We start from the raw sequence: 72,089 nt of genomic DNA, 5'->3' as shown, positions 1-72,089 counted from the left end.
TGCCACTGCGATTACTTTTGCATCTCAAAGAAATAATGTCAACTCTAAGAGTGAAGCAAAGCCCTGCCTGTGCTGTGCCGACCCCAGCTGAGTGTTGGGGTGATGGGATTGACTGCTGAGCCCCAGCACAGCCCCAGCACCTCCTGAGCATCCTCACTCGGCAGGGGCCAGCGACACACACGACTTGCCAGCCTGCAGGAACCATGAAAGAATCCTACTGAAAGCCAGAAACATCACTGTCAAGAGATTTATATTTTTTTAAAACCTGAAACAAGATTATATTCCATGTGGGAGCTGCAAAAAAAACCTGTGGAAGCAACCTAGCCTTAACTTTCAAAATCAAATGCTGCACTAAAAAGATCTTTTAAACCTTGCAGAATAAGATTTTTACAAGCTACTGCATTTTTTTCAACTTTTTTAGCACAGGGAAAGAGTCTCTTACATTTTTAATAGAAAAGGAAACCAAGAACATGTTGAAAGTATGTGCTGAGCTCTGGAAACAGCTGCAATTCAACCCTTCTTTTGGTATATGCTAGCTCAAAGAGGGCTCATAATTTTCAAAGTGTTTTCTCAAAGGAAACTGTTGCTGTTTGAGTCAAAAGACTGTTATTCAGACTTATGTGTTTGGGGATTTTTCCCTAGTTCTGAAATTCAGCTTAATTTTCTGTCACTAAAATGCTACATTTGGAAAAAGAAAAAGACATGCAGTTCAGCTGCTGAACACTTTCTACTGCTTTCATCTAGCACTGCCTCACCTTGAAAACTACTCTTATGTCATTATTTGCATTCAATTATTAGTTGGAGTGAGTCAAGCGAGCACACTGTGCAGTGTCTGCTGGATTAGCAACACTCATATTTAGATCTGGTGAAGAATAAAAGTTTAGAGACTCAGAATTTATTCAGATACCTCTCCCAGTTCACAGTACTGATTTTTTTATGTGAAAACCCTGTCACATTAGTGAATCTCCATTAAGAGTTTTCATGAATGTACACACAGAGAATCTGGCAGATCTTTCGGTCACAAGAAGTGGGATATAGATGTTTCCTACCCAACACCTAAAATTTAGGAAAAAAATTTGCATGCATCCACACCTCCATAGTACACTTCGGTCGTGAACCTACTTTAACTGGTGATTTTCCTGTATGGATTTGAGGAAATGGCACGAATTATTTCCAGTTGAGACTCAGGAAGCTGGGGGCACATGCACTGATAGACTATTTCCCTGTCTAATGAGTCCCGTGCCAAACCTTGCTTACAGTAAAACCTATGAGATGGCAGACACACACACACACACACAAAATGACAGCTGATGTTGTGTAGGATGCCTCAGTTGGAAACTGTGACAAAATTGCAGATTTAACAGGAAAAGGTGTAAAATCACAGGCCATGACTTTATGTCTCACTCTTCTCCCAGCTTTTTTTTGTTCTAATTTAATTTCTTCCACGGTTTGCACTAAAATATTGCAGTTTATTTCAGGTATGATCATTCCTAAGTTGGCAATCACAGCTGTGATCACGTAAGACAGCATAAATTCTTATAACAATAGCCATAATGATTTAGAATAAGGTAGAGGTTTTTCACATTTACATGATTGCCTAAATACCTTTATGATGCTGTATAGTAATTTCATTCCTTTTTATTTCCACTCTGTTTTGGCAAAATTAAAGTATATGCATTTTTGAAGTGCTATTAAAACACGAAGGAATAGGAGATTCATTTGGAGTTTAATATCCTATCAGTAGCCATATTCAGATTTAGCAAGATTTCTGACTTACACTTCACGCTTGTTCACTGCCTATATTTTAACAGCTCCTTTGGGGTCCTGCTAGAGAAAGAGAGAAACCAATGTGTGTTCCATATTGTAGATCTTTAATAGAGTATAAATTGTTCATAGAGTTATATAACGTTGCAAAAACTCATAACGATTTTCTTCGAAAAATGTATTTCACACTAAAACACTGCTTTAAATTTTACAGATCTCAACTATACATTTGTTCCTATTATCATAGCAATTATTATTTAATTGTAGAGTTTTTCAAAGGTGTGTTGCAGTTTTATGTGCTAAACCAAAGAAAACTAGTGGAGAGGATGCCTTTTTATGATAAACACTGACTATTCAGTATTGAGGGCACAAGAATCTTCTTTCCAAGAGAGTTAAGCTGCTCGAGGACAGCTTTCCTTTTGAGACTTTGGACACATAAATACATGGTCTTGGACTCATGAAGGACCTTAGAGCAGCGAAAACTAAAATATTGACTTTCAAATTTATCACTCACCGTCTTGCTCTGGAGTAATATAATTTCTTCAGGCACAAGAGGCTCCCAAAGGTGCATCTAACCCAGTTGGCTGCAAAGTCATTGTCTCTCTCAGGCCCTGTGAGCAAACAATTACTTTGGTATAAAGAGTGGAATAGTTTTGGAAGTGAATAAGGAGTAGCTCATTGAAAATACCTCCTACCTTGATGTGCTGGCACACCCTGTCAGGCCCATTTTCCTGAATTTTCTAGTAGAAGATACAAAGTTAAGTGAATTTCCTGACCTAAAATAAAAGCATTACTGTGATTCCTGACTGGATAAATGCATCATCCTCCAGTCCAAATTACAGGTCCATATAACATATTTCTTCTCAACTACTTTGGCTTTACTTCCTGCTTGCTCTCAGTGCTGGAATTTCCAAGGTTAAGTTATGCAAAGATGAGCTTACATCTTGGCATTGTCTTCTGTCTCTTCACGTCCCCATTTTCAAAATGAGAAGACTATTTCTTCTTTTTATAGGGCACGTTGAATACAAAATAAACATGGAGCTGGGAGGACATGCTCAGATGTAGTCTCAGGGGACTCAGAATATCCAGCCTCCTCCTCACAAAGCAATGTGCCATCAAAGCTCTGGCAAACCTGGTTCTGAGTCTTCCACATCTCAACTCACTATTCCTGATTCATGGTAATGTCCTCTGACCCCCTCGAAGCTCTGGAAAACTGGTTCCTACATCATATTGATTCATTTCCATTTTGGAAAGATCTGATCAAATTCTGTACCATTTCTCAAAACTTATTAATATTAAACTATCGGTTTTTTTTTTTAAAAAAATATTTGCTTCCTTGGGAAATTTAAAAAACTCCTACTTTCATCTCCTTACCAAAATAAAAACTTGCTTAAAATATCCCTAATTCCCATGAAACTAAATTGAATTTCAGCCAGTTTTGATCTAAACAGTAAAGCCTTTTCCAGCATCAGAGTTTTTTAAGGAGCTATTAAAATACTGAAGCCTTGTTGTGATAAATATCAGCCTGTAGAGGGAATTTTAGTGGTAAAATTTTAATCTATCTTATGGAAATGCTGACAGGGTCATAATAATTCTACTATAAATAGAAACATGAACAGCCTACCTCAGTTTTTATTTAACCTCAAGGTCCTTAACGGTTCTTGTGCCAAACAGCTTGATAGCAAATAACACTTGATTTTGTGAAATTGCTTTAAATTCGACAGAATGAAGTAACCTCAAACAGACAGGAACTGATTGAAAGTCCAGTATATCTCCATATTCTGCAATTATTGTCTTCCTAATTACAGGGCCTCAATTAATTTTTAATGAAAAAGAACACAAGGTGAATTAATAAAAAATTATATTTCTGTTTACAGCCTTGATCATTGATGTTGACATGGCCATTCAAAATAAATTCTTTTTCCTACCTGCTTAGTCATTTGATCCCATTAAAGTTACTCTGATTATCTATTAATATAGGATAAAATATAGATTTGATCTATGCAGGGAGGAGGAGTAAAATGAGTTTAAAAGATCCTATTGTAAACACTCTATTCCTCTCTCCCAACACTGAGAATGAAGTAAAAAATCAAAACCAAATTGTATCAGGCTGATGTGATGACTGAAAGTGCTTGGGAAGTATCTCAGCCAAGGGAAGTCCAACACCTTCCTTTTGATATGTGTAAAGTGCTCTTTGCAAGAATATCACTTTCGCACCATTTCCTTCGTGCAGGATATCAGGGGGATTGTTCTATGGGATGGAATGGGAGAATCATGTGAAAAGAGACACAGATGAGCAACTGCAACCCAATAGGGAAATGTCACAAATACTTTTTTAATACAGTGTACATGGGGAGAGGGTTCCATTTATTTGATTTTTGTGAAGAACGACTTTATATTTTTAACTTTAAAAAGTACAGAAGTGGGCATAGACCCTGTGTGGGGCAGGTATCGTAGAATAGTTTGGGTTGGTAGGGACCTTTAGAGGTTCTCTAGTCCAACCCCCCTGCAATGAGGCAATGGGGGATATCTTCAGCCAGATCAGGTTGCTCAGAGCCCCATCCAATGTGACCTTGAATGTTTTCAGGGATGGGGCATCCACCATGTCACTGGACAATTTATTCCCATGTTTTGCCACCTTCACAGTAAAGAATTTCTTCCTCATATCTAATCTAATCTAATCTATGATCTTTCAGTTTAAAATTATTACCCCTTGTCCTATCACTTCATGCCCCCATAAAATGTCCCTCTCCAGCTCTCTTGTAGCCCCTGTAGGAAAGGAAAGGCTGCTCTAAGGTTTTCCCAAAGCCTTCTTGTCTCCAGGATGAACAACCCCAACTCTCTCAGCCTCTTCACAGGAGAGGTGCTCCAGCCTGCTGATCATCTCCATGGCTCTCCTTTGGACTTGCTCCACAGCCTTCCCATGTCGGGGGGCCCCAAGTTGGATGCAGCACTGCAGGTGGGGTCTCAGCAGAGGGGAGTAGAGGGGGAGAATCACCTCCCCCAGCCTGCTGCCTGCACTGCTTGTGCTGCTGATGCAGCAAAGGATGTGGTTGCTTTCTGGGCTGCAAGAACACATGGCCAACTCATGGTCAGCCTTTTTTTTATCACATGGTAAGAATCGTGATATTGGGAGCTATAAACTTCTAAGGCTCTGGATGAACTAGAAGGTAGGTGCTTTGTCAAAGCCTCATGTGTAACAAATGGTTTGGGTGTGCATGTTGGCAGTATAAGCACAGCACTGAACTGATGTCTTTGGGATGATCTGTATTCACAAGGACATATTACAAAGAACCCCAGCAAAATATTCTTCCTTTCTCACTTGGAGAACGGAGGGACTTTGAAACTTAAAAGATAATTGCCTAGATTTTTCTGGTGGTTCTAAGCTATTGTTAATTTTTTAAATAATGTGTTGAAGAATGAGCAGAAAAGGATTTTTGTTGCATGTGCAAAACTGTTTATTTGTTTACACACTTTTTCTAGTAGAAGGATATATTGCAGACTTCATGCAGTCTTTCATATTCAGTATGTCATAATTGCCCTGTTTAGACTTCTGTGCCAGTTGTCATTGTTCCCTGGTGGCATAAATGCATATATTCCAGTATATTTAACTTCTGATATTTATTCCATTAATTTCTTAATTTTTATTTATTTACATTGGATCTGAGTGTGTGTATAAATAATTATCCTTTTAATCATGGCAGCTTTGTAAGGCACCACGTATTAAACAGTTGTTCACTCAAAAGGCAAGGGAGAGAGTCTGGGTTTGCATTGTATGTGGAGCCTTCTGGCCCCAAGTATTAAATTCCAGGATAATGAGGACCTTGTGCTGGTTGTATACTAGACAGAGATTTAGCTTATACTGCCAAAGATCTGGCAGCAATGTAAGACTGAACAGCAGCTGCCAAAAATTACTTGATATTGTGTAAGCCCTTGTGCTGTAGAGTTTGATAGTTGAAAGGGTTCGTGTGCAAGAGCAGAATCTGCAAATGAAATGTATACAGTAAAGCAACATTTGTAATAACCATCTGCTATGTATCCCCTCCTCTCCCTTTGTCCATGTACGCATATTCCCACAAATTGCACCATCTAAAGCACAGTGAGCCCCTATTAGCACTTGGGAATTAATGACGTGGTAAAAACCATTTTGTATTCACTATATGATATTTTTGTCTATGGAGAGGAAGAGATGTTATTTGAGCCCCAAGGAAGCAGAAGCTGAGATTAGGCCCTGCAAAGGTTGGCAATTTTCACTGGATTTCCTTCTTTTATTTTTTTTTTCAAAGCTGCAAAATGGATCTAAAAGTGTTGAGAGTGAAAGTATGTTTGGGGAAGCTTGGTGGAAGGAGTGGTTTAGAATAGATTTCACTTAAATTCCTCAATAACGGCAATGAAAGAACTTCTCAAAATTACACCAAAGATAATCCAAATATTCTTTAACCGAAGAAAAGGTTCCATTTATTTTAAGCCTTTTCCTATGTAATTCCTTTTATCTTTGAATAGAAGTGGTTCTAATTAGCTGCTCTTAGAGAAGTACTTGACAAAATGATTGCTTATGTACCCTGTTCACTTATCCAACCTTTCTCCAGAAACCAAGGCATAGGTCATTTTAACACAGCTTTGTAATATTATGTATATTTAATCTCTTTGCAGTGTACGCTATGATTTCAGGAATTTTGTGAACATGAAAGCACAAGCTTGATTAATTCTGTATTTACTCTTCAAGATGGTTAGCCTGATTACAAGACAGTCTAAGAAACCAAGATGGCATTTTAAAATGCAATTTAAATAATTTTTGTGCCCTGACAATTCTTTTCCCCTTGAAGCATCTCAAGAGGATAATATGGAGGGTGACAGTAGTGAGGGAAATTAAACAGATGAAGACTATTTGTAGAGAAATTGCAGACATACTAATCTTGTTAATTTACAGTAAAACCTAGCACTTATCCAGACCTCTGTCATGACAAAAAGCAACAAAAGAGAGGCATTTCTAATTTCTCAAGTGCACTTCAGATTAAATTATGTTCTGCTACATTCACTGAGGAATCCTATTAATGTTTATTTGCAATTACAATCCTTGGGTCAAATTTGGCTCTGTTTTTTTCTGGTGAGATTAGATCATTGTGTTAGTTTATTTGCTTGTGCTTCTCCCCATCCTCTGTCAATTGCCCTCTTTCTCCCAAATGTTGCCAGTACCATAATCATCATCATTATACAAATTATGCAGAAGGACCCTGTGCTTGCATATTCTTACTGTTTTCTGCTGCATTTCAATGAAACAATGTCAAAGCAACTTTCACTCGTTGGTTTCTGATAAGTACACACCATTTAACTAGTCCTTATAAGCCATGCTGTTAAGAGGAATGTGCCTGTAATTTGCATAGAATATACATCATCTAATTTAGCCATCTAGAATTAAATATCTTGCTGCAGCCTATCATCTGGATTCACTTTAAAGTCGACAGACAGTCTAGCACCTCCAGAGTGTGATTCTTCTCAGTGATTTTAGACATCTGTCTTAGGCTGAGAGGTATCGTGGTATCAATGCTATCATCCACACCATTTCAAGGGCATCTGGTCAAAGATGAAACCACCCTCTTAGGATTACAGGTTGGTGGGAGCTGTGCAAAGTGTCCGTGTCTGATTCCCTTCCCACCTGGAGTCCCAGTGGGGCAGAGTTTTGTGCCATTTTAAAGGTTCAGTGCAAGCTCTTGTTGTCACATACATATGAATAAGCATTTCTCAAAGGCCACAGAGAACTATTTGGGACCTGACAGGCTACTCATACCAACAGGGATTCATTCTGTTAGGATCCAAACACAGGGCCCCCCCAGGGAACATTCACCAGGACTGTGTCACATTTTAAAAGTTATCAGTATGCAAACTGTGCAGCACAGGTTGGTACAAAGAAAAGTTACACGTCCTGATTGAGTGACTACATGTGTTTCATGGGATTCTGTTTCCTAAAGACAGCAGATGGTCATTTTAAGCCTGTAGTAAAAGTAGAAAAATTATACACTGTCTGACTGAGTTTCTCCAATACAAAGCAAAAGTCAAACCAAGACAAATATTTCCCAGTTTCTTAGGTAGGTAGCACACAGCTGCACTGGGGTCTTTGGCATTTGTAATTCCCAGGCGCCTACCATCATATACTGTCCAAGGAAAAAATATTTGTCTTTTTCTTTTAATAAGCACTCAGAATTTTTGCTAGCTGCCAACAGAATTATTTTATCAGGCTGTTGGAACAGAGGGGGAAAATGGACTTCACTGGTGTAGGAAGTCACTAATTGTTCAGACCATATCTTGTTGTGGATTTCCATATGTAACATGAAAATAATTTTGAGCAATGACTTTGAATAATTAACACTGTGAAGAACTATTTTGCACAATTTACTACTTCATCTGTAGCACAGACTTAGTATTGTAGAAGAATGACAAATGAATAAATATATATTTGAAGCACTATGAATTGGTGAAGTGGATCAGCGTTAAATAAATTTGAAATCAAGACTAGCAAATATAAACCTCCTTAGAGCCAGGAAAGAAATGCAATGTAGACATTCTCAAGTAAGGCTGAGGATTAAATGATGAAATATTTGACAGGAGCTAATGAGCCATCATCATAAGCAATAGGGTGTTAAAATGGAAAAAGGGAATTGCTATGAAACATTTTTTCTGATTAATTTTTAGATTTTTCTGAGTACATTTTTTTCCCACATGCATATGAATCCTGAACTGCTACTTTCTTGCCAATTTGGAGCTGAAACTAATGGCTTGTGACCACATAATGAGTTGTAATATTTAACTTGGATTCTGTGATCCCAAATGTACTTAAAAGTTTTGATATTTTTGTTCTGCGGGTGGCAGTGCAAGGAAAATGTCCTCCTAGCCACCTGGAGTTCCACAAATATTCATTATTTTGAGATACAAAATTTTATCCCTTCACCCTTTCTCCTATCCTTCTCTACAGGAAGGCAAACAGAGGTTGCATTCCCAGACTCCTCACGAGCACTGCACACTCCGTTCTCAGCAGGTGAATGAGCATCTTAAAACTCTCCTACAAAGGCAGGGTGGGGGCTGCAAGAGGTGACCCAAGTGACCTGCCTGTTTCTGTTAATGCCTTTCCACGCCAAGTTGGCTGAAGTCACTCAGGAAAAGCTGTTTCCAAGGCCATCATCACTGATTTTTCTCTCTCCCGCTGCTGAGGTCAATGAGTGAGCGTTATCATGATTCCTACCCGTAAATATCGATGTGAAAACTCTCATTGAATTCAGCAGAAGTGAGGACAGGGCAATACAAGACACTCTTGGGAATCTCATCTGCTGCTCTGCAGTTTACTGCTCCATAAAAACAGGCAATGGCTAATACTGCATGATGTGTTATGAAGGTTGAAATACTGGTACTTGAAAGAGTGCTTAATTAGTTCAGATAGGACATAGGTCCTAAGAAAGTATCAATTGTTACTAAGATTTTATTCTCTAGAAATACTGATGCCAGTTTTTCCCCAACTGACAGCTGGAAAGTGCTGGCAGTGACCTTGTCTGGATATTTCTTTTTTTATCATTTGCAGAGAAGCCAGAAATACGAGTAACACATTCCTTTAATAATTTGAACCACATACATCCTTCTATCTAAGCAATCTATGTCATCACCTGATTTTGAAATAAGTTCCTATTAATAAGCTACACCCTCTAAAAATAATTATCATCAGGAAATCAGTTTTCAGATTGCTACAGTGCAAAAGATTAAGCATCCTACCACATGGGTTTTTTTCCTATGGTTGAAAACTTTTTTCAGAAGTGTCCTTAATTCAGGACACAACTAGAAAGAATCATTATTGTCATTTCTGTGTGAAAGGGAAGACTATTCATTTTTCTGATTTGTTCTCAGTTCAAGACAGTTTTTCTTTACTTTGTTAGTTCTTAACTACCACTGTTTATGTTGTACATGTGGTTGAACAGAACACATCTACCTATAGCTGTCAATCCAGCAAAACTGAGAACTCCATTCTTTTTTAAAAGATGGCAACAATCAATGTGAAATTAAAGAACACAGCTATAAATTATTCATGACAGTAAATCCCAATAAGTGAAGTATGCCACATGATGCAGAACATTAAAAATTTGCATTGCTTGCCATATACAGATCAATATTAAAGAGATTGTTAAATTGAGATCAGGGAAAACAGCAAACAATGAAAAAAATCAAGTGAACCACAACCTAAAATCCATAAATCAGTCAGTCATAAATAATTAAGGTGAACAACCTTTCCTTTTGTGGAATATACAATACAATTAGAGATCAACACTTGTTTTGATAAAATTTCAAAACTTACACTATGCAACTCTCCTGTTTGAAGTTTTATTTATTAACAGCATTAGTTGCTCAGTACTTTGCAATCTGATGAAAGCTCAGAACCACACTTTTAGCTGATGCAAACCTATTTACTCCACTAAAGCTGTTGGTGATGTAGCATCTTAATCACCCAACAATGTGCGAGAAATGAAACAGTAAGCAAACACTTGAACGACACTCTGGCCTCCCCCACAGTCTGCTAAAGCTGATAAAGGTTCTCTCACCTACTGTTGTGATTTCGTTCTCAGATCTAGAAATAGAGATCATAGCTCTAAAACTAAAGACAGAGGACAATTTGTCATCAGCTTTCCTCTACCTACCCTGTAAACATTTAATGCAATAGGTCAAGTGAATCATCATCAGACCCTTTTCACTGGTGGGGAGTTTATGAGGTTCTATATCCCAGAAGAATGCCCCCCAATTGCTCCTAAATGTTGACTTCACATCTCCAAGCATGGATATTCTGGATATATATGGTGGCAGTAACAGGTTTAGATTCTTCCAGAAGGGTATGAAAAATGTCACCACAGTGGTAGCACATGCAGACCTCTCATGTCACAGCCTCTCAGGTGGCATCCTGGTGATGTGTTGAGTCACATAATTTGCAGCCAAAACACTGCAAATTATCTCCCTGGGAAAAAAAATCTGCTGTCGTGCCGGCACAATAAATGTTTTAAGCATCATTAGCAAGATTCCTAATTATGTATTTTGAATTAAGTTTTGTCACATGCAAATTATTGCTGCAGAATCAAAAAGTGGTAGACTGCCATGCAAAGAATTATGCCTAAAAAATTACTCCAGCACTGGAGCCAAATGAAAAATATATTTGTAAATATATTATGCATTGAATTCAAATTATGCAATTGATAACATTTTCTAACATGGTAAGTAATGAGAATTCACAGTGAATTTTCTGCAACAACCGTTTGAACTGAAGGAAAGAGACAATTCATTCTGAAATGAATGGGAATGCTGTCTACAGTGGCCAGAGGCAGCTTCTGAGAATCTTATTCTTGATCTTTTTGGATTCAGTGGGTTCTGTTCTAGTTCAAGGCACGAAAAACTGAATGAAAAGCTGTGTTTCCTTTGCTTTCTGACAACCATGTTTAAACTGCTTCTGTCAATGTAGTGACCAAATACAAATGTTTTTTGCAGTGCATACAGTTTCCTTCTCCTCTTAACACTTTTGTCCAACCTAATCTATTTTCCACTTAAATACACAACTTAATAACGGACTGCACAAGCCAATCATGCATGTCCCATACCAGTACTGTTTCCTAGTATGGTGCAAACCTCAGATGTAGCATAACAATCATCTCCATCCTCCTGAATATACAAAATTATTTCTTCATTTCAGCTTCAGGAGAGAAAAGGTAAATTTTTCAGCAGTGTTTTGTAAAGATACATTAGTTTCAAAGGAAAACTTCTCTTCATATTAAAAGGTCACACTTAAAATATATCATTCAAGAACATTTATAAATGTTTCTGCTACCTCTGAATAATATGCAATTCCCCAACAATAAAAATGCAATGGAACTATGAATTACAATTAATTGTGCTTAGACTGCTCTTTTATTTATCCAAAATAACTTTTGAAAACACTTCTGCAATAGCCTCCATGTTTTATTCAGAGTTGTGAATTCTGTTTTGCTCATGCATTTCCATATTTTGCTTTATGTTCAAAGATTTACTATTGTATTTTTCCACTTTAAGTGTATAACTGAAGTCTGTTCAATGTTTACATTTCGCTGCTGTAGATCTCTAATTTTACTGGCATTCAATTTAAAGCTGTAATTTTATGATTCCTCACTTTCATGACTATTAATAGAAATGGAAATGCATTTTATGGAGGCACTTAACTAATCATTACCAAAAAAAAAAAAATCAAAACCCCACAAAAACAAACAGACCACATTGTGCAGTTGTGTTCATAGTTTTCACAGTATTGAGAAGAGCACTGAAAGGTCAGAGGATGGACAGGCCTTTCCAAAACCAATCTTTCTACAAACTGAGGGTATAGCAAAGCTCTCTAGACACATGGTAAAAAAAGAACCAGGCCCATTGATTTCTGTGGATTTAGCCTCATGTAAGGCAGGCAGATACTCCAGGTGTTGCCATAGTAGGGACCCAGCAAGGACAGAGTGGTCCTGACACAGCAATACCAACCCTGCTGCTGATGTAGCACTTTTTCAATTCATAAATTGAAGATTCTCCTCTTAGGGAGGATTAATCCAGCACCTTACACGAGCATGGTACTCATTAATGTGTATCTTGCATTTCTAAAACCTTGTCTCCAGCTAAAAAAAACCCCTCTTACACATGGTGATTATAGTTGTAGTTACTCATATTGCCTTCTCATCTTCCCCACTTCCTGGGGTCTTAACCATGAAGAAAACTACTGCATTGCATTTGTACACCCATAAATGGCAATAAGCCTTTTTAAATGTAAACACTACTGTGGGTTTGCATGTCTTTTGAGAGAAAATATGATGGGAGAACTGTGGAACCCAGCATATTTTTCATTAGTTTATATAAAAATATAATTTAGTTTTGTTACTGTTACAACTTGCACACCAGTCCAAAAGGTGTTGAAGCTCAGGCCAAACTTCACTGAGAGGAAGCAAGAACCCAGGCAGTGCCCAGAATGGGACTGTGTGGGATGTGGGAGGTTTAGGAAGTGCAGAGAAAGCACTTTTGTTGGCACCTGTCTTAAGCATCCCAGCTGAAGGTCAGCATAAATCAACTTACTACAGAAACTGATTTTAGACAGACAATAAATGAAATTGCCCTGAGTACAGTGAGTATTTTAAAGTAATCATTTAGGATGGAAGTTTGCCTGTTGCAATGCTGTTACTGTGGATACTATAGATGAAACTTTCTGAGTGTGAAGGTTCTGGCACTAGTATGACTATTCTTGATCCCAGGTAGAGGAGCAAGAAAGGAAGGGAAGTATCCCACTCTCTTGTTGTTAACATTCCTGACAAGTGAGCTAAGGATGCTGGTAAAGCACCATACTGCTAATGCTGCCATCTGAGCAATAAGACATGCCAAATTTTAAAATACACCTCCCTCAGGGGAGCAACTGAAAGCTGTTTACAATAGATCAGAAACTCCTGTCTGAGATTTATCAGCGGCTGTCACAGGTGAGAAGTGTTTACTAACAAAGCCAGAACAAGTGACAGAGAAGGTGATGACTCCTTCAGGATGCTCAGCCTTTGGAATAATTCATCTTTTAGCAAGCAGACGAGGCAAGTCCCACACTGGAGCTTTCAGCAGGCCAGCTTGGGCACAGCAAAAGCATTCCCTTCGCTGGGTAGATCTAATCTAGCCCAGCTGTATCTCCAGCTACCCTGAGGCAGGAAGGGAAATGGGAAATTATCAAAGTGGATCTGATTCTGACTTCCATGGGAGCACTGCAGAGATTCATTTCCCTGTATTTGATTTGATTAGATTAGATTAGACATCAGGAAGCAGTTCTGTACTGTGAGGGTGGTGAGATACTGGAACAGGTTGCCCAGAGAAGCTGTGGATACCCTTGGAAGTGTTCAAAACCAGGCTGGATGGGGCTCTGAGCAACCTGGTCTAGTGAAAGTTGTCCCTGCCCGTGACAGGGGGGGTGGGTAGAACAAGGTGATCTTTAAGGTCTCTTCCAAGTCAACCCATTCTGAGATTTTATGTGAGTATGAGATTTGTTTGAAATCTTGGCTGATGGTCAGGCCTTCAGATGTACAGTCATCTGCTGCTCAGGCTTCCTAGGGAAGTGATGGAATCACTATCCCTGGAAGTGTTCAAAAAACATGTAGATGTGGGGCTCGGGGACATGGTTTAGTAGCAGACCTGGCCATGTTGGCTTAATGGTGGTATCAATGAGTTCAGAGGTATTTTTCAATCTCAATAATTCTATGGTTCTGTCTTAGCAAGTGAGTACTGTACACACATCCTTTTTTCTCCTCCATAGCCTTACAATTTCTTTAGCAATATGAATTACATGCATGTGGAGAGAAAGAAGCTGGGCTTGGTAATTTCAAAAGCAGGGGTTACTGACCTAAGCTATTGCTCTAACACGCACAGGCCCCTCAGGGCCACCTAAATTCCTGGACAACACAGTAAGGACTCACTCACAAGGTGGGTACACTTCATCAGCATGGTGATCAGCCAGCAAAAAGTGCCCCTGACAGAGTAAGGTTAGGTAGGGACAGGGAAAAGAGAAAAAAGCCAGCATGTAGAAATTTACCCCATTTATGTCCAGTAGTTTTTAGGATATCAGACATGAGGAAACTCTTGGAACCCACTTTCTTTAATTGTGTTAGGAAACCAGAAACTTTGCCTACTTGAGGTTCTGTATCATACAAACAACAGCACATCATTGTCCTATTCTGCTCTCACAGTCAATAAATTGAACTCCAAGAATTAAGTGGAAGCTGAAGTTGGTTGTTAAAGAACAGCAAGAATTCCCTGAATGAAGATGGGAATATTTTTATAGATATTTCATTATGTTATATTTTGACTCCTCACCCAGCTGTTCTTTTTTTTTTTTTTTACATAAATCCTTCATTCCAGGTTGGCTGCTGTACATCACAATATTTTTGAGATTCCAGAGAGTGTTTCTTTCTACTCTTGAAAGCACCTTTCAGGACCTGACAAGCATCTTCCATGAAAACTGACTCCAAGTGCACTTGTCTGTGGCAATGAACTTGCCACCCCCGATATCCCCCAATTCGCCGTACTTGTCTTTTTAAATTAAATACCCACTGTCATTTACAAGCAGATTTCTTAAAAGACAACCAAAAGCCACGCAGACCTCAGCCCCTCCTTTTTTAGGACTCTAGCAGCCAGTAAAATGCCCCATTCTTATAGGCCCTATCACATATTGCATCAGTCTCAATACAAAACAATCTTATTTATTCAACACAGCAATATCCACTGCTCATTACAACTATTAACAGGTCCATGAACAGGAGGGGAGATCATTATCAGGTTTGATGGATGGGGAGCCTTTCTATTCTGCATCTTCCCTGTCAGCTGATACCCTGTGTCAGGAACTACATCATTAAGATCTTGGCACCTCTTCTTTTCTGTGGCCACATATAAAGCATTCCTACTTCAAGTCTGTTATAACATAAATATTCATAACACAAATATAACATAAATAACATAAATATTCATCAAATGCAGGCTAAAGGAAGACAGTATAAGGAAGATAGTGTGTGACTACACCAAAAGGTATTTTCAAAAAAAATGTGTTTTCCTATTTCTTTGTCAATTCTTGAGAGCAATATTGAACTTCTGCTTCTAGTAGGGCTTTTCCTGTGACCTGGATCACAGGGCCTCAGCAAATGCACATAATAACCCTCCCTTTCTCAAATACTGACTCCCCTGTTCTGACTGCAAGCTCTTTGGGAAATAGATGACCTTTACTCCATAGCTTTAGAAAGAACCAAAAATTGTTCTCTAATCTCAGTTGCTGTTTATGTGTTCCAGCTTAAGTAGTGCTAGATAAAAAAAAAAACCTACCTGTGTTTTTACATCTATACCTTTATGATGGAGTCATTAAAAGTTTCTTAGCAACACCTACATTTAAAGGCTTAAAACAAAATCCCATTGAAGCTCCTCTAGGTACCTTGAGGTTACAATAACCAGAAGTTTGCAAATGGTAGCCTGCAGCCATAACAAAAGCTTGCTTGATTTCTCTATTCAAGAGGTGTAAGAGTAAAGCAATAAATATGCAATGTGCTTTCCTCTGTGGGGGAAACAAAAAGCAGCAAAACCACAACAAACAGGAACAGGTAACAACATTTGGAGATAACACTACTAAAATAGAGACAAGTTGCAGCCTGAGGGCACCAGCCTGCCTTCCCTTAAACTTCTACTGGGTAGAATCCTCTCCTACAGGACCCTTGTTTTGCTGAACTATTTAGCATCCAACGATCATTAGATGGACCACATCAAACCAAATGATGACCAGACGAACTTTTATCCTTTCTTCTCTTTCCCTGCACCATAAATGAAACAAACTTCGATCATCCATCCTTTATAAACTTATCACTTTTCCCTCCATGCTGTTTATCTATTGCTTCTAAGACTTTCTTTTTTTTTTTTTTTTTTTTTTTTTTTTTTTTTTTTTTTTTTTTTTTTTTTTTTTTTTTTTTTTTAGGTTTTGAAGAGCTTAATGAAAGGAAGAGGCAAAGACAGGCATCTGAAAGAGCAAAACTGGGTGGCAGATGGAAAAAATATAATCACATGAATTAGGCAAGATTCATAGCTACTGAAAGAGAACGTGCTTCCACTGACACTAAAAATGTAAGAAATGTGTGCAGATATCCATGTTTTTCATATATTGCCATTCACAGTACCAGCACTGCTACAGGAATCCTGACTTTCCACTAACACAGTGCAATCCTGTTTCTCCCACACTACCAAATACATTTATATCTAAATCACAGAATTTATTGCTTTATATTTCACTTTCTGACACACAGTCATGGCTGAATCCCCGAGTTACTTCTTCTCTCAGCAAAAACCATATTAATACCCCTGCAAGGGAATATCTAGCGAATTTATTATAAGAGGAAATGGTTAGACATATACAAACCTCTGAGCAATTTAATCTATGCATCAAAATACTCATTGTTCTAAATAAATTGAAAATGGAAAGTGTAACACAGATCTGAATTTAGAGTACAAGCAAATAAAGTCACTCAAGTAGTTTTGCTATCCCAAATTGAAGTACTTAACATTTCTTAATTCAAAGCTATAAAAAAATTCCTTCCTGTGAGCACACTGTAGAGAAGTGATTTTTTTTTTTTTTAATTGCAATGAACAGCCTGGACTTCTATCAAATCTGATTTGGTTTTGGTCTTTTTGTCTCTAGGGATTTTTTCCCAATCAAATAAGAAATGCAACGCACTGGAGGGAAGGCAGTATGTTGAAGCTTCAGTAAGGCAGCAGATAGACACAAAAATCTTATTTTAGAAGTAGGAAGGACTACTGATATCAGCAATCCTGAAGCAATATATAATTTACTCCTTTTAGAAATGCTTATGATTCCCAGTTTATCACAGAATCCAAAGTCTAATCTGCTAGGCCTGAGTTTAACACATAATTGATGAAAAATACCTTACAAGGTTTCCAACCTTAAACTTTTATGGTTGAGACAGTGTTACCTTTATCAAAAAGCCCCGAGCACAATGCAGCTGAATGACTGCACATTGCGACTTTCTGAGAGACTTTCTCTGCTCCAGCAAGAGCAGCTTAAATGTGCTTTTTATTTTTTTTTCTTTCAATGAGTCAGAAATTGTCCTTTCTACAGCCTGAGGCAGCCTTTACTGCTCTTCTAGCTGGTAGAGCATTATCATCAGTCTGGATATTGCAGTGCCCAAATGCCATGTCATCTAGTAGGGGAGCTGTCGGGGCTGTGAAGATTTGGTTTGTTTTTAATGTAACAGATTAGTGTGTTTCACATATAAGCAAATCCCAAAGCAGGAGGGTCTTACAGCACTCAGGTAATTCAGCCTCCCAGGAATCCCAGGTCAGCACAGAGCCCTGGTATCAGCAGAGCCAGTGCTGCCTCACGCCTGTGCTTTCATCACTGGCTGAGGGAGAAGGAGATTCCTCCTGCTGTTTGCACAGCTTGGGCCCCACTGCTGCATCTCAGAACCTAAACTATTAAAACACTCAATTGCAGAGGTGGCCACAGCTCCCAGTACAGACCTCCTGCAGCAGTGGGTGACATTACAGGGGCACTGCACACCTACAAGGGCTTCCTATGCAGAGCCGCTCGTTTAAGAGAAAACTGATATCCACGTGTCTTCTGATTGCTATAAAACAGTAGATTAATATTAACTATAATAATTAGCCCTATTTGTAAAGGTGTGCTGCCACTATCTTCTAAGATAGGTGCTTGATATTTGCAAGTCCTTAAAGCTCTTTGAGGATTTGAGTCTTGGTGCAGATCCACAGAGCCCTTTGAAAAGTGGACAAACTGATGGCGAGCTCTCTGGGTACCCAGTTCTTTAAAAAATTTGATCCCAGATGAAAAACCACTTTTGCCTGTTAGAAAGCTCTATTGGCAAACAAGTACAAAGTACATGCATAGTACAAGCATATCCTCTTGACCTCTTCCAAGTTTCTTTAAGAAAGCCTAAGCAATTTGGGACAACATGATTTCTCTGTGCTCTGAGGTAACACAGCCTCATCTTAATGCATGAATGTGAATACAACAGTGTAAATAATGGGTGTGCATCCAGATATACATTCTGGACCTATATCAGTTTAATTCTTTGTGGGTTTTTTAGCCAGTAAAGAAACTATTCAACCATAAACTCAAAGCAGCAGTTAATTTTGTGTTTTCTGGTAATTTTTTTTCAGAAAGCAACATATTTGTATAGCATCTTGAATTCTTCGGGGGGTTGGTGTAAAATCTGTCCCCTTCAACTAAAACACCTTATTGTTTGATTTTGGTTGTTTCTTTTTTTTTTTTTTTTTTTTGTGTGTCATAAGCATTAAAATTCTTGTTGGCTACAATCTGTATTCCCTTACCCTTACACCTGTTCTTTAGCTTTTACATTCTTATATAGCTGTTACACTATACAGGTAAAAACATGTTCGCTGATGATAACAGTAAACCATGTTTGAGTTATACTGAAGCATTTTTCTAATGAAGAGTTTCCCATTCAAGTAACACCCCAGATTTCATAGCACTGCTGAACCTGTGTAAAGCTGGCAGACTCCAGCTGTGACACTGCCTCTGCTGGGGTGAGCTGGGAAGGGCTATGGGTGTAGCAGTTTACGCTAAAGGCTAAATACTGGATAATTTACGCAACTAATTAAATGCAAGATGCTAGTGAGCTCTCATTCCCATGAAATTGTACCATAGCCTTAGCATTTGAACTAGTCTCAGGCACAGCTTCCAACCTCCAGCTGTTTAATTCTCTAGTACTTTTAATATTTCCACATCTGCATATGATTATATGTCAAGCAAATACATTATTCCTACTAAAAAGGTGCTATATAAACCAGTTCCACTATTGCTGCTGTTAAAAAGTTTGACTTGTGTTTTGTCCCCTGAGGAGAATTTAATGCACAAGAAAAATACCACTTCCCTGAATGTGGCTGGAAAATTTATAAGGACTGGCAAGCTTTTGTCCGTGTATCCTCACATTTACAACAGTGGGATCTGTTGCTCAGTACGATTAGCACGTACCAGATCTACAGCCCTGACAGGGCTCCTTTGTTCCTTTCTTAGAGAACATAAACCATCACTAACATATGACTTATCATTCTTTATCTTAGTCCGTTTCTGTGAAGTCAAACCTAATAGTCACAATGTGTAAAATGCACCTGGTTACGTAGTCCCCCTATGCTGCTGCATTGGAAGTCTATAGAATGAGGAAAAATAAAAAAAAATAGTGATCTATTTCTGTTCTTACATTTATACAACTCGAGATCTGTGTGTGTGTGTTGTATTTCTTAATATATATGGCTATTTAAACCATAATAATCCCTGTATGCAGAGTAGTTAGAATTCAAATGAGAAAGCAACATCCACTCCCATTTCACTTATTACTTGATGAAATTGTATTGAATTATATCCATTACTCTTCTCCCTCTTTATTTCAAATAACACTTTCTGCTTTAAAAGGTTAATAATGGTCAAATAGCCACAACTGGCAAATGGAAAGCAACAAAGTGAGTGAGTTTGAGAGCCTGGTTAACTCTCTGGAGTAGAAGTCTCAGTATTTGTCCTTCTTAACCATCATGTAAAAAGATGTTGACAATACTTGTACTAGAAGATGGCTCTTTTTTTGTGCGAGCATAAAACAAAGAAATATAAATGTGGAAATAGGAAAATGCAGATTTACCAGTCATACATGGGAAAAGCAGAAGGGTTTTTTTTGCACACTCAAGAAATGTGCATTCCTAGCAATTGTCTTATAAAGAATGGTCCTACTTGTCTATTTTAAGGACAGAAACAATGCCATCTGATTACAAAGCACAGAGGATTAACACTTATTGGCAATCAGCTGGAAGGATATAATTCTTTCTCACACTTTCTCAGTTCACACCCTAAGAAATACACCTGCAGAAAATCAAAGAGGTGTATGATGACATTCAGAAAAAGGAGGTAATTTTATTAGAGCAAATTGTTGTAAGTAGCCATGTTGTTTTCAGCAACCTACAAAAGAAGCATTACATTTTTTAAACCTATTCATCTTATCTCCTAACTCCTTCACCAAAAATCTCACATCAATCCGCAAGAATCTTTTATTCACTGGCTGCACTTTTAAATGACCAACAATTAGAACAGTTGAACTGCATTACAAATCTAGCCTTCTGGTTATGGATTTTTAATTACTCTCAATTACTCTTTCTCTTTTTTTGATCCCTTATTTCTTGTTTTTGCCAAACAGGATCCCAATCCAACAGCCATTCAACTCAGCAGGAGTCATTCCATTAATGAAGTTTTGATCTGTAACAGCTTCTTTCATTTGCACTGCAGACTATCAGGATCAAATCACAGCTGAATGATGTGGTAAAGCAAATTGACTCATGAATAGCAGAAATTAAAAAGTCTGGCTTCCAGATAATTCCTGGCTTATTACCACCCCCAGCCCATCTCCCCCGATAACTCCTGCTTCCCCACAGCTCTATCCTGCAGTTCTGCCCTGCACATTCCAAGTCCTCCTGGTATTGTTTTCCTCTCCCACCGCAGCTTCCTCTGGTCTCCAGGCCTTTCCCCTGTTATACTCTACATCAAACCAGCCATCCTGCCATGCTGATGGCTCTGCCTTGTGCTGTGCAAGCGAGGAGTTGTCCGAAAGGTTGTTGGTTTTATGGCTGTTATAAACTCAACTGAGAGCAATGCAGTACTCCCCGTTTCTCTCTCACTAAAGACTCTTTCCCATGTATCCAGCTGCCAGTTTTAACACAGTATGTAGGAACTTGACATCTTCCAGATCTCTCTGTGCTATCAAATTAGTGGATATTTGCAAATTTGTTTGGAGTTCGCTAAAAAAATATCAAAAGCTGCTAGGAAGTGACTTACAGGGAGATGGACAATGTCATCATGAGTTGTGTTTCCTTAAAAAGCTAGATAGACTAAATGTTCCCAAGAAGAAGGTTACAGTCTTATAAAATCATGGACCAGGTATGAAAGTGCACTGGCAGCCAAATAATTCATTTTCAAGAATGGGGTCATAAAAGAAGAGTTCATTTGCTCAAGTGAAATAATTCTGATGTACATTTGCAGTAGAGTGCATAAAGCTCTCAAGGTTATTGAATCTGCAGTGAGGGAAGACTCGTTTCCAGCTCCCTGGCTGCAGGTCATTGCAATCCCAAGCAAGTGATCACAGTTAAATAGCTAATCCTGTTTATTCTAGAGTTTAGCTTGAAAGAGAACAGAAAATCTCAGGTACAAAATTCAAGGGTAGTTGGAAACTGAGCTGAACATCACTGTGTAGGATTATGTCTTTGCAAGACTGAATTGCATTCTGAAATCTGAAATTCTCAGTTTTAGGGGGAGTCATTTTCCTTTTATTTTATCCACAAAATTTGCTTCTCCCTTCTGCTTTTGTATCAGGAAGAGAAAGTGAGTTTTGCTCACTGAGAGAGCCCATGCAGAATGTCAAACCATTGTCCTCTAGCTACACATTCGACTGATGTTTACATCTGCAAGTTCCACTGGAGAAACACACTGAGCACAGGGTTGCCATCAGTTAAAATACCAGGCTGCCTCTTTACAAGGCAGACTCTGCATAGCTAAGTGTCGAAATATGTTCCCAGTACTCTTATTATTACGATATGACCAAATAGTCTTCACATTTTAATGATGTTGTCTTCTCGAGGGATGATAATAATTTAATCTGCTTCAGTGGAAGCAATAAAAATTCTTGTACTCTTACACATCTGCCTGCTGTCAATACTGGATTTTTTCCACATTTCTCTTTATGTAGAATGAAGAACCATTTACCAAACATAAATAGCAACTAGCAAGCTGAGATAACCCCATCTAAAAATGATTATTATAAGATCCTTGACTTTTTCCTCTCTGTCCTTCAAATGAAAACTCTTAGAAGTTAGCAAACTGAATTCTCTTTTTTTGACAGAAACACCAAACAATGCTTGAAACGCTGCCCACATCTGTGAAACTATATCTAATCAAATTCACGTCTGCATTGGTTGCCTGGGTAACAATCAGACAGTTGCTCCTACAAACAAACTGCAAACAGCAGAAGGAAATGTGCTCTAAGTGGAAGCATCTACTTCTCTGAGCTTGAGCCTTGTTAGTTTAAGAAATAAACACATAATATGATCTTATTCACAGGCAGCAGATGAATGGAGGGGGGATATTATACACTGATTGGTTCTCTCATGAGGATAAGGAAGACACAGGAAAGGTTGTGAGCAAATGAACATAAAAGCACAGTTCCATTTTTATCATTCTCTCCTTTTCTTCTCCCTGAGAAGCACAGCATGGCATTTGGATGTAACTGTATGTCACTGCATAAAAGGGTGATTCATTCCTTCTTTTTCAGGACATACTTGAAGTTATTGTCTACATTTCCCCCCCACAGCACAGGCCCTTAATTGATCGGCTTCGTTTTAGACTCCTCCTGATGACACAGAGGAGAGATGGTTCTTCTGAACGTATAGAGACGCGATAGGCACTGCAAAGGCCGTCGTTTCCACAGCAACAGGGGCCATGCAGGAGCTGTGAGCCAAACTTCATCTTCACCCCTTCCCTCCCTCCCCCTCCTAAGTCTGACCACACAGGTTTCCTTCTTCACGCTCACCACAGACGCTTCCGGGAGAATCCAGCTACATTCGGACGCCTGAATGTCCCTCACACACTCAAACGGAGGAGTTGTACAGACAAGCATTGGCTTCAGGGCTCACGTGATTTTCAAACAAGTCTAGTTTGTTAACCTCAAGCATTCAAAAATCATGTTTAAAAAAGTAAGAGTCACTTACATAAAACCTTGAGACTCAGATAATAAATACCTTTGCATGCGGTTTAATTTGACTTCTGGGTTATGAGGCTTAAGCCCCTTCTCATAATAAGGTTGGCTTGAAAGTTAGGTGGGTGTTTATTGGTGGTGTTGCTTTAAATAATAAAATGTAAGCTGCTTACAAAATAACTCAGACTCAGGAGAAAAAGGATCTAAATAAACAACTATTATGCTAATATTCATAGTAACCCGCTCTAAATTAGACATATTGCAGTTCTCCTGTAGCACTGGTTTAAAAAAGGAAAGAAAATAGAATTGTCAAAGGGATGCTTCTTATCAAAACCTGAATCACTTACCTGCTAAAAGTAAGCACTGCAGAGGAACATACTTGTACTGCAGATTTCCCACACAACACAAAACCCCTAAATAGTGCCTTACATCATGGGTTTCAAGTTGGTGGGCGTAACCGCAAAACTGAAATCATCAGTAAAAAACAAATATAAAAAATGCCAATCTAACATCCTGGCCACAGTAGCAGAGCTGACAAAAACAAAACTAATGTGGGAAAGGTACATCAGCAGGCTGGTTACTTGCTTTGCCAGCAAATAAGCCTGTTGCAGTAGCAAGGATCAAATGCTGGCTGTTCTTCATGGTCAGTGTTTCCACCGCATTCACAGCTCTGTTTATTTCATTTATTATCTTATGCAAGCAGTAGGCAGTCACTACATAATGCTGCACTGTTTACATGGCACAGATTAACAGAAACCAGCTGTGAAGTAAATGCTTTCTTCACAAATCTTTACACTTGTCACGTTTGTATGGGAGAGAGCAGATTTTGTACAGAAAGGCTTCACCTCTGTGCATGAGTTTGCAGGCATGTGTGCACATGCACCTTCTCACCTCACCTCAGGGCAATCAGCTCCCAGGGAACTCCCAAATTCCCTTAGACTCTGGTGTAATTCCAAGTCAAATAGAGCTACTGATCACAGGGTGTTTAAATTCAACCAAACAGGGAGACTTTCTAAAAGGTCGATAAAGGTAAGGGAAAGCTTTTTGCTCCCTTGAGAGCTCTGAAACAAGTCCATAGCTGGGCTCTGAAGAACAGAAGTTGTGAACATAAACAAGCAAATCAGGAATGCACTACAAAAGCAAACACAGTCCTCAAGTCCTCAATATTAGAGCATCCACCATTTATGCCTCTGCTGACCTTACCCACAGGGATTTGGTAGGTCACATGAAGAAACTGTCATCTATACTTTCTGAAGTCAGTAACATAATAATGTATTAGAATTTTAAGGACTGCTTTTTGTTGTTTGTTTTTTCTTCCAACTCTGGAAAAATGTGGACAATCTTCAATTTCATAAAAACTTTCCCTACAGGCTTTTACATACATATCAACCTGAAACAGATTACTTGGTTTTCACTAACAAAAAATGAGATTTTTCCCAGTGGTTTAGCAATAAACACTTAGAAATTATTTTAAGCTTATTGCAAAGCAAAACACTTTAATGTTTAGTGTAGTTTGAAGAACATTTTTTCCTGAGAAATATATTTTTTATTTCTTTCCTGTCCCCACAGTATCATTTTCCAGCTGTAGAAAAAAGCCAACGGGTCACGATGATACTGATAACACTTTGGGAAAGCATCAGGAAAATGGAAGTTGCCTTGTGTGACTTTTTTTCCTGAGAGATCTGGAGTTTTTTGTTTGTTTGGTTGGTTGGTTTGGTGTTTTTTGTTGTTGTTGTTGTTGTTTTATTTTTACATCTTTACTTATTGCAGAGACATTTTATAGTCTCAGCTGGGCATCCTTTCTAAACCTATCTTGAAACTGAATGGCTAAAATGAACAAATGAACAAATAAATGAATGAATGAATGATTAAGACATTAACCTAGTAAGTAGAAACTGAGGCAGATTATGTGTACTCTGAAGTAGTACAGAAAGAAACAGACGCCAACAGAGTCTTAGAACCCCTCATTTTGTCTGAGGAGAAGAAAAAGTTCTCAACAAACTAGTGCTAAATGAAAGATATCCTTAGAAAACTGCCTTATGTAGGGAATTACGTTAAAATATAACAGGAATAATGAGATACAATACAAATAACAGATAAAAAGCATGCTATGTATGCATTAAGCTTTGCTTTAAAAACCGTATTTTTGTGGGAAAATAAAGAACCCGGGGACATTTAGTGCCAATATTACAATTTTTTTAACCAATTAACTGATCCAATATGAAAACAAGCTTCTATGTCAGCAATTTTTTGCCCTTTCTGCACCAGACTTTAAATATGAAATTCAGCCATCAAAGTCTACCATGGCCATCAAAGCCACAAACCCACAGCCATCCACCTCTACTATAGTCACAACAACTGAAAGCAGAACTTACTATAGAACACTATTTCATAAAAGTGGAAGTTATTTTTACTTCTTACCTCCTGCACATATGTCCCAGGGAGAACTCACAATCTGTGCTTCCCATTTCTGGAAACAATGCACTTTACTTCGTAAAAACTGGTCTTATGCACCACTTAGGTATCCGTGGTTACATAGATGTAAAGAGCTCTTGAGTTACATCCTGCTTGTTTGCTAGTTTCTATGCCACTGAGAGTTGCTGCAGCAGCAACTACCATGGGTCTGAACCAGAGTCTACCATGGTTGACAAGGAGATATCTAATATCTAATATCTGAATATCTAAATAAATTAGGCAGCTGATACAACCCCAGTTGGTCTCAATTTATATGCAGAATAAGCAAGAAAAGAGGAGAAGAGAAGAAGGCTTTACAAAGTCTATTTTCCAACTGGTGTTCTTTCACCACATTGCCCTTCCATGACCACCAGTGACACCACAGAGTCCAGACCTGTTGGTAAAGGTCATCCTAGGGCTTCTCGGGTCAGTGGAGCTCTTTTGACTCCAGCAGAAGCAGGAGATGCTACCAGAGGGTCTCCATGCCAAGCCTACCTTCTCCAACCTCACAGTGAAAGCAAGGCTAGGAACATCCTCAGCTCCTTGCCAGGGCACAGTGGGCTCTGAGGTGACACTGCTGCCCAGTGCCTTGCAAGCCATAAAATACAAGCAATTTACTACTGATGTCAGCAAGGAGCAGGCTTGTTTACCTTACTTTTATTTGGCAAAGCTTGGTCTTTGTGCCCTCCAAACAAATGGTCTCCTGTTCCTGCCTTTTGGTTGTAGCCTTTGCAGAATGGTAATTTGCTCACACCATTTCCAGCTTGAAGGTCAGTGCTAATGCACTGGCATCTGTAAAGCACATGGGGACAGGACAGAGCCCCCAGCACCTGGCTCAGAAATATAACACAGATGTTGCTCTTCTTCCTTTCCACCGAAACATCCAGATGAACCCCGTGCAACAAGCTCTTTCCTGGACACCTTCTGTGCCTTCTGCCAGACATTTCAGACCAGGCTTTCCTGAGAAGTCAAACTCAACATTGTCTAAACGTTGCAAACTGACAAAAGGTGGGTTTTAATTTTCTTCCCCTCATTGCACTCCTTCCCTTCACTAATACACATCCATTGAAATTTAGAAAGATGTCCACTGCTGCCCTTTAAGTGGCTACAAAGAGAGGAGGGTGAGGCTGGCATTCCATATATACCCTTTGCTGCTCACTGTGTTAAACCAAGGAACTTCACCATTCACACACCAGAGTTAATTATCCAAAGAGAAAAAAAGTGTTGTGAAGGAAGCTGAAATTCACTGTTTTTACAGAGTTTAACACATGCAGTGGCTCATTCCAAGCTATGTTCTAAAAATGAAGGTGATCTGTGTTCTGCCACCACATTTCACAAATTGCTGTTTAGTCTTGGATCAGAGAAGAGCTTGACAACACATTGCTGTAAAAATAAAATGATAGATTCGGGTCTGCATTTTACAGTCCCACAACACTGATCTTTGATATTTCTTAGGCAAACTTTCTGTTTGAGGTTTGGAGACGGTTTTATTGTTTTTCCTCTCCTAGAAAAGATTTGTTGCCCATATTCAACCTCTGAAATCTCTTGCGCGCTCCCTGTCATACTATTTTTTAAAAACAGCATTTGATCTTGTGGAATAAATAGTGTGAATAATTCATGAGAAAGACATTTTAAAGCCCGAATTCCACCCTTCCTTTCTTCCTCGTACTTTTTCATTCGGCATTAAAACTATTATAAACAGGCCCGTTTTGGTAACAAGCTAGACTGCCCGTGGGCAGCAGGAGTATCATCAGTTAGAGAAGAGAAACCACGCACAGAAAAAAAAAAACTTAAATAAAACACTGGAATAATAATACTGCCAAGGCAGTATTGATTCAGCATACTCTTGAATTATGTTAAAGCTTTTAATTCTGTGCTCTCTTCCCCTTTTTCCTTAGGACCATATTATATTAAGTCATATACCTTTCTGAGACCTTATACTACAGCATTTAAACATGACTGTCAGCATTACCAGCTTTTTCAAGTTCGTAAATAACATATAGTTTAAAAACATATCTCCACAAATCTGTGTTCCTAAGCTAATATTTTTTTCATTAATATGTTGTATATGCCATTATTTAACACTTTTTAAAGCATATGACATATTGCAAAGCCTTAAACTTATCACATTGTCCAGGAGTGACAGACAGTGGTCAACATTTTATACCAAATGGGGGAAGACTGCTGTTCCCTGGCTCTGTTCCTTGTAGGTTTTTGAGATGATACTAGGGATGACTAGCTGGGGTGACACTCCAGCAGAGAAGTTGGCACTCTCCCCTGGTTCAGAAGGGATAAGGAAGGCAAGAACAATTTCCAATCCTACAGATTCCCAGGGAACTCAGATTCATCCTGTGGTCTGGAACCACTTCATTCTGCCCCTCGCTTGCTTTGAAGCACACCTTTCGTCTCTTATAGCTCTCCTAAAGGCTCAGGGAAGAACATCAGGGTAAATTAGCCCATCTGTTTTCATTTGGCAGGGATTCAGCAAAACACAGTTCAGCCAAGTGCTTAAATAAATGCTTAACCTTAAGCTTTCTATTAAGTACCTACGAAAGTGCTTTACTGGATTAAGAACAAAAACTACTGGAAAAGGAAGGAGGTCTTCGTGGTCTGCTGCACAGTCAGAGGCTTGGCAATGGAGAGGAGACTGCTTTCAACATTTGCCAAGATTTGTGGTATGGGACAGTGGAGATGGTGGCCACATGTGACCACAAAACAGGAGAGGGACTGTGGCATGGAGCTTTCACGTGTCGTTTGCATGGAAAAAAAAGGGGGAGGATCGCACAGCAGTGCTTTTTGACAGTGTTTCAGTTCTACCGGCTTGTGTCTTGGGCTGCTTCACCCTCCAGATACTAGAGTGGCACAAGTCTCAGGGAGGCACAGAGGCAAAGGCCTTAATTCCCAAGAGGGCAGAGACCATTCCCCCATCGGTGCAGGGGGACACAAGCACAGGGACACTGCAGAGCTTCTCTGTCTCCTTTGCACGAGGGCCAGTGCTCATATCTCAAGTCCTCACACAAGCACTGCTCTGTTCCCTCAGCCATGGGAGGTAGAAGCAAACGGCTCAACTTTTGTGTGATGATGGGGGTAATGAAGATCCAGGCGGCAGTTTCTCTACAGGTTCATAACAACTCTTCCTTTGCAATACAAATACTGCCTGCAGGTGTTTACTCCTGCCTTTTTATACTAAAATGAGACAACAAGTTTGCACATGACTAATCTCTTCATAATGCATTTTACCTCCTGCAAACTGGTTATAAATACAATTATTTTTCAAAAGACTGAGAAATCTGCCGGATCTTTATATAGAGGTCCTTGTGGAAAACACAATCCATCACCTTTCTAGTAAAGAACTATACAAAATGAAATATTTAATAAGTGATAAATTAAATATTAATGGCCAATGCATCACAGATGTCTCCAAATGTTTACATGGGTATATAAGTTAGAGTGCTTATTTTTGTAGCAGCTCAGCCCATTCCCACCTAATTTGCTTGCTAACTGCTTCACAAGCCTCTAAGCAATCCCACGGCCCCAAAGTCACCTCTAAGCAAAAGTTCCAGCTCTAGGCCTCCAAACCCAAGTTGTTTCAGTTCCTCCTTCAGCATCTCTCAAATATCCCCTTACCTTACCATGGGCTTCTGGGCTTATCTGTGTCTGTCTCCACCACCCACATTCAGTTTTACTGCAGTTGGAGGCTGTGGTGATACAAATAGGAATCATTAACCCCTGCTTTCATTCATACCAGAGGAAAACAGCATCCTCCTCTGCAGAGGGAACCGCAGAGGTTTTGTAAGAAGTTTTGAGCTGGTAGTGGAGGGGAGGCTGAGGAGGCTGTTCAGGAAGTGCTGTGTAAAAAGCAGACCGTCCTGCTGGGGTAATTAAAGAGCTCCTACTGGATTTATTCCAAGATCAAAGCCCTAAACATATTTACTTATTTAACTCCAATATCTTTGAAAAGCTGCACACAAAGGACTTCTGAAATGCCTGTTCTGGGATGGGGGGGGTAGACCCCAAGCCCAGGCCCCAAAAGTATTTGCTACCGAGTCCCAGTACCTCTGGTGATGCTGCAGAGCAGCTGGGGTTTAGCAACTCAAATTTTGGCCAGAGCCCAGGGATGTTCGCCACAGTGGTTTCCACTCTCTAACACCAGTGTGCAATGCAGCCAGATCCAATTTCCAAAACAAGCATTTCTGTGTCTATGTGTTTGTGCCTCTGCTAAAGCCTCTCATGTAGCACCTCTCCCCGTGCCCCTGTGGTGCCACCCTCCCCTCTGAGGAGCACGAGTGAAGCCAGTCTGCAGGAGTTAACAGTGCTCATTAATCGACCAATGGAGCAGTGCCAAGCCAAGGGAAGAGCTGAGCTCCTTCCCTCCCACCCACCATCCTGGAGCTGAGGAAAAAATCCCTGCTGGGAGAAGGAGCTGGATCGAGCAGCCCAGAGAATGGGATGCCCAGAGGGGCCGTGGGGTCATGCCTTTTAACTGGAAGCAGTGACACCTGGGCTTTTTGCACAGCTTTTGCTAAAGCAGTGCAATACCTGGCTGGCTTTGCATCACCCCTCACAGAGAGAAAAGCCCAGCCCTTCTCAAACAGCCTAGGCACTTCTCTCCCTGCAGCCTGTTATACAAATATGTATTCCGAGCATTTTGAAAAAGTCAGTTCTCCCCCAGAATCAGCTTGCTGACAAAGAGTATTAGGTCATCTGGGACAGCTGCTGTCTCTCATGGAAATCAGTGGGGTTTTAAATCCCGCAATTTTTTCTCAACACCTGAAAAAAAGCCCCATGGTGGCAATTCTCACAAATTCTTCCACTGACTTCTCAAGAACAAGACAAACCCTAAAAAGAATGTAAGGTTTCCATCTCTAATCCCCTTTAAAATAGTTTAGGTATGTATGATGGAAGTAGCTGTGAGAGGTAACTGCTGCATGGGGGCCCAATTACTTACACAACTTCAAAACAATCCAAAACTCCTGGCTGCTGTGAGTGAAAGGCTTAAAAGGTAGTGGGTCAAGAAATGGATAAAAGCATCATTTCAGACCTATATATAACTGTCAGTTTAAATTTGTTTTTCTTCATTCTTACTACAAATTATCATTTACCTAAATGTGACTCTTACCTGTCACTGCCGTTCTTTGTGTGTGGTTGGTTGTTTGGTTTGTTTGTTTTTTTTGTTTTTTTTTGTTTTTAACTTGAAGCTCCTGTTTCAGATGTATAAAAGCCTTCCAACTCTACAGAAAATTGAATTTTGGAAGGTTTGTGTCATGCAACAAATACCATAAAACCTTGCCCCAAGGTTCATTAGGTCTTTAGAGACCTGCTGTGGTGTTAATGTGCCTTAACATGGCCTGGAAAGGTTACAGACATGGAGAACTGATATCCTTTACAGAAAAGATTTTCTTTGTTGCCTTCCTTGTTTTTTTTAACAAAAGCCTTCTCATTATGAAGATCACCTATAAACTATTCCACATAGTTTTGGGTTGAGTTGGAGTCTCCTTGTGATAAGTTCAAGTAACAGAAACCCTTCTTCATCTTTAATTACAGTAGCAGTGTTGGTTGGTACTGCATTAAACTGACCTTTGGCTTTATGTTAGCTGAGCTAAATAAATAAAAAAATCACAATTTCCCAGCAACAAACACAAGCATATCTTATCATTCACAGTGTGAAGTTGTTACTACAGTGCCATCTTCAGTGTGTTCCATAAAGTGGAGTTTTCCAGTAGAGGATTTTTCTTTGTTCTTTATGAGTTGGAAATGGATTAAAATAATTTCAACTGCGGAGAAGGAAGAGTAAAAAAAAAACTGAAAGCCTTCTCTCTTTGTTAATAAGAAGCAGAGAGTTGTGATTCAGAAAATAAATAAATTATTATATCAGAAGCATATATAATTATGAGGCAAAACGATCTGAGTCTGGCCACCAAAATAGGCTTTGAGGCAAAAAATGGTTGTTCTCATCTACTGCCAGAGACACTCAGTAATACCTCATGGAAATGACAATTTTGCATGTGCACATGCATTATGTGTAGTACATTACAGAACCATTAAAAGTTGTTAATGCCAGTTTGACTGTACATTATTTACAGACAGGGAAAAGACATGTGTCTCCACAAATCTGGCAGAGAACCGGGTCTAGTTGCACTGTGGAGGACACGACATTTGGCCAAACAAGTTCTTCCAGCCTGGTCCCAAACTTTAGAGATTAGATTGGACCCAGAAGTGAACACTGTAAAGTAGACTAGCCCATATACTGAAGTATCAGTCAAGGAGAGTCCTACATTCCTGATTACAGAGCTACTCTGCTGTTCTGCTCCTGTTACTTTGCTTCTCTGCAATGTCAAAACAAGGATGTTCCTGAGCCCTGCTACAACCCTGTTGCTTTGGCTCAAGCAATGGATGGTATAGGACAAGACACCAGCAAAGGTCACTGCCATGCTTCTGTTGTCTCTGGGGACATCTTTGTCATGATGCCCATGGCAAATGCCTGCACAGTAGGTATGAACACGTTGTTGCTTCAACCTCACGTGCCACTGAGATGCAGTGGGCAAATCGACCTCACACGTGTATAATGTCAAAGGGAATTCTGGTGTGGAGAAAGGAAATAGGAACTGACTCCAGTTCTACACCTCAGTCCCACAACTTGTCAGCAGAGCAAAAACAGTCAGAAGTGCCAATGTTATTGGAAAATATGAGTGATTTTATTATTATAATGCAGATGTTCTTTTTGGATGTTCTATTTCCTTGTCATTTTTGGGCTTAAGTATTTTCTTGCATATGGCTCAGAGCTGTATTACTCTGTATAGAGTAAACAGCTCTATTTAATAGAGTCTACAGAAAGGAAAGCACAGCTTATCCACTTTAAGTGATATTTCTCAATCTGAACAATAGAGCACTATGTACAGTACAATGGTATTCCTCTTTTGAAATGGATTGTATGCTGATAATAGTCATCATTTGCATACTGCTTTCATTTTGAAGGCACATTACAAATGTAAAGGAATCCTCACCAACACGCTTTACAATTTATAATCCTTACTATCTTGGCTGTCATATGCTGAAGTGGTATAAATTACTTGACAAAGCTACACAGAGAGAATGTGTCACACTCATTTTGTTGACCATTACTTGTCTAGTTACTGTCTATGTGACTATTGCAGCAAAATCATAAGATCTTGCTTGTGGCATAGCTCCAACAGCTGAACTGAGCCTCCAAATTATAGGGGAAGCTACTTAAAAGATAAAACCTCTTACCGCTTCCATAGCTTATGTTCTTGAGAAAGGATTACAAAATATGGGCCTTGTTTGCTGGCAGAAACCCAATTCTCCCAAAGTAATTCCTGAATATTTCGCTTAGTTAAGGCAAAAGTCACTTTCACTGAACAGAAAGAAATCTTAAATCTCGGTTATTCATGATGTTGTTGTTCTTTATTTACAACTTGGAAAACCATGACAATTAAAAGCTAAGTTTTTTGGACCCAATCTCCTGATCACATTTGTAAAACCACTGACTTACTGAACTGATCCCAGAAGCAAAGATCTTCATAAGTATAAAACAGGGCAACCAATGGCGATATTTAAGAAGGAAACTATATGAACTCCAATTATTTCAGTGCTAACCCCATCCAAAGAAATCACCCCTTGTATGACATTTGTACTCTTGTTTCCAACTTCACCAAATTGCAGACACAACTTAACAGGAGCTTCAGAAATGCCTACTGATCTAACTTCCATGAAAGCAAACACACAGGGAACAATCAGAACCTTCCATTTAATTTCTACCACACAAAAGGCAGCAAGATATTTAGGATGAATCCTTGCAACTAAATTGTGCCCTGAGCTGCACATGTAAGCCCTTTGGCACCCAGGGGCATATTCTAACCCAAGAATGGAAGAAGTTGAAAAGCTGCACGCTAAAAATATAAAACCAACTCCTTTATTTCTCTCTCTCTTAGTAAAATACAGATATTAACCAACAATATGACCATTCTTTATCTGTAGTTTTCTTTTTCAATCTGGAAAAAATCAAATTCAGCCCATTTTGCTTTACAAATGAAAAAAAAAAAATTATTCTCCTACCCTTTTCCTACACATATCCACAAAATTATTTTTGGGTATAAGCAAACACAGACTGCACATACACGAGAGTGGTGACCTGGAGTCTTATTTGCAGTGTACAGACAAGAAGAATACCCTGCTGAGAAGGACTCAGAGAGTCTATGAGATCCTGCCAGGGAGCAAGAAAATCTGCTGTATGGTACATCATTTCCTGCAGTTTCTTGCAGTGAAGAGCTCAAAATCTGTCAAAACACGCTGCCCTTTGTGACTCTGCTCATTGAGATGTACTTACCATACTGTGTCTCATATTCAGATGTGAGCACTAATGCAGCACGTGAAGAGAGTCTCTACCAAAGCAATTCCTCAGCAAACATTAGGTACAAACTGACCTCCACAGCCAAGCAGCACCCAATATGCACCCAAGTGTATCCACATCTCAGCCTCATTAAGAAATAGGCATCACATGTGCTTTAACCTAAATAATTTGCCCAAGACTTTTGAGTAGTGACACCAAAACCTAGCTTGGGTTAAGTGGGTGCAGGTGTCTGCAGGATTTGGCCCACAGTCTGTCAGGATTCAATGGACTGAATCACATTTATGGTGCACTGTCCAATTTACAGTCATGGAAAGCCATGATTGTCCAGCTTCAAAAGCCCAGCACGAATCTTAACAATAGAAGCTTAAACCATTTCCTACACTTCCCTGTTTTGGATCCTACACCATCTGACATGACTCAGGAATCATCCAGGACAGTCTCTGACATTTTGCCTTTTTTAGCTAGGTTTTAGGAATCGACAAATCCTCCTCCTCTGCCTTCTTGGAAACTGCTACTAACTGAAGTCTAAACAAACATCCAGCAGGAAAGGTCTGGCTCACTGAGGGTGAAGTGAGAGCATGAAGTGGAAGGATGCTCTGGAAGGTCACAGTGCACACATTTCCAGAAAATTACATTAAATTAAACCAAGAAATGAAATGCTGGTGGATGGGGGAAACTGAGGAATATTCTTTGCTACTGTATATTTACAAAATTACCATATAGAGATCACCTTCTGTTTTCTGGTTAAAGAAAGACCAAAGAGACAATGATGTAACACTCGTAACCCATCACAGTTGTTTTACAGAATGTTAAGCCTTCACATATACACATATAAAAAAATTCAGATTTAGTAGCAATTAGGTCTTTTTTTCTTATCTAATCTTTATCTGTGCTTTTAAGGAATTATTTAGTGTTAAATGGCCGCAAAAATTCCCAACAAGGGAATGAAAAGTCAATATAATGCAGTATCAGTCTGTTACCAGTGATTGGTATTTTAAAAATAACAGACTGCTCAAAGTGTAGTTTTCAGACAACAAATGAATTATCTCAAGTATTACGAGTGAACACAAAATTAACAGTAAACCAAATATATTTGCAATAAACTCCCTACATAATGAGAAAGAAGAGCAGGGTAACCTTGTTTCATTATAGGAAGAAAATAAATTGTATTGTTAAGAAAGCATTTGTATTTTATGTGAGAGCTATCCCAAGTCAATGCATTACACCAGCAAATTGAAATAGTTTTGTACCCATAGTACATCCTCAGGATGCCCACAGTTCTTGAATCATTGTAGAGTTCCACTCATATCAAACTGACCCAGGACTCCACTTAGTCTGTATTTTCCCTACAGTAATTTGAAAATAGTAACAGTTTCACAACACAAATCAATAGAGCATAAAGAGAGATTATACTACATTTCAAAGAAAAAATTACTTATTTTTATTTCAATGATGGAGAGGTAGCTCTAATATTTTTTTTGTTTACTAAGAAAAGGCTGATTTGATTCCAAAGTCTGCTCAGTCAGTCTGCATTTACACTGGTAAATTTCTGAGAAGAGTTTGTCCCTGAGCACTAACATTCCTATTTTTACTTCCCAACAGAGCATCAATCAGAATGCATAAGGATGAGTAAACTGAAATTGGAAATAAAGACTCAATAATGACAAAATGTATTAAAAGAAAACCACCAAATTCCTCTCCATTCAGGAAAGCAGTGCCCACATTATCAAAACATGAACACTTAATTCTTGGTTCTCAAGTTTTTCTTTAGAAAGAAATTATGTGGAATATATATGTAGGCCTTTTTCAGCTAATGCTGTGGGTTTGCTCCTAACGTTACACTTCAGCTGGAAGCAAAAAAAAATCCATATCAAGTCCCAATTTTCTAGTCCATATCACATTCTGATTCTCATTCACTGCTATTATAATGCATGTTAAATCCTACACAACAGGGAATGTTTGATCTAGACATAATATAGTTCTGTTCCTTCTCCTTTGCCATGGAGATTTTTATGAGGCTTTGTAAACCATTTTTACTACAAAATATAAATTTGGAAGTTAAACTATCTAAAGGCATCTTGTCAACGTTCAGTTATATAACTATATATACTACGAAATAGTAGATGGCTTGACATTTTTGTTTTTGCTAAGGACAAACTAACTTTTCTTTCCTCTGAGAAACTGTATTATTGAAAATGATAAATAAGGAAGGAGCAGAATCAAAACAAATACCCCAGCATTATGTAAGTGATCCTTTAAGCACTTCTGTGTTGAAAGAACTCAGAATTCAACTAGAACTAAATTCTGCTTGTGTAATTAATGCAAAAAAGTTTCACTGACTTTGGAAGGATTATTTGCATAACAGAGGAAAGGAAGATTTGTTGGACAACAGAAGATGGGAAAAACTTTCATAAAATATGATAACAAATTGCTGAAGTGATTAGAAAACATTACTGTTTAACTGCTTTATAGATTCTCTGTCCTCCACGTACAAATGGTCCAAAAGAGAATATTACAGGCACTTAACAAAGTCTAGTTTCAGAAATACAATAGTACCAAACAATTTTATTAATATTTCATACAAATTTTGAAGTCAACACTGGCTAGTATTTTGATGTTGATGAAGGCAAACAAAATTAATAAACAATAGCTTTCTGTGTTTTACATTGGGCTGGATGTCATAAGTAACTATCTTAAACTATAATAGCAATGATCAAAACAGGGTAAAGCCAATACATTTTGTTTTCTTTACTTTATTTCAAAATAGAGTGATTATAAATACATTCTTGTTATATTTCCTTCCTAACTCTTTGGATGCAACCAAAAAAAAAAAAAGTCTCACTGTGCTCATTTCATACAATATCAACATACAAATCATGCAAAAGATATTATAGATATTATACCACCATCAAGTTCTGGATGTTTTTTCTTGATTCTGAAACATTTGTTAACATTATTCACAAGGCCATGCCTTTATAACTTATGGCTTTAAAAAAAAAAAAAGGCATTTAAAAAAGATTTTTATACTAGATTGCTGCATTATTATCAATCTTGAACACTAAATGCAAAACATAAATCACCTGGTCTTGTGTTCTTGCACCGTGGTATTTGCTTTTTTGAGAAAATTGCACAATTTTTTTCTTTTTTTTTTCAAGGAAACAATTACACTTTATTGATTTTATTTAAAAACGGAAACTTCCTTATAATACAGTGGAGACGACAGATTATGTTAACACCTTCACTGGTTTAGTTTATGTCTATGGGTCTTAACAGCCATTTTACAAGCATGGCCACTCAAACCAAGATAATGAACAGACAGACCTGTTAAGCCACATCCGAAGAGTCACCTTCTCAGAAAGACTGACTGGAGATTTGAATGGACATTACACTAAAACTGCTGTGCAGACACATACACCGCTTCAAAACATGGAGAAAATAAACTGACATTAAGGTTGCCATTCAAAGTGACAATTTCACAGAAATATAGTGTTTTGCCAGCTTTTGCATTCTTCACTCACACTATTATGCCTACATATTGCACCATATATTGTCAAACACTTAGGAACGATTTCTACAGGAAGGTCCGGATTGTGCAACCTTTAGTGATGCTGGTGAACCTACACTCAACTGCATAACCCCAAAAGAGTCTCTGGGCTCTGTGTGTTATATACAATGGTTCTGAGCTGGCTTGTTTTGAAGTCAATGACAAAACTCTATCTAAGCCCCACTCTTGGGCAGGTATGTAATTACTAGCTCATGAATAGTACCTCTGCACAGGATTTAGGTTGAGCTTAAACGCTTTTACTGGATTGGGACCTCAGTGGTGAGGAAACTCTGACCCCACTGTAATGGTACAGCATAACAGATCAGTTCTTCTTCTTCTTTTGATCAGCAAATAGAAGACAACATAACAAAAAGAACAGAACAAAAACCAAAAACGAGAAAAAAAACCCAAAAAACAACACCCCTCCCCTCAAAACAAAACCAAATCCCCTCAATTTTTTAGCTGAGGAAGGTATGGTCATTTATAATTGTTCTTTTAACTCAGGGCAACGTGAGTCATAAGCACGTCAGTTTTATCATCACTTAAAAGTACTGGCTTATTTGCTACTTTTAATATTTCTAACACCTGTCTCTCTCAAGCAGGGAGAGGGACATGACAGTCTGACAATGCACTGAGTGTGTCAGAAGCCTCCTGCTTTGGCAAATCCCAGTGAACTTGGACACATCCTCAAAACCACACAGCACTGAGTGGAGCAGGCACAGTGACCCCTCATCCTTAGCCTGCTGATGGAGCCACCAGAGTCTACCATGTCAGTGCATTATTAACACTCCTTAATCAACAAGGACAACAAACTCATATATTCGTTTTACAGCCTTGGCCATGTATTGTATCATTGGTCAATCAGGAACTTTTCATGCTAGAAATGCATATGTATATAGTATCCATGTCCTGAAAATCCCTATGACATTCTGAATTACATTAATTATTCTGCACAGATAGCCACAGTTTTTTTGAAAGAAACTCAGCCATTAATTCATCTGTTATAATTTTATTATCTGAAGTCATCTATATACTTCGAAGTATGGAGAAAAATAATAAAACAACCCTCTTTCTAAGCCACAAGAGCATAAACACATGGCTAAAAGTAGAGAAATGTTTTGTTTGCTTTCTCTTAAATAAAGAAGCAGTGCTTTCTTTTTTTTTATATATTTTGTTAAAAATATACTGCAGACTGGTTGCCAAGTATCATTCCAGAACAAAAATTTCAAATCACTGTAATAAAGCCCTGAAATTAGAGGTTTATATTGGAAATAGCTGACACAGCCTTCTCCACAGAATTATTATTGGGTCTTGCTCTAATTTTTCTAGTTTCAAATTCATGAAAAACATTCACGTTTATATCCTACTATCTTAACTGACTTATTGATTATAAAAGGTTGGGAGGGGTAAATGTTCTGGAAGCAAAGGAGGGAAGAGAGTCTTATTCAAAGCTCATGAAGACAAAGAACTTTTGTTAATCTCATTGCATAGATTTTTTTCTGGGATGCTTTACCAATATATCTCCATTCTCATGTCAAAGTACCATCTATCAGTGAGATACAGTGGGGATTTTCCATTCTCCTACTTTTTTTTTCCCTAGCTATTAAGATTCAGCTTTCTCAAAGGCAAGTTTTTACTCTCTAGGTATGAGCTACACAATACTCTGAACTGAGACCACTATATTCATTTTACACTGTGGTTTTAAATAGACATGATTTGCCATATTGTTCACTGTTCTGATCAGGTTTTGCTGACTAACAGAAGTCAGAGAGATAACAAGAACAGAAAACTTCTGCATATCCAATTAAAATATTACCCTTAGCATGAATTTCTGTAAATACTTGTAGTGAAAACTATTTAAGTTAAGCTGTAGAGACCTGAAAATCAAGAAAACTGGTGGCAAATAATTGCCCGAGACACAATACTAAAAAAACTAATGAATCTATTTTAAAACGCACCATTGGTAACAAATCTGAAATAAGATAATATGCTAATCTCACAAGAATAGTACAGAACAATTTTTTTTTATTATTATTATTATTATTATCATTATATCTGATCACTTAATTCTGGATAATGCTATACATTACATCCCCGGTTGCTGTTTGGTATATTGTTCTGGTTTTATTTATACTGAATGATTAATGCAGTGTGATCAGGAAAACAAGTCAGGCATATTAAATACATATTAAGGAGTACATATTCTTTCCTATTTAGTATACAAAGTATTTCATAAATATGAATTATATTACAAAAATAATTTCTGCCACGCTCACACAGTAAGCACTTTGACATTTTTGGACAACCTGTTGGGTTGCAAGAGTTTCACATAACTGAGAAGGAATTCTAGTTTTAATTGGAGATGAGTCTTAGAACAGATTCTGCATAAACATCAAATATTTTCTTCAGATGTCACAAATACTGCAGAAGTCAGGTTAAACTATTTTCTTTCTTTTTTTTTTTTTTTAATTTTCTCTATAGACATGTATGCTTCAAGTGGTCAAATTTATTCCATAGGTATGTAATGCATGGTATATTTTAAACAAATATTTGCACAATTTAACATTATAATTCCAGTGGTTTCAAGATGCAGCCCATAAATGTAACCAATTTACACATACTATTGAATGTTCTCTCTTTGCATGCTTGTTACTTTCCAGATAAGCTTTAAACAGTGCCATTACAACACCACAAATCAAAGGATTACTCCAGTTCCACCAACTTAAATCCACGTGCAGGATGAAGGACCCAGCTGAGGTACAAATATCAGTACCAGGTTTCTTGTGTTTGTTCTAACAAATCACAAGGAGACGATGGTTTGCATTTAAGATACAAAACATATATGCCTCTTGAGGTTAAATTCAGTGTAACGTGTATAAAGCATCCCTTTGGCAATAGAGTTTGCAGTATCCTTACAGGATTCCACTGGGCATGAGCTTTATGTAGTAAAATCTATTAAGGAAATTCTCCTCTACTCGACAAATCATACGCAGCTACAGTTAATCAGACACCCCTGGATACACCTGCCTCTATGCCTACCAATATAATATAGTATTTGGAAGTTAAAAGTCAACAAAAGGCACTTTCATCATTAAATAAATGTCCTCTGTAGGCAATAAGATTGTATGACCTATATTTTATTCAAAGCTGTTTGTTCTTCAAGGACTTGTAGGTAGTCAGGTGAACCTTGAAGTTTAGCTTTTAGTTCAAAATATTCACTTTTTCTTTGTTCTACTACAATTTTACTATGATTACCACCTATTAGTGATTTCTTGGTTTTTTTGTCTTGTAGTTTCTCTGGGTAACGTATTTCAAAGCCACTGACCCCTATGCTGTTGTATTCTTTTTTACTTTCCAGAAAATTTTGAATAAATACATTGGAATCCCTCCCAGGAAATAACTCATCCAGTTCATCGATTGTGCTAAGTCTTTTTCTGGTATCCACATGCAACAAATCTTTCTCCTTGTCATTAATATTTCTCAGAATGACTTTTTGCCCTGGTGGGTCAGCAAACGTGAAGCCCGTTTCAGACTCCTTTAAGCCGCAGGTATGACTTTTGCTCATCTGCTCAATGGTTTGAGGAATGAAGGCCTCTGCACCCAGTCCATCTTTTTTGTTTGACTTGTGGTCGTGCTTTCTCAGCTGCAGCTGCATAGAACTGCACTCTTGATTTCCAATCCCTTCGTGCTTTACAGTCGGTTTTTTGTTGCGCCGAAGCACAAAAACGAGAAGACAAAAAGCAACAAACACTGTTAAAATCAGCACAACTAATATGCTTAAGATTAGGATGGATAATGGAACTGGGCCACCAGGAGGACTCCGAACCGGTCCCGGTGGTGTTGTAAAAGTAACAGCAGGCATAGGGCTAGTGAACAGAGCAGATGGCTTGTTTAAAAGTTTAGGACAGAGGATCTCATTTTTCAGAGACTTAAGTTCTATGTTAGCAAACTGTACAGGTGTTTCACATTTCAACTCCTTCACCACAATACCTTCATTTAGCTTTTCAAGCCACAGTTTTAAAGCAACTAAATCACAAGTGCAGTCCCATGGATTACCTTCCAAATCTATTTGTGTAAGAGATTTTAGCTGATCAAGAACACCACTTACAGGCAAATACATGAAGTGATTGTTCCTCAGATTCAGTCTAGCAAGTGGTGCACCAGCAAAAATGTACGCTGGCAAGCTTCGGAGAAGATTGTTGTTCAGGTAGAGCAACTGTAAATTGGGCATTAAGTCAAAGGTGCCTGCTAGGATCTCTTTGATAACATTGTATTCCAAATACAGATACTGCAAGTTGTGGAGGCCAGCAAACATTTCAGGGCTCAGGCGCTCTATCTGATTGCCGTTGAGATACAATCTCCGTAAATTTGTAAGGTTGCGGAAAACGTCTCCTCTGATCACTGAAATCCGATTGCTGCCTAAATGTAGCAAATCCAGCCCCTCAAACTCGGCGAAATCTGTAGTATCCACATCCTTAATATAATTGCCGTTCACATGCAGTTTCTTGGCATTTAAAGGTTTTGGTACGAGTTCAGCCATGGATTCTATATTTCTTTCTTGGCAATTTACACTTAATCCCAAATCTGAAGGATGAGTTTTGCAAACACAAGGGACCGGGCAAGGAGTTAAAGGAGGCACCCTGGTCTGGTAGGATACGATTTGACTGAGATTGCGATTAGAGAACGCTTTGCCTGCTACTATCCCCGAGATCTTCGAAGGATTTGTAGTCTTTGGCGGCTTTGTGACTAATCTGTGCACCGATGTTTGGGTGGTGTGGCCGTTTGGTGTGCTGTAACCGGGCTCCAGCTGCGAGGGAGGCAGGATGCGCACGTCAAAATCACTCCCTGTCCCCATGGAGCACAGCTCCTGCTTATTGGTTTCTTTCAGCAGCCTTCCATACAAGTCACTGGGTGTCTCACAGATCGCTTCTCCAATGTAGATGTTATAGGGCATGTTCTCCAGCCACGCCTTCAAAGGCAACAAATCACAAGTACAATTCCAGGGGTTGTCTTCCAGCTGCAATTCAACAATTCGCCCGATGTGCTCCAGAACTCCAATGTATGGAAGTTTCTGTATTCGATTCCCCCGTATATCCAGATGGGTTAGAGAAGCAAATCGAAAAATATTATCGGGAAGGAATGAAATCAGATTGTCATTAAGTATCAGGACTTTCAGCTTGTGAAGCTTATTGAAGGCTCCCCGTTCAATAAACTTGATTAAATTGTAGTCAGCTTGGAGATACTCCAAGTTCTCTATGCCAAGGAAAGTGTCAGCCCGGAGAATCTTTAATTCGTTGTTGTTTAAGTGCAACTGTTTTAATGAACTAAGACCCATAAAGGCCCCTCCCTCAATGTTCTGCAACTTATTATTACCCAGTTGCAAGGACACTGCATGTGTAAAATTAGGAAAGGAATTTGGATATAGAACAATTAGCAGGTTGTTTTGAAAGTTGAGGTGGTAAAAATTAGACCATGGTGGTTTAAGCTGATTTGGTCTGTAGACTGCAACCTTCTCACAGTTGACATAGAGTACATTCTCAACTGACACACAGGAGCAAACATTGCAAATTTCCACAGATATATCAGCATCTGCAGTTGTAGAAGAAACTGGAGATGACAGAACCAGAAAGAGCCACAGAAACATCTTCTTGTGATCAGCAAGCAACCTTAGGCTCCTGAACAAAGATAAAGAATCTAAAGAAGAAAGAAGGAAAGAAAAAAAGAAAACATTTTTCAGTTGACATTGTTCCAAAACGTCATTTGGGTTAAAAATTGTATACCACTGAGCTACTGTACCTGCCAAGGATTATAGATAAACTACAAGCACTGAATTTAAAATAACATGAAAGATTTTAACAACCAAACAAATACACGGGAGCTAGGATGATTTCAAACACAGAATGTAAATTCTGTAGACAAACACAAATAACTCTCAGGTCTGTCAAATACATTTCTCTCTCTTCTACACGCCAAGCATGCATAACTAACAAAGTAAAATAACCAAAGGAGATTCCAATTTTATGCATATTTACTCTCCTCAAACCTGCACTGCTCATATGCTGCTGTGCATTTCAGGGATATTAAACACAAATGCTGATGTTATGCATGCCCAAACATCTGGGTTGGGATAGCACAATACAGAAAGGATAAAGGTGCAGACACAGAAAGCAATGTCAGTACTCAATGTATGTATCTACAGCTTCAACACATACAGATTTATCAGTATGATAATAAAGACATCCACTCAAGTGATATACAGACATGCACATACATTCTTTCTGTCACTTCTTATGCCTAGTTTAAATAAATAGGTGGTAAACTGATTGCAGAAATACAACTATCCACAAAACAAGAACATCAGCTCTGGGTGACCAATGGAAGCACACAGACACAGAGAAGCATGCACAAGCACACAGCCCCATCCCCAGGAATAATAATATGCTGACTTGCAGGGCAAAACAAAGTCACAATTCACCAGCCTGACCCTACTGAAACCTGAGAACTATTTTTTTCTAAATCATTATGTAATTTTCTCCTGTTCTTGCATTGATAAGAACCGTTCACATATAGTCAGACCAGCTGAGCTGCCATTTTTTATGCAGAACTGGAGCCACAGCATTTCCTCTGAGTTAGAAGGTAGCTTTTTTTTTTAACAAATCAGTCAATAATCAATATGTTGCACTGCCCCCATCTTCCCATTACCCCCATTTCCCAACTTGTCCCTTGCATTTCCTGCTGTGGGAAGCCACTGCGTTGGCAGGAGGGAGCCAGGATGAAAGTGGAGAAAGCAGGAGCCAGCTGGAGGGAGGAGAACCGGACTGGAGGGAGACACAAGGGGAGGATGTGCCAGGGGACCTGGAAGGGAGGGCAGAGGAGGGATGAGGAAACAACGCAGGACAGAAGGACAAGAGGGAGAAGGAAAGCTCCGAGGAGGCAAGGAAGGATAAGAGGAAGGGATGACTGAAGGGGTCAAGGAGGCCGCGGAGCAGGAGCAGGGGGGAAGAGGGAGTACAGGACGAAGGGGCAGCGGAGCAGCCGCTGCTCATGCCCGCAGGCTCCCGACCCTGGCCGCGGGGAGCGCGCCCCCAGGGGCAGCCCGATGGCCCCGCGGCCCCATCGCTTCATCTCCCTCCCACTCCCAGGCGCCGTCCTCCCGCATCCCTGCCTCGCCCACGCTCAAGTCCCCTCTTCTTCTTCAGCCGCGGGGCCCCGGCCGGCGCCGAGCGGGCACACTGCGGGCGCTGCGCGGGGCTGGCGGCGGGGCGGCGAGCCCGGCCAGCAGTGCCGGCACTACCGCAATTTTTTGCCGCAACCGGCTCGGCTGGTGCCGGGTCCCTTCTGTCGTGGGCGCCCCGTCGCCCTCTGCCTCCCGGCGGGGGAGGGCAGGAGGGACACGGGCGCGCACACAGGCGCGCACATGCCAGCCGAGAGCGGTGAAGCTCCGCATCCCTTCCACCCTCCCTTCGCTACCAGGCACGACCGTAGTCCCCGTCGCCAAACGCTCCAACCTCCCCCCCACCCCCGCCGCCCCGATACCTTTGCAAAGTCCAGCCCGCAGCGCATCCACACACCCCCTTCTCCAGCCCCGCTGCGCAGATTCTGCTCCCCCTGTCCCTCCCACACCTCCACCGGCTCCTCCGGGCCGCTCCGATCCCGGTCGCTCCGCTCTCCCAGGAAGGATGGGAGAGGGCAGCGCTGCTCCTGGTGCCGCTGGCCAGGGCTCCGGGAGGCGGGCGGCTGCGGAGAGCGGCGAGCGCGATGGCAGAGAGGCTCCGGCAGGAAGCCACTGTCGCCTGCTCATGTGGCCGCCCCCCCCCCCCCCCATTCCCCTTTAAAACAGCATCAGTAATTATTACAGCAATGAAAACAAAGCCCTCATAACAATTAGAAGAAATTAAAACGCCAACGCACACGCGGCCCCGCCGTGCCCCCACCCCCGCCCGCACTCACACGCCCGGCGGGGCGCCCGCCGCCCCCGGCGATGCTCCCGGCGGACAGCCCGGCACCGTCCCTACCTCGGCGCCCGGGGTCGCCGCGGCCGCGCTCGGCTGCGCTCCGCCGTTCTCCCCGCTCGCTCTCGGCTCCGGCGGCTCCGCGCCCGCAGCGGGCGGCGGGGGCAGCCGGGCGGCTGCCGGGGCGAGCACCCCTGGCCGCGCGGGGCGAGGGGATGCCCGGCGCTGCGGTACCCCGCGGGCTCCGCCGCATGCAGCAGCAGCAGCAGCCTGGCTGAGCCCTGCCCCGGCACCGCGGTCCCCCGCACACATGCGGGGAGAGGATCCCTCTGCACACGGGCGCCCGCTCCCATCGCACTGCTCTCGCCCACCCCCTGCACGCAGTGAGCCCCCTCCCCTTCGCCACACGCACACCCGCACACTCACACACACACTCGCACACACACAACACACGCAACGCACCGAGCGCCCGGGCGCTGCTTCGGCGGGCAGGGAGACGCCGCTCCGGGGGAGCAATCCCGGCGCATCGCCGCCGCCGGAGCCTCTCCCGCACGCCCGGAGGCGCCGCGCCGCCGGTGCCGCTGCCGGGGAGGCGCCGGGCTGCGCCCCCGCGGGGCTCAGGCGGGGTCGGCGGGGCGGGAGGAGCCCCCCGGGCCGGCGGGGCCGCGGGGCTGCCATGGGCGGCAGCGGCAGCTACAAGTGCAGCCCGAGGTGCGGCCGGGACGGGGCATCGCGGGCCCCTCGCCTGGAGCCGCTGGGTACCGCGGATGGGAGAGCGGAGCGGGGAAGGAGAGAAGAGAAGAAAAGAAAGAAAGAAAGAAAGAAAGAAAGAAAGGACTTCCCCCCCCCTTCCTTTTCTGTCTCCCTCCCCGCTTGAAACAAAAGTAGAGGTGGAAACTGAGTGGGCAGGGTGGTAACATTTGCTGCATTTAATGTGGATTGCAATTATGGAGCGAAATCGCTGCGAGGAGACATACCCGAACCGTTCTTAAGACAGCGCAGCTATTTGTCTATCTTAGTCTTTGTGGTTAGGTGGAATTCCTCCTCTCTGCCTAGGTAACAGCTGCAGTCTGATGGAAAAAATCCTCTAATGTTATGCGCTTGTGCTAAACAGATTCTGCTAATTAGGAACTCTTATTGACTCTACCTTTCATAATACACTTTAAAATGGTAATGAATACCCCCAAACAAGGTGACATCTCATTCCAAAGCAGAAGAGTCAGTTAGCCAAATGAAATCTTGCAAGGGGAGTTCAATTGCTTGCCCTTTACCATGAATTCTAACGTGATCCAGTTAGAAAACTGTTTATGTGCTGTACACATACCAGTTGTGAGTCCTAGTTCTGGGCAGTAAACACCAGGGAATGGAAAACAGCAACTGCTTTCTTCATTTACTGAAATGAAATAAATAGCTTGCTCCAAAGGCTGACTGCATCTAATTGAAATAATTGCAGAATGTTATTTTGCATTATGCGGTTAGATTGATACCTGAAAACAAATGCAGCTGAGGCATCAATAATTTGCATATCACAACAGAACTGAAAGTGATCTGTGATTAATATTCAGCCAATTAAAAACTGAAGTCTTTAAAATGTAAACTCCCTTAATTATTGAGCCATTAACAAAGTACTGTTCACACAAAAGGGAACGTGTGTATATAAAGGGCCTGGTTTAGAAGGATTTGCATATAGTTTAAACTGAATTTTTCAAACTCTATTTAAATAAACCAATGAATTAGAGAGCAAAGGTCTAGAATAAAACTCATTTAGAATGATATCTGGCTTATAGCTCTGTTTTAACAACAGGCACGGAAATGCAGGTGTAAGGATCAAGACGCCTATTTTGTTTAACCAGCTACCTTAAGTGGTATGTCAAACTCATTCCTTGCTTATTTAGTAGGTGAAGGAGCATATTGACAGTTTCAAAGAGGTCACTACTCCCACCACCATTCAGACAACTACTTAAGAAGACTGAATCAAACATCAAGCAGGGAGCATAATAAAATATATTTTAACCAAGTAAACCATGATATGGGTATGTATTTGAGAACTGAAATTGCACTATAAGCAAATCATTCTTGTTTCTATTATAAGTGGCTACTGCCAATGGCAAATGTTTATGGTGTTGTAGAACTTATCTGAGAAGGAAACTTAGTTATGCAACACAATTTCATTATTAGGGTTTTAGTATGTCATATTTTTTTATTTCTAATCTACAGTCACAAAAAATAACTCCTTCTCCAAATCTTATTTAAGTGATCTCTAAGCTACTTGCCCTAGCATTACATCATGTCAAACTCACTAAGATTTAGGCTTATATGTCAGGACAACAATCCAAAACAGACTGAGGATAATTTTAAAGTATAACATAAGCACAAGCTTAAGGTCAAGACTGAGATCCAAGATGATGATGTGCTTAAGGAATAAAACACTTTAAGGGGTGTTTTAAAGAATCACTTGGTTGTACCCCTTTTTTGAAATCCAGCTAGAGGTTCTATCATTATCAGTAGAAATTTTCTGTGTAGCCTGATGGTAGACAGTAATTGGAAGACAGCAGAGCCAGACAGGGCAAGTTGGAGTATCTGGTCTGGTTTCCTGAAGTTTACAAGATTACTTCAGGCTACACACCATGCCCAATATTGTCATCTCTAACCTTTTCCTAAATTTCCTGCTGTGATGGAACCTCATTCATCTCCTTTGACTTTTTTCCCCTGTCTGTTGTTTGCCACAGCAGCACGTATTTTTCCTTCTTCAGCTTAGCTTAAGGAGAGCAAAAGCTAACAGGCAGACAGATTCATAACAGGATTTTCTGCAGAGTATTTGAAGAAAAAGTAGAAATGTGAGACACAATACTTCCCACCCAAGCAGACACACTCAGGGGGGCATTCAGTAATTGCACAATTAGCTTGTTGATAATGCCGCTGCCATATCTAAGTAGAAGTTCTTGGGAGAGAAAGGTACTTTTTACTCATCATTCAATCTACTCAGAAGTTTCAGAAGCCTATTTATATTCTATTTCTTTTCATGTTTTTCTGAGAGCTTCTAAATAATACTTCTCCTTTAAACATACAGACTTTCTTGGTCACCTACCTCTCCCAATTCAATTCTGGGCCGATGCAGGAACTTGAGACTGAGCTTTGTGTGCGTTCAAAGTCTGTCAGGAGAAAAAGCTTCCTGTAACGGAGTCATCAAAATGCAGAGGCCAGTTGAGATGCTGAGTCTACTGCTCACAGCAGGAAACCCTGGAGAGCATTTTCCTCCCACCATTTGACACACATGCAAATAGGACTTCAGCTGGGAAGTTCTCTGCAATAAGTTGCTTTGTTTTTTTCATCCACAGTAGTTTTCTGAGTGAGAAATGAACTGTCAGAAAGCAGGAGCTAAACATCCTACTCCTTCCTGGGCATTTACAAGTACAATTTAAGATGCAGCACCTGAAATCAGGCTGTATGTGTGCACTTGAGTGGTGGGGAGGAGGTGTCTTGCATATAGTTGCCAGCCACCTACCTTTATGTTACCTATGAACACGTGCTCATGCTAAAGGCTTTTTCCACAGGCTCCCAGTTGCACTTCTCTGCTCTTTTTCCAAACCAAAGATACCTATGACCCACACACCCCTGGCTATTCAAAGCAGGAGACCAAGACAAGAAATAGCAATTGTCATGAGAAGCACAGGAGCACGCTTTCCTTGCTCATGTGCCAACATCTCTGCTGGCCACCAGTGAGCAAGCCTTGTTTATCCAGCTGCCAAAAACACACCTGGGAGAGAAGAAACGTGCACACATATGTGTTGGGGTTGCTCTGTTTGAAAAGGTTCATGCCAGGAGTAGAAACTTATATAAAAAGTCTCCAGAAATTAATGGGAAACCATTTGGATCAGACTCTATTTTATAGTTGTTATGTAAGCACTACATGTTACTCCTTTCTTTTCCCAAAGAATGGTAAAAATAGCCCCAAAGTTAATGTTTAGGCCCTTTGCACAGGCCCAGGTAAGGAATAAACTGTTTTGTTTGAACATGTGGAAGTCTGGTTAACAATTCTTTGAATACGAAAGTAAAGGTTTTTTATGGGCTCTGTCTGTTTCTGGGGTTTCTGTGGATAAACAATTTGTGTTTAACAGGTCTACAGCATGTTTCTGCTCCCAGACAGATCAGTAACAACTGCCATACTCAGCAAACAACATCCAACACAGCAGAGTACAATGACTGTGCAGTTCTTTCTTATAATAGAGCTTCAACTAATAAGGACATAGCCTTTTGAGGAGGAAAGAAAAAAACAACCAAAACCCCAATCAATAACTCCACCCACTGGCCCTGTCTTCTGTGTATTTTGCCAGACTGCCAGTCAGAAGAGGGGGAGGAAGAGCATCCTTGAAAACTCTGTATGTACTTGAGTGAGCCCCAGCATGTACATCCTTTTAAAGGTACAGTGTGAGAGCAAACAGTGCAAGTCTGCAGTAGACTGAAGACAGACCCACTGAGAAAGAGCACTGTGCTAAATAAAGTGGAAGAAACTGTCAGATATATGTCTCTGCCTGTCTCTCTGCTATTTCCACTTAAATTACTCCATTTTATTGAGACACCCTCTTCAATGTGCAACAAGTAACCCATTGCCCCCAGGGAACCTGAGAAAACGCTGGAAATGTGTGCATCCCTTCAGCAGGGATTGCCAGGGATTTTTAGTTCCATTTTTGCTATTCATTTGCAATGAGTTGTTGTCTTGAATGTTCGATCAAGTGGGCAGCTGCTGGTAGCAGGTCTTCTGACCAGTTCTCTTTGTAAACTCAGCTTGTGGGGATGTCCAGCTCCATAACACTGTGCTTGCCAGCTTTCCATAACACTATGCTGTCAGAGCACAGTGGGTAGGCATTTTATTTCACTAAATTGCAAAATGTCCCGTGCTTTACTTATTTTCTTTCTCTCTGCTCATTTACCCAGGGGTTGTTCACCCTCCCGTTCACTGTCAGAGGCTAAAGCCAAGTTTGGCCTATCCTCTTGCCCCCTGAGACAACCAAGTGTGAAATCAGGAGAAAGCAAATTTGAAAAAATAATGGATGAAGAACATCCCTGGGATATTTTTCCATAAGGTTTTATGGTATAAGGTTAAGCCTAGAAGCAACTGCTGTTGTCCTACCCAACTCTCTTGTGGAAACTGCTCACTAACTGATTTCTTGAGAAGAGAATAAGAATCTTTAGAATAAGGCTCCTGTGCTAGAAAATTCTGACATTATTGAATACACCAAATCATGAAATAACACTTCATCCTCCCTGAGCGAACAGCCTATTAGCTGAATAAAAGAACTATGGCCATGTACTGCAGTGGAAATTTAAAGAACTTTGACTGTGGTTGGAAATGATGGAGGATAGGAAGGAAAAAGGTACTTTAAGAAGGGGAGAAAATGTACTGTGTTACAAGACATGGGTCTTTGTTTGCTCCTAATAACTTTATCTTCAACAGTGGAGCAGGGGAAATCTTTTATGCTATGAATACCAAATCTGTTAGGTTTCCAGTCAGGACTGGATGGGTTGAGGTCTCTTGACATTAACAGAATATGAATTTAGAATATTCTAATTTAAGTCCTCACTCCTCCATATTTTCCTCACACATCAGAGTTTTTTATCACCTTCTGGAATTCCACAGTCCTAAATGGGGCTTCTCACATGTGTAAGGGTTGATGGTATAACTGCCTCATTAAGCTACCTACAAGCAGAAAAGTCTTTTACTTCATTTCTTAGAAGGTTCAAGAATGAAGCTTCCTACAAAATATTATGAAAGAGAATCAAATAATTGTCATTCAATCTGTAGAATGAAAAATAAAAATTCCATTTTTGCTGAAGTTTAAGCTGGTGCTGTCTCTTGGACCAAGAGCTTCAAGCTGTGACAATGTGGGGCAGGGAATAAGCACAGAGCAACTTGCCAGCTACTCTTGTCTCTCAGCACGAGAGTCACTCCCCAAGTCCTGCAGTTCCTGTGCTCATCAGCTGGCAGACCACTGTGGTAGAACTAATAGGCCTCTACAGAAGAAACCACGTGCTTTAGACTTGTTGCTTGATTTAAGGAATAAAGTTACTAAGGGGGAAATATCTGAAGCAAAATTAAGTTGTTGCATGGGTTTGCTCATTGCTCTACTTTAATCTGCTTTTGCTTCTGGGGCTTCTTTTGCAGCTGCCCTAATTTCCTCTACTTTTGCATTTTCTATTAATTTCAGTTAAAGCATCCATAGGCTCATGAGCTTACAGACTTTTTTGTTATTGTTTTTAAAAAAGAAGGCCAATAGTCGCTCTCCTGTTGCCTCTAGACTACTGCAGAGGAATGTAGAAGCATGGTCTTTCAAGAAAGGAATTGCAGCTACTTCAGTAACTGAGTTGTGATATGTTTTTTAACCTAATGATTAAACACCTGTGCTGATCTGATATCAACTGGCTTCAGGGAAGGAATGATGAACCCACAACCAAAAAAGAGATGTTTGCTTTTAGCAGCAAACATTTTGACACCATACCAAAATGATCATAGAGTTATAGAATATCCTGTGTTGGAAGGGACCAACAAGGACCATCAAGTCCTGCACAGGACATCCCCAACAATCCTACCATGTGCCTGATAGGACTGTCCAAATGCTTCTTGAACTCTTCCAGGCTTGGTGCTGTGACTGCTTCCCTGGGGAGCCTGTTCCAGTGCCCAAACATCCTCTACATGAAGAGCCTTTTCCCAACCTAAATCTCCTCTGACAGGGCTTCTCTCTCAGGAAAGATTGTGGTTGAGATGGGTGTCTCACCCTCTTTATGGATTTCAGAGCTGGGTGAAGGTTGGAATGTCCTCCCATTATCTGGCTGCCTCACATAACTGTCTCCAGGGCCTGAGCAGCCAATCCAGACTACTCCAAAAGTAGGTAAATGAAATCTTCCTTACCTTAGCAAAGATGTAAGCACAGCAATAGGTAGAGGCAGCTCTGCTGCATTCTCCTCTGGATGGACACACCACGGAACAGGGAGCTGAACCATCAAAAGGAAGATGGGAAAACCCCATAAATATCTTTAAAAAATTAAAGTTAGATTTTTATGGTGTGTAAAATAGTTATTCAGAATAGTGAAGTTTTTTAAATTACAAGCCGAAGGGTCTTGGACTCACGTGTGGTCTCTGGCATTTATTGGACCCTCCTTGAACCAGCTCACTAACCTCGAAATAAGTGCTTTTTTCTTCTCTGGGTTAGGTTAGTTTTCAGTCAAATTATTGAACTGAACTGGCTTCTAAAGTGCTTCAGAAGTGTTAAACCTGATGTGTGATTAGTGGTGTGAGTACCCAGATACTTACGGGGGTGCGAGAGAGATGGGACAAGTTATGGAAGGAGAATGAGCTGGACTAAACACAGAGCAACAGCATATATTAAAAGTTTGACAATGTTTACTACAGCTTCACAGTCATGTAAATTTAATTTTAATCAAAGTTTATTTAGAAAATTAAAGAAGAAAAGTAAAATTCTGTAGAGTTTCCTCGCTCCACCAGAACAAAGCCTGTTATTTTCTCACACTTGGGCCTTCTAACATTTAAAAAGGAAAATATCTTTTCTTCCCACATGTCCATGAAATCTCATTTTCAGAAGAAACATTTATGCATATTTACTAAATAGTGAAAGAATCAAAGTCAGATTAATGTGAAAAGTCTAAACTGATGCCTGAACGTTGGTAACATTGTAGTCTAAAGGCAAATTCTAGCATTATTGGAATCCTCTTAAGCCAAGAGGAGGATACGCTTGTAGACACATTCAGTATAAAGAAAGAAATCAAAAACAATGTCTCTGCTTAATCTGAAGATCTGTAACCTGAATACTCTTTTGATATACAACATTTGAGGTCTTCTCCAAGATATGAAGTTATACCCTGCCCGGGCAAATCTGAGGTCAGCATGCTCTGAACATAAGGGGGAATAAATTTTCTTATATAAGTGATTAATATATCAGTAAAGATATTCGGATGTTAACATATCAATAAGGTAAGCAAAAAGCAGTGAAGGAGGATTAAGAAGAAAAAACTGCTGTGTCCCAATGAAGGGATTGGAGCAGGGATCATGCTGAACAGCTGAACAACAGGCTGGAGTGACTGGAAAGAGCAGCAGAGGGGATGGTTTTAGGAAGCTTGTACAGAGTTTGGGAGGCTGGCTAGGAATGCATGAGTAATATTCAGAGACACCTTTATCCACTAATGGAACTGACAGAAGCTGACAATTATGACAACAGTAATGAACCTGTCTTATCTATTTTAAGACACCTTGTATGAAGAATTCAGAGAGAAAGAAAAAGAAGATTATTCTTTGGTTGGTTAAAATACCATGACTTCAAGGGATTCCCTTTCTGTTCGCTCGGCATGGAAAATATACAAAAGCACCATAATTGCAGAACATTTAAATAGGTCATTTAAAATAGATCCTACAAAGTAAGAGGAAAAAAAAGTCCATCCTACTTTAAAGCAACTTTTCTAACAAAAAAAGAAAGAGGACTTCCTTTTATCTTCTTATTCGTCTATTATCTTCCATCCTTTAGAAAGTCAAAAAAGCCCATAGATTTACTTTAGAAAGCCTGTAGATTTACTTTATGTGGCTGCTTTTCCTCGAGATTAGCCCAAATGTGATGTCTTCTTGATGTTTACAGATGCCAAGGGATCTAAGACATCTCATTTTTCCTCCTTTCAGTTTGTTCTGAAAACACACTGTATTGACTTCGTGCCATTTTCTTATGCTCTTTTTGTGCTGTTTCCTCCATCTCTAAGATCATTCTCTGTATTGTAGTATTCAAGGAAACTTTCATTGAGATTGTGGTGGATGTAACTATATTTTGTTGACAGCATTCCTGCTAGTAACCCCGTGGTTATCATTGAAGTTGTAAAGTAATTTTTGGACAAAGTCAAGGTGTAATGCATCTTTTGCTGAAGCCAATGAAGCCAGAGTCAGCTTTGTTTAAAATAAGGGTGTCTGATGCTTTCCTATTTTAATATGTAAATTACTTTAGTATGTGATGACTGTTTCTCAAAAATAAACTTTACTTCGGTGTGCAAATCAGCATTAGCTCATACTACAAGTTCAAAAACAAGTTATCTGACACCATGAAATGTTATTCAAGTACTGTTTCCCTCCTCAGGTTGTATCTTGTTAGTTTTGACAGATGCACGGTGAAATATAATAGGAGCTGAAAAGGTCTTTCTCTGTATCCCTTTGGCCCTTTAAATCTGATGTATAGCTGGTGGACCACTATGGATACGTGCATACAATGGTCCAAACTTCAGCTGAGGTCAGTGAGAGTGAGTTTGTCATTCAGGTTTCAGTTTAGCATCTAATTTTTTGGAACTACTTGCCAGCATATTAATGAATTTCTCGACCTGTACCCAAATAGGGTTGGGCATTAAAAAGTGCAGTTTAGGAACCAGCCTGTAAACCAATGAAGTCAAACTCATAATGCTCAGTCAGACTATTTATTACCCAGTTTGGGGAAGTAGTTAGTCACATGCATTATTGCTGTGCTCAGTAGCAAAGTCCATCTCTCATTTACATCTTCTGTTTATGTTTGTGTTTATGTGTTTGTTTTCCAAGTCATAGAAGAAGAGTATTTCAGTTCTAGAAATTTACTGAATAGGTGTTAGAATGTGGACATTCTTGCACCTTCCAAACCCTGTATTATTATTGTAGTCAGAGCTGAGAATCAGTATTCCCCAAGCGCATCATAGAGGCTAACAGCTGAATTTTGTGGCCTTTATTCTGTCAGCTTCTGTCAGGTCTGGATTTCTTTCAAGAAGTGACATCTCTATCATATGAAAAATCCCTACCCAACATTTAGTCATTTTGTTGTATTTCCCTGATGATTTACATTTTAATTAAAATAAGTATATTTAAAAGATATGTTATTTTTAAAAAAACCCTAATTTTCAATGATACCTAATGCTAAGCAGAGCTGATAATCCTAAGGTAGAAATGTCAGATATGAAGTACAGGAGAACAGAGTAAGGAAATTACCCCAAAATATTTATCCTGGGACAGTTACATTGTGATGGTGTCACTGGGCAGTTCTATGAAAAAGGACATTAAAGAGGACGTTCTCAGATATTTTCTCCAGACCAAGGCATAAGAGAGCTACCACATATACCAGATACTTTCTGTATCTGAAAGGAATTAAGAAAGCAAACGGAAATACATAAATTGCAACACGCAAGCAAACCAGATTCAGAAAACACATCAACAGTTCTGCATGGAATCCCCCAAAAAATCATTAACATTTGAAAGTCTGCCAAAGTTCATAGCTGAAATTTAAATTTTAGAAAACATTTCCTCTTGCTCTGACAATAAATATTACACATGATGTAACATTCATCTCAGCTGATAATGTTCCTTATAACACATCTGATGAATCATCACTGTTTTTAACACCCCGTCACTTGTCAGAAGGAAAAGCTGAGGAACAGAGGTTGAGCCTATTTTTTATAATCAGGAGTAAGGACCCACTTAATGCAATGATCTTTGGAACAGACTCTGATCTGCAGGTGTCTCTAGTTATTGAACTCTTATTCAGGTAAGGAACATTAGGTATGTGGGGGTTTTGCCTTAATTGCCTTATTTGTATACATAAACACTGGATGTGGTGGTATGATATGATCAAGGATTCCAGTTCTCAAATTCCTGACTATCAATCCTTTGTTCAAGCCACAGTTCCTGCTACATCTGCCTTTGTGCTGGTCTATCTGACTAGAAAAATCACATCACTTTTCTTTGTGAACTATCTTGAAGGTTTCAGATGACAAATGTCAGGAACTTTAATCCTCTCTTTTTCCAAACAATTTGTAAATCAGAACCATCAGAACACACGTGCAGTGAGAGAGCACAACCTGTGCTTTTGAGAACACCGTGGTTCACTGCATCTCTCAAGTGCTTTGAGCTTACATGTCCTATGATTTTATTTCAACACCTCTCCTCTGTTCTCTCCAGCCTGTGTTTCTCAGGAGTGAGCCAGCAAATGCAGATATACAGACTAGCATTTGTTAAGGCCATTTGTTAAGTAGAATTCTCATCTCCATTACAATCTTGCAGCTCCCTATCATTATGTCTAGGTTAATCAAAGACAATTACAGAGCCCCAGCGAAGCTGCCAGAGATTTATTTGGATGCACAGCAGAATATTTATGCATATGTTGATATACACAAGGACTAGTTATGCATCCTTTGACATAATTATTTTCACTGCCGTGGATGGTAGCAAAATCAGGGTTTGAGGAAGGGCAAACAGTGATTTGTTGGGTGAGTTATTATTTGCCTAATGGCTGCTTAAAAATGCTAAGTTTTTCACACTGCAGAAATCAGCCTGCCCTTGTACCTGTGAAACAGTATTACAGGCTGGAAAATTCTCAGAAGTGTTGCACTTCTCTGCAGAACGCAGTGGGTGTCTGCATGTCACCACATAGGGGGGGCCCTGAGACTGCCCTGAGACCCAAATTAGGTGATGAGCAAGTGGATGTGCATTGCCAGGGCACAGAGCCAGCACCTCTGTGGCGTTTGGTCCCTGTGCAAGGCAACCAGGTGGGTGGGAGGTGATGGGGAGAGGAAGCACATTGTGCTCCTGGTACGGGCAGAGCTGTTCCAGTTTTATATCTGCTGAATCCCTTAACCTGACACTTGAACACCACAGCAGAAGAACTTAACCTGCACTCTTAGATCTAAGACAACAAAAGCTCTGTCTCTGCTTCCAGAGGGCTGGGTTTGCTCCCCACTGGTGTGCAGGATCAGTCAACGCAAATTCATGGCCCAGGATTGTGTCCTACTCTGCCTTAAACTCCTCCTGACAGTAGGACTTAACATTAGCAACCCACTTCCCATCTCCCTTCTAGCTCCACTTTCAATCCTTATTAAGTCTTCTTGGTGTTTTGTCTTTGATTTGGGGGCTTTTGTTTTTTTGCTTTGGGGTTGTTTAAGAAAAGAGAGAACCTATATGTACAAGAACCAGTTTGAAAAACAAAAATCTTCGTTAAAATTGGAGTCTGCAATACTATTGCAGACCAAGATTCAACTAATGCAAAGCTGGGCTATTTGTAAACACCTTCTCATTGCCTGGGATAATGGAACAAAACATCCCATACTGGCAAGGGCCAGAGAAGAGCATTATCTGCAAGTACTTTATCCCGTCACCTCTGAGAAATGGAGGAATTGTGCTGGGAGTCAGCTGAAGGGAATGCCGAGAGCTGTCCTTTGCACCTGAAGAGCCCTCAGAGCTGCTCCAGGTTTCACTATCATTGGCCTAGTGCCTTATTCCCTGCCTTGTTCAGAAACTGGAGCTGGAGGTCTGGAAAATCTCTGGAAGTGAAGTTGTGAATTTGGGACGCAAACTGTTTCACAATTCAAGATTCCAATCACAAGTTTCAGATCAGACTCAGAAAGTGAACATGCTCATGTCACAGTTACATGAGTAAATCTGCTTTCTGCAGCCATCCCTGTTTGGGATCCCAGGCCTTTTCACAGCAGTACCTGCTCCACAATTCCTGCAGGGCCGTTCCTCTGGCCTTGAACAACAATGCCAGCACTCCTGGGCAGTTGGGCTTAAACACTGAGTGAGTCAGAGATCATCACAGATCTATCTTAAAACCTTGTTTAGAGTTTAAGAACAGGTTAAGCTGCCTGTATAGATATATGAAAAGTATTTAAGGGCATCGACTTCTGCCTCAAAATGATTTAGTAAGGTTTTTTTTTAGTAAGATCTTAAAAGTGCCTCTGTTGAAAATGCACCTTCAATGATTTGGATTTTTGTCTATTTAACTCATGCATTAATTCCCAGGAAGGAATATGCACCATCTACTGTTACAGTCTCTGCTTGTGTTTTCTCTGATGGAATAGCAGCTGGACCAAACCTATACTTTGTTTCATCAAGGAAAGGGAATCTATTCATGGGTGAAAAGGGTTTTCTTCTGTAATTTCACAATGGAAGAATATTTCTTGGCTATTTCCATTGTTTCTTCTCCTAGAGCTGGTAAACTGAGGAATGCTTAAAGCATCAGTGTTTTCTGAAGAGCTTTTATTATGCATTATTTTTCAACGATTCTGAATCTGGAATAAGCTAGTTGCATTTCAGTGTATTAATCACCCAAGTTATCAAAACAAATGACTGATCTGCTAAGACAGCTAACACTGCTTCTAAGCTACTCTGTGGGGTAAAAAACCTGAGAGCTCTTCAAAGAGCATCATAATTGTTAATTAGATAGGAACTTGTAAGAAGACAGCAATGAAATTAAAATAATAGCTTGGTCTAACATACTTGAAAGTCCAGATGTTAATATCTGATTGGGAGGAGCTCTGAATTACGCTGAAGCAAGTTCCAGAATTTGCTTCTTATTATTCAGCAGGCAATCTGTATGCAATATTTAACAAATCAGGCATTTGATGAATAATTGTTGACAGATCTTGTCTGCTTCACTGCTTTTCACAGAACTGCATCAGTGAGACTAGACACAGCATATGTCTAGGAGGTCCCACAAACTTTTCTACCATTTTTTATATACTCAATTCCTGAAATACACCAAGGAACAATTCATATTATCCCTTATACAGAATCGCTTGTTAACAGGTCAGGAGGAACCAGAAATCTGCTAAAGTGCTATCTAGAACTACTGTATGGACCTGTTTGAAGAAGTCCTTGTTTGATTTAAGAGTATCTGTCGACCAAAATTTGACTCTCAGCAAAAACACTTTAGTGATCATCTGAAAGAATGCAGCACACATGATGTAAATGCAAGTAGAAACTCCCCCTATTAATTAGAAGGGAGAAAAGCAACTATTTGCAACTTGCTTTATCTGTAATTTTTCATTCCTGAACACAATTATCCGCAGCCTATTTTTCAAGTCTAGAGCCTTTAGATATTATTCAGTGTTTGGTAACTTTCTGTGGATCCATCTGATAAGAACCTACTTATCTTCAATTTGCTCAGATCTTGCAGAGTATCCTCAGTCAAGAATTGGGCTCTGGGACAGAAAACAACACACTTGTGTTGCAGATTGATGGTCCTGCAGCCAACTGACTTTAAATTGCAGGGACCTTTTGGCAGATAAATAACAGCCCAGTCCAGGGACTGAGCTGGAAACTGTGGAGCCTTAGCTTGGACTCCAGAGCTGAAAGGTGAGCTGGCCTGGGGAGGAGGATGAAGGGCCGCCTCTCAAGCCAGTTACCAACTGAGCAGCTCCTCGAGACTGGCCATGATCAGCAGGGGAAGGCAGGCTTTGCTGAGGTCAGTTTTTAAGAAGGAACTGGCTGGTTCTACAACCTAAACCAACCAGTCCTTGGCCCCTCAGTGTCTGTTGTAAGCTAGACATTGACCCTTGAAAGATCTCGGAGACCTGGTACAGAGATTTTGGGTTTTGTAGGTTTACTTGAATCCAGCCCCTTTTCTTTACTGTAGAATAGGGTGACACAAAAATCATTCCACCTTTCCTGTATAAGTAAAGATAACACTCTGAAACATTGGGTGGTGAAACATTGGAACAGGTTTCCCAGAGAGATGGTAGATGCTCCATCCCTGGAAATATTCCAGGTCAGGTCAGATGGGGCTCTGAGCAACATGATCTTGAAGATATCCATGCTTATTGCAGGAAGGTTGGACTGGATGATGTTTAAAGGTCCCTTCCAGCCTAACCTGTTCCATGATTCTCTGATTCTGTGGTCTACCATGGAACCAATATGGAACTGATAATGGTACAACCACACACAAAACGTGGGCAGAAGATGAGATTTCAGTTTATGGTTTAGCCATTTACTGGAGCTGGCCAGCATTCAGAAGGCACAGAGAAATCTATATGTGTGTTTGTAATACTACAGATAGAGTGTATTGAATGTTATGGAATGGCAATTCATCTCTTTTTTTTTTTTTTACAAAACTAATTTATAGACAGATTGCATGAAAACATGCCTTAAATTTGTTATCAGCTATTAATAGGCAAGCATTACTGATTTTTTTCTCTGTTCCAAAACTGGATTAAAACATAAGCTACAGTAAGGTTCTTAATCGTTCAGACTCTCTCTAAATATAAGTTGTGACTGATCTTTACTGGCATGCAAAATATTATAATTAACATACCATGATAAAAATGGTACATTTTCCACTACGGGAAATTGTTCTCTATTAATAAACCAACCAAGTGAATACCTACTACATATTACCACCAGCATAATTCAAAATAATATGCTCTGGGGATATATTTGTTTTGATTCCACTTGCCCTCTGGTACAGCCCCAGTAGGGTTGTTGCTGTGTATCAGGAGGGAAGAAGTGTCAAAGCCCACCAATGGCTGTGCATGCAGCTTGCTGTCCTGGGTCACATTTGTACACTGTGAGAGATTTACTTCCAGCCAGTGGAGAAAACTCCATGTTTTGTTACGAGTACGGGTCTTTGCCCACGAGATGGCACTGTGTTTGCCACTGCAGTGCTAGACAGGACTGAGAGCAGATGAACTATAACAGGAGAAAATTAATCCAGCTGTAGAATGCAGAAAAATATTTATCTTCATTCTTAATTTATGCAAAGAAAATGTAATTTCTCATCGTTTTCATAGCTCTACATTTCAGCTGTATAAGACTCACCTTCTAAGGGAACTAAAAGGGACATTTTTCTTCAGTGTCGATGCAGATACATTTACATATCCACATTTTGCCCAAAGCTGTGCATTCACATTCATTGTTGATTGGGCACAATTTCCACATAAACCCACAAATGTTACAGGCTGACTCAGAAGTTGCTGAAATTTCATAAAACTTTCAGCAGAGCTGGCAACTTGCACAGTTTAATAACAGTCAGAGGTAGCTGGATGTCACATTCATCTGGTCTGTAAGAAAAATATTTTAGGAATTATTTTTTTAATATAAGATATTACAGAAGTCTCTACAGAACCCAGCAAAGGAAATGTCATAAAATGACTCAAAGACACTGGTGGCATCATGTGCCCATTGAATCAAATACTACACAAGACAAAATTACAACCATCACTGCAGCAGTGTTCTTTACAGCAATAACACATTCTGTGATGGACCATATTAATTGATAATTGTAAACCTAATTTTTGCAACAGGGAGAAAAAGGACCCTGTTGAAATCTAATCATGATTGGTTTATTATATAATAGGTATATATAATATACATATGTGTATACATATAAAATATAATGAAGTATTTACTGCTACACCTGGGACACTTGACACAGAAGATCAGCCACTATAGAGCAGACATCTTATAAAAAACCAAAAAAATTATGATGCAGAGTCACTTCTGGTATAGCCTGTGCCCTTCAGGGTGGGAAGCAAGCCTTGAGCCCCAGCAGCATCCCCAGGGCAGAGCAGCTCAACAGGACACACCGAGTGGGACATGGGGGGCCCAGTGATAAGGACCTGATGGCCAACACAGGGTGTTATTGAGGGGCTAGGAGGGTTTCTGGAATGGGAGTTCCAGGGCAGGGGTTTGCAGAGGGACTGGGAGGGATGGGATGAGGACTGGGATGGGGGAGACACCAAGAAATCAAGAACAACCAACCCCCTGCACTCTGTGACACTTCCACTGCTGACAGAGCAGTTGCAAGGGCTGTACCCACCTAAGGCTCTGTGCAATCAGCTAATCCAGTCAATGAGAACAGCAGCACAACTATAAACTGGGTTATTCAGCTCACACGTATATTTAGTATAAACTGACTTTCAGAACTATGCTGACACAATTCCTTTTTCACAATTGCTGTATAAGCAGGTAACCCACACATTTAATATCCTTAATATCTTCAGTTGTACCCAAAACTTCCTCTGCATTGCTCCCTAATATTCTGTGGAAAAGCCCTGACTTGTCTAAGTATACTAAGATAAAACTATTCTCATCCACAGACTGAGGTTTGTGCTCTGAAAGCTTTTTGGTATCCATTTCGAGTTCAGTGGTTTTTTGAGTCAAAAGTCAAATTTTCTTTCAAAGAACTGTTCTGACGGTTTAAACAAATCCTACTAACCAACCATTTCTCCCTAATGATTGAGATTAGGCACAAAGAGCAGGTTTTTTTCTATGGTGGTTCCAATTCCTCAAGACTTTGTAGTTTGCTTCCTCCCACCCTGCTCTGACTTTGCCTTCTGGAGTCCAATGTCACACTGTTCTCTGTTTTAGCTTCTGGCAGGGGATATTTTTTTATTTTAATTCTAGCCTTCTACATTCGTGTCTTACAAAAGAAATCAAATACAAAAAATTAGCAGAAAGAATATGAGAACCTGACTTCAGCCATCTGTGGAAGCTGGAAATCATTCAACATTCTTGTTAGATTATTTTCCACCTTTTTTCTTCCATGCTAGTCTGCATAGGAACCAATAAAGTATCCTATAAGAGCCCTTGTAATCCCAAACCTGCCTTCTCTTCCACAACAATAATAAAAAAGAAAAACTATTGCTTTTTATATCTAGTAACTTACATTCTGTTCCCTCCCTGAAGGTACCATTGAAGTTTGCACTGGAGTACAATATTTTGCATCTTTGCTTTTCTCAACATTTTTTCTCTTCTCCTTACAGACAATTAGTGAGAGAAAATTCCTCCAAAAGTGTTGAACTCAGATGTTCTGTCCCTTGAACTCTGACTTCCCTCTGTGCTGAAAATGTTGTATATTCTAGATTTCTGGGCTCAGAACACTTTTTGTTTTCTCCTTGCTTTACAGAATTCCTGCTGGAGTTCTGGTGGACTAGCTGTCAGAGGCTTTGTTTGATATTTTAAATCTAATGAGGGTCTCAAAATTAGAACAAGCCCTTTATAGTGACAGTGAATGATGACTCACCATATAACAGAGTCTCCTAGACAGATAATTATTTAGGCATGTATTTCAGCAGATCATCCGTTAGGTGTCTCAGAGCAAGAGATTATTTTTTTTCAACTGAGAAGACAAGGCAGGAAGTTAAATTACCTTGTAGGCAATACTGACTCACAAGGGATAATGGGAAGTCATTTGAGAGATACAAACATGTCCAGGCTAAAACTGGCCCTTCTTACTTAATGTGTGGCATTTGAAGCTTGCTAATTGTCAAGATTTTCTTGAGCATGTATCTATCTGAGACTATTCACAAGGCCTGACTTAAGAGTTTTTTGCTTAAGGAATGAATGGATTCAGCAGTGATCGTGGTCTGAAATTGTCATCTCAGATCCCGCCTTGGGAAGAATTATGGTTGCAAAGAGACTACATGGGGTAACATGGCCTAGCCTGCCATCAGTTGTGGTTAAAAATTGTTAGCAAAGCAGCCAAAGTAGCCCCAGGTTGTATTTGTATTCCATTTCATTCATCCTGAAAGAAAACATCACAGGCTGAAGGAAATTAATGACACTTTTGAGGTTCTTGAGGACGGACTTCAAATCGTGGGCTTAAAATTGTAGCCTGAGCAATTTGCCCATCATGGTGACCTTATTACATTTAGATGAGCTCCTTATAATACTACCCAGGGGCTTGGCTTTTCATAAGGAGTCAGACTTCATCTTCTGTAGTGGCTCTGGGCACCACCCACCAGAGCTGGACTCAGGGGTGTTTACCTGGGGGAGCTGTGGGGGCTGCTTAGGACTATTTATGATATCTTGGGCTGGCAAGGCCTGCTGGAAAATGAGAGGAGGGATAAATGGATACAGCACAACCATTTCTGATACAAGGCAAGCATTATGCATTTTTCAAATCCCTGATGAAAATTTCCTCTTTCCCCATGACGCACACGAGGTATTTTTTCTCTTAAATCTTGTGTCTGTATTATCTCACCTTTGTAGCTTTTCCAGCATTAATCTTGCTACAAAAGCGTGTGGGTCAGGCATCATATCTCAGCTTCAGTTTTAATGCAAATACTTATAATTACTGCTGCATCAAGTTCCCAGCACATTATTTCCTCTTGCCACTGAATTAGTGCTCTTTCAGGTTCTCCATAGATCATCTCCCTAGTGACCAGTATTGTAAAATGAACCACTGAAAACAACCACAGATTGCAACAGGAGAAAAGAAAAAAAAAAAGGTAGTTTAATGTGGAAAAGCATGAACAACTTTGTTACTCTTCAGTTGCCCTGAGGAAACGCTGCTGTTCTGACAAGAAGTTTTTGGGTGGCTTTCAGGTGATGTTTGTAGCATCCAGGGACAGTTGTGGCCTTGGAGCTGAGAGATCCATATATTTGCTAATCCCTGGAGCTTTTTAGAACTACTATTGTGTTTTAATTTTTATACTGACAAAGGCATAATCATTCTTCTTAGGGAACTAAACCCATAAGGTAGGGCTCTTCATATTTGAATAAATGACAGTATCCTTTAAAAAAAAAGGAAAATAATGGAGAACGTCTTACAGATGTGAAAATTAATGACATTCCCTTATGCAGTCTTTGATACAGACTCACTCTGGGTTAATTTGACTTAATTTTAAATGCTTGCATGATCCCATATTTTTCATTTCTTTATCTAGCATTCACATATTTTCCCAACTTCTTTTTTTTAAAGCAAGAAATCTTGCTTATGCTAAAATAGCTCCATGAAATAGCTCACATTTGAAAATAAAAACACATTCCTTTCCAAAGACAATGCCAATAATTGGAACAATTATGTAAGAGGCGATGCTGGTATGTGCAGACAGCTATCAACAGATCAAACCCAAGAGCTTCACTGCAGAAAATTCACTTTGCACTGAGACAGCAGATACTCAGGATATTAGGAGTGGATGAGAAAGAAGGGAATAAAGAAAACCATATGTACTGGTGAAGTCCTTAAATACAATGGTTAGATTAGTACAAATGCAGTCTGTGGCACTATTTGGTGTACACACAAATACAGTGTTACTTACAGTAACAATCAAACAGATAAAACCTTGTATTAAAATCCAAGACTGTCTGAACAAAAAAGGCTGAACAGATCTTACATCACTACCTGGACACATTTATATGTCACTGTTTATTGTTATGGTCAGTGTTGGGATTACCAAAACCAGGGGGCTGCTGAAATCACTGTGAATATCAAACCCAGTGACTGCCAACCACTGAGCAAATAATCAATGTTTTCCTGTCTGCCAACCTTTTCCAAGCCATAATTGTCCTATTTCTCTCACAAGAATTGAAGCTCACCTAGCTATGCACATTCTTGATAAAAAAAAAAGAACCAAACCAAAGCAAAACAAAAAAAGAATGTTATCATGGAAACCAGCTTTTTCATGTACTTTAAAAGAACAGTATATTACTACTTTTCTGTTATTATTTATATTGTGAAATATCAATACATATTTATATCATCCCCTTGGCCTTGGGTATATCCTAGCTCTGAATTTGATTTCTCTGCAAAGTAATTTCCATTTTCTTTTATTTATGTAATTTTAGTTCAGTAGTTTTAGTCAACCCATACGGACCTGAAACTTCAGTAGCTGTGGCTAAAACCACCAAAGCACATTATCATTTGTCCATCTTCATCTTGGAGAAAGAAATGTAAACAGCCTTTTCCTCTAGGATTTAAACAGTCCAAAAAGTTGCAGAGAATTGCTATTAAAGCATACATCCAGAGTGAGAGTAGCAGCAAAAACTACCACTTTCCTAATGTAATGATTTCCATATCCCCTTCAAAAGTGCTTGAAAACCCACAGGATTTGTCTGAATATAGATGGGTTGACTATTATATGAGTTTAGTGCTTGATCCAGGCTGCTGACTCTTTGTCAGTCATGCTTCAAAAGGAAAAGGATAATGATCTACTTGCCTAAAATCAGATGCATCATTTGGATGCTTCGAATCTCTTCTCAAGAAGAGCCCTTGAAAGGAGTCTTCAGTGTTAATAACAAAATAACAAAATGAGATTATAAAGAATAAAAATACTAAGCCTCACAAAACCAAGCTATTTTTTAGCAAGAGCATCGACCTAAATAAAGAAAGGCTGCTCTGTATTTCCCGATTCTGAAATTTTGATCAAAATACAGAAAATCAAAATTTTCCTGAGTGAATTAAAAATGTCATTAGAAGAGAATAGAAGAGATTATTTTGGTTGGAAAGGACCTGCAGCAAACATCAAGTTCAACTGCCTGACCAATTTGGGGCTGACCAACAAAGCATGTTGTTAAGGGTATTGTCCAAATGCCTCTTAAACCCTGACAGGCCTGGATCATTAACCCAGCCTTGCTGCCCTCTGGAGACACTCAAGGACCTTCACATTCTGCTTAAATTGTGAGGTTTAGAACTGCACAAGGGCATCTTTCCTAGTTGTTGCTCTATGTCACGTCCAGTTAAATCTTGGTTTAGCAGATAATTTTCAAATCAGTCCAAAAAAAAAAAAAAGTAATCAGAGAAGTAAAAAAACCTGCAATGAAATAATGTTTCAACCCTGATGAAATGAACAATACTGCAGAACATCAGGGTTTAATTCATCCAAGATTCAAAATGTTGGCTGATGTCACTGTGAAGCCTCTCTCAATGATTTTTCAACAGTTTTGGGAATCTGGAGAGGGCCAAGTTGTCTGGAAGCCGACAAATGTTGTCCAGATTTTCAAGAAGGGCGAAAAGGATGATGCTGGAAACTACAGGTGTACCAGTCCCACTTTAGTGACTGGTGACATTACTGAGGAACTGTTAGATTGTGGTCTTATACAACACACTATTGGCTGTGAAAATTCAGATTTAATTCAACCAAAGATCACAGGAAAGAATTATGACTTGGTAATTGGATTTAGTCTAAAAGATCATTCTAACTTTGCAAGAGAATTTAACTTTACAGGTTCTTCCAGCTAATTTCTATACCTGCTTTGTGTCTTGTTTTTATGATATAGGTTGCCATAAAAGAAATGTAGAACTGCTGCAAAATTAGAAACAGAAGATAAAAATAATTCAGTGCTGTACCTGACAAATTGCAAGAGTTTTTGCATCACTTCAGTTCAGCTATTCTGTAATATTCCAGACAATATTTGCATCTTAATGCTTAACTGGGTGACCACAAGGCCAAAGCTGAACAATTAATTTCTTGTGTTTCTTTTCGTTTAATTCCTTGACACTTCACTTATCCTTGCAAAAACATAACACTGAAACCCTGCCAGCAATGGAATAGGAAAATGCCAATGTAATCAGCCACCAGAAAGGCACTTGAACATGGTGAGAAAATGTCCTTGAGCCTGAAGAGAGGTACATAAATAAGTGTGCAGATAACAAGAGGTACAGAACTTGGTGAACACTGTGTTACTTCCCTGCAATAAGCAAAAGCTCTTTTTAAGATGTATAGTCAGAGAGAAAAAAAAGGATCATCAGGAAAGAAATACTACATGTTTCAAGAAATGTTGACCATTATTTGTGGTGTTTATTGTGCTACCGGACATCGTGAAGACATCTTTGCTGAAACACTCACAAATGATCAAAATGTTGGGGAAGGAACGTGTTCCCTGTTAGAATTGCAAAAGATTTCATGGGAATCCAATGTGAAAATGAGGGAGGTTTAAATCTCACAGTATGTGAAGCAACAGTCTGTGACATTCAGCAATTCTACCCTGACACACTGAGGCCCCACCCCTGTGACCAGAGAAATCAATGGAAATTTCAGATAGATTCCAGTGAAAGCAAGGTTCAAAGTGCTCATAAATCCAAGGAATAAAATGCTAAATTTGATGAACAGTTCTTCCCACATACAATTCTCATGTGTTCACTCAACCTTTGGCTTGACATCACAGATGAGAACCGTTTTGTGACTGGTGATAAATTTAACTGACTAAAATATGTCACTTCTTAAATGAGAAAAAAAGTCTTCAGTAGTCCTATTAAAAAAAAAAATTCCTCTCTAGTTTGTTTTGCTGAAAGCCTAGTATATTAATGCTTGTTAAAAGCAAATGTACTAACAAGAGTCCTAAAAAGAAAAAAATGAAACTAAACCTCACATTAAATTGCCACAACAACTCTCCTATTTCATCAATGTTCTTTGTACACAATGATGCAGCTCTGCAGAATGTGAATTTTAAGAGAAAATATCTTTCCAAAAGGCTGTATTACATAACACAGTGTAAATTTTCAATAAAATTCCCTGTGTGCTCTTATATACACATCTGGTGAAACATCCTTAATGAAATTAAAAATCTTTGCTATCTGGGAAGAATGGTTTCTTAACAATTGATTTGAAAGTACCTGGGGGATAACTGGGTGATAACAACAGCTGAGATATATGAAGAACTAATTAAGTTAAACAAATCTTTTGCTTCTTAATACTGTGACCAACACACAGGGTAGTGGATAGGAAGAAAGAAGTGATAAAAACTGCCTTTTGTTTCATTAGTAATATTTTTAAACAAATAATAGGAAATGTATTAATATGCCATTACCATCCTGTAAGTGTACAATGCAAAGAAAAAAGTAGTGATATCATAGAATTGTTTAGATTGGAAAAAACCTCTAAGATTATTGAGTCCAACCATTAACCCAGCACTGCCAAGTCCACCACTAGACCATATCACCAAGCACATCTATGTCTTATTTCAAAACACAAATGCATCCTTATTTAAAAATCTATATTTAAAAATCTACTATCAAGCACAACTCACTTGGGTTGCAGTCTTCCGATTTTTTAAACGATTCTTGGTGTTGAGCTTTGAGTGAAATTTGTTGTATAAAGAACCACTTACATTAATTTTACTGTGTTACTTTGCTGTCCAGAGCTGCTCTTACATAAGAAAGACTTGTTTCTTACGTCAGCTGTCTAAAGCAATGGAAATAAATCAGCTCTCACAGTGATTGGCTTTTTCCTGGCGTCCCGAGGAAATCACACTTTGTGATGTGATAATGGACCAGACAGCAGTGACTGTCATCTCCAACAGCAGATACTTGTTTCCTTCCACTTGGAATGAACTATGGATCTGGCAGCCTTGCTGAAGTGGGGAAGTAAAGAGGGGATACCAGAAGAGTGATGGGGTTTGGTCTGCACAGGGAAGGAATTCAACAGAAATATGAAGCTCCTTACTGCCGTGAACTCATGAAAGATGGAGAGTTATTTACAACATGTGAATGGGCAAAATAAAATATCATTTGTTGCAACAAGATATCTCACTGTGTTTAAAACAGGATGTACTGTACTCCAACAGTAATAGTGTTGACAAGGCTGAATTTCTAATCTTTGTGTCTCTGATTTTCAGAATTACTGGAAAAACTAATTTCACGATAGTTTTTCAGAGTGTGATGCTAGAGTTTTTTGAATGAATGGAAATTACATGCTTGGGACATTCTCCAAAGTTAATTTAATGCAGCTACTCATTAAACAAGTCTTTCTAGCAATTGAGTGACATTTGTTTTGTAGAAAGTTATGGCATTTGCTAGATCTTGAAGAATAATTTCAACAAACATGAGTGAGAAGACTGAGTAAAATCCACTGTGTTTTGACCTGAAATGAATAAATATTTCCAGTCCAGTGTTTATGTTACCTTTTTATTCTGAACTTTGAGTCTCAACCTCAAAGAAAACACAGGGGATGCAAAATCTTTTCAAATGAAACTAAACAAGGTTTCAACCTTTTTCAGGCAATTTGCCAGAATATGGACAGCTACTTGGGAATTTTTCTCATTCAAGCTCTTTGGGGAGATGTGTTCTGTAGAATGACAAAGTGTAGTAACTTTTTGCCTATGTATTGTAAACCAAAATTAATCTTTGAAATTGATTATTTTCAGATTAATAGAATATTAGTGTGAACTTTATGCATCTAATTCATTAATTCCTCTTTCCCAACAATTTTGTGGTGTTGTATTGAATTTTTTTGGCTTTATGTAGATACATTTAGTACTGCAATGACATATTTTAGACAGCAGAAATATTAATAATGTACAACAATACAAACTGAGTAAACGTTCAATCACGTGGCTGAATCTTGGTTGCTTTCACTACCTTTGGCTATTAAGCTTCTTGCTTTATTCCATTGTGTCTTAGTTAGTGGCCTACAGCCACCAAGTGACTAATCATTGATGGAATGAGGACTGATGGAATGAGGCTTGCAATAGTCAAACCAAATGAAGGATATGTTAACATGTGGGATATAAGCTCAGCAGGGCCATTCAGAACTTGGCTGCAATGATAATATGCCTCCTGGCTGTCTTTCCCAAAAACTTACACAGAGCATAATTGATAATATTGAGCATTGTCACAGTAATGCAGAACAGGCCACATAATATCTTCCAGTGTATGCAGAAATGAAAGGGAAAACCTGGACTGTTGTTTTGAATCTGCATTTACCAAATATATACAATGTGTCTTGCTAAGCCTTCCTCATACTAGAATTGTCAGAGGAAAAAGGAACTATTAACTTACTCAAACTTATGGGGTGTTTGTATGCAGATTGTTAACTATCACCTCGATTAATAACAGAAAATATTTCAAAGATGGGCAACATTCAAATTTTTTCCAGTGTTCACCTGGGGTTATCCAAACAAAACTTCTTGGGTTTGGAGAACAGCTTTGGAAATTTCATGGAACAGATACTTTCCCCACCACTTTCCTCCTATTTCATGCTCAAGACTAAACCACAGTATTCATGAGGAGGGTTAGAGACTTGTTTTTAAAGGCAGCCAAAACCTGAGGGCATTTTAAGATTTCTCTCCTTAGTTTACACAGTCAGGCTTACACAGACTAGATGTCCATCTGCATATTTTTCTGTCAGTCCCTACCAAACAACTCTTACATCCATTGTCCAACCTCATCTAAATTTGACAGAGGTGCAGAGGTCTCATAGCTTAAACTCCTACACAGAGATTTGCAGCAAACAGGAACAACAGGGCCCATGTTCACCCTGCAGTCAGGGTAAGACAGCAGTGATTTTTTTTAGCTTGCTCTTCTCTCCAGGCAGCAGGAGTGTGCAGGGAGCCTCTCAGCGCCAGCCTGGCTTGGGATCAGCAGGTTCCCTGTGTCAGGGCTGGTGGGCAGAGATGTATGGTCTAGAGGATATGCTTGTCAAGGGAAATAGTTGAGGAGAACATGGTTATAGGGAGCTTGGAAGAAAGCTGCTGTTTATGATAAGAGAAAGCAGTAAATGAATCAGTAAGAAATCAGATGTTTCACTGAGAAGCTTGCCTGTTTCTACAAACTGATTTGCTCTACAAAGCAAACTGTGAGCTGCAACAACAGGGAGTGACATCCGTGCACATCACAGGGAAATGCATGTGCAGCACTGTTTGGGATTTTCACACCACTCTACAACTTGAGTGCCTGTATCAGTGGAAATGCATGAATCAGTCAGAACCCATCTCTCACAGATCTTGGGATTTGCTCTGGCACTGGCCCTTTTTAATCCCTTGTGTGAGTGTGTGCCCATCAGCTTCACCCACTTACGGATCACAGGCATGACATTCCTTCTTCACATGCAGAGTGTGATGCCATGAGAGACTGGAGTCTGTGTGTCTGTGTGTCTGTGTGTCTCTCTCACTCTCTCCAAGTCTGTGTAATGAAATTGTTAGTTCAGCAGTATTTGGGGCCTCTGTGGCCTCTGAAACTGGGAAGATTTTTTTTCTTAAATAAATGGATCTAGAGCATTTAGTTGCTACACCTATTAGATGTCCAAATTACCTGTGGGAAACTAAGGTATTTTAACACCTGATCTGCTACACCATGCACTGAACTGCTGTTATGTCTAATTCTTTCAGCATTGTGCTGAGGAATTTGCTTGCATTGATAATGTAATCATTAGCCTGTGGGGATTTCTGGGCTTCTTGTTGATTTTTTCTTAATACTCAACCA

At 39.7% G+C, this 72,089-nt stretch overlaps 1 protein-coding gene across 4 annotated transcripts; it reads right to left on the bottom strand.

The window, feature by feature from the left end:
* Positions 1-36,433: 36,433 nt before the first annotated feature.
* Positions 36,434-46,164, bottom strand: SLITRK4 (SLIT and NTRK like family member 4). 4 transcript variants are annotated; one of them, XM_027721874.2, is made up of 2 exons: positions 45,856-46,164; positions 36,434-43,135 (listed from the first exon to the last, which is right to left on the bottom strand). In XM_027721874.2, the coding sequence occupies exon 2, from the start codon at positions 43,083-43,085 to the stop codon at positions 40,572-40,574; it is 2,514 nt and encodes an 837-aa protein (XP_027577675.1). In that variant the 5' UTR covers positions 43,086-43,135; positions 45,856-46,164; the 3' UTR covers positions 36,434-40,571. The 4 variants fall into 4 exon arrangements, with proteins under 4 accessions (XP_027577675.1, XP_027577672.1, XP_027577680.1 ...); XM_027721871.2 differs by lacking the exon at positions 45,856-46,164 and adding an exon at positions 45,457-45,693; XM_027721879.2 differs by lacking the exon at positions 45,856-46,164 and adding an exon at positions 44,978-45,010.
* Between the last annotated feature and the right edge of the window lie 25,925 nt (positions 46,165-72,089).

The sequence above is a fragment of the Pipra filicauda genome, unplaced genomic scaffold, assembly GCF_003945595.2.
Source record: "Pipra filicauda isolate LSUMZ 115617 unplaced genomic scaffold, ASM394559v2 scaffold378_size695849_pilon, whole genome shotgun sequence".
NCBI lineage: Eukaryota > Metazoa > Chordata > Aves > Passeriformes > Pipridae > Pipra > Pipra filicauda.
Note: the sequence above shows the minus strand (reverse complement) of the source record. Positions and strands in the feature narration are given on the sequence as shown.

What these genes read in the sequence shown, in the direction of transcription:
- SLITRK4 (XM_027721871.2), bottom strand. Translation starts at nt 45,646, where the DNA reads ATGCGGCGGAGCCCGCGGGGTACCGCAGCGCCGGGCATCCCCTCGCCC. An exon ending in CGGCGACCCCGGGCGCCGAG is followed by an intron (nt 43,136 to 45,456) that starts GTAGGGACGGTG and finishes TTTCTTCTTTAG; the next exon opens with ATTCTTTATCTTTGTTCAGG.